Raw genomic sequence first — 72,089 nt, 5'->3', positions numbered from 1 at the left:
AGAAAGCATAGAATACTGTCCGAGGACATATGTAGCTTGCAAGGAACCCGGCAAGGCGAGAGCGGCTGCGATGTCTTTGAGCTCCATCGCTTTCCACATGACCCCTGTCTCCGGCGGCAGTGGATTGCGTCCGTAAACCGAAAAGGCGTTTCCTCAACGCCATCCTCTCGACTTCGCTCGGAACGTTTCGTTTCGGCGGTACAGCGCACCAAACGCTGTACCGCCGATGAACATGGGGTACACTCGCATGATAACTGCTGTTTCAGCTTGTAAAATTCTGTAACTGAATATATCTTAAAGGGATACTACAAGGAAATTTCGGCGCTCATTTTTTAGTCTATATGTGTTCAAAAAAGCACCATCAAATCGAACATACCAATATCTTGTTAAAAAAGTCACGAAAAGGAGTTTTGAAACGAATTAAACGATTAGCAAAGAGCACCTGGTGGATGTCGCTTACGCCTCGCTTGTAATGCCCGTCTAGCAACCTTGGCAGCTAGTGACGGAGGTTGTCTCACCTCCGACCACGACGAGAGAAGAGGGGCAGGAGGAACTCCCCTCTTCCCAAGAATGCCTTTTGTGTGTCACAGAAGTCGCTATTGTCCCCCTACAAGATTATAGAAGATTAACCCGTCACTCAAAATGTGTACAAAAGCAGCCGCTTCGGTGGCTGGAACGACAAGGCCATCCTCCCGACGTCAGCCTCGCCGCAGCTTTGCTTTTCTAGAGACGACCTACGTCACGATTGGGTTGTTGGATGTCACGTGGTCTCCGCTGGGCCTTCCCCGAGCGCTTGCCAGAGTGGGCCGTTTATAACGAAAAATACAGCCACCAGGCTCAAAACACAAAAGTGCCATTGTCATTTACGGATATTGTGGATCATATTCAACCTCTTTTTGAACACGACGGGAATATTTCAAATTTCGTTGAAGTATCCCCTTAATAGTGATAATTTGCAGTGCTGACTGACACAATTTTATCATCTACAGCACTTAGTTGAAGGCTCATTTCCGCCGCCGGGTGAGGCTGGAAAATGTTGAAAACGTAGTTCTATTGTTTGTTTGTTTGTTTGTTTGTTTTTTAATCGCGATCTCCTGCGCGATACCAGAGAGCCGGCAAAAGCGCTCCTTGAAGTGCCGCTGGTGGGTTGTTTCCGTTGACTAAAGCGTTTTGAGGCGCTTGATAGTCGCTGCAGGAACGTTTCGTGTGTTGCGATCTGCGTTTTCGAGCCCAGTGTGCACGTTTCTTTATTTGAGTCATGGCATCCGCCAGTGTGGCGACGGGGGGAACAGCGGCAGCGAACGTGCCAGCGATAGAAATTGGAGGTGAGAACTCAAAATATTGCATCAAATAGTAAACCAATTCGTGGTTGCTTCGAGGCTTTCTGCGGTTCGATAAAAGTACGTCTAGAGCGTCTTCGTCGTTCATTCACAAGGAGATATAAGAACAGGGACACAAAGATAAAAACAGCACAGCAAGACGATATGTAGCAGCTCCGGGCGTTTACAAAGTTAATTGAGGTTCCCGTTTCGTGTTTCGCTTGTTGATTACAACTAAAAGCGGTTACGTTGAAATAGGCCCATTGCAAGCAAAAATGTATAAGTGGTTCACCATTTCCAGTCATGCGGAAAGCAATGGAGCTTAACATTCCAGCCGTACTTGCCTTGCCGGATTCCATGCAAGCTCTATAGGTCCTCGGACAGTATTCGACGTTTTCTGTCGTTATTCGTGCACCCTATCACCCAGCAATGGTGTCCCGATGACCGGGGGACTGTCGCCATCGAAGACCATGGCTCTAATGGACCTTTTGCAGAAACATCGGTCCGAGAGTAAATGGTTCCAGTATCCTCTCTCTCTTCCTTCTGGCTGAGCAGAGAGGGAAGATGGTTTCGTTGTGCCGACTTCGGGGCAGTAGATAACAAACGATGGAGACAGAGGCGAGTTTGGGGGAGCTGTCACAGCGCCTCAATGGTTGAACAGGATGTAGCTGACGTTTTGGGTGTGGAACGGGTGGGAGAGGCCTTGCGCGCGCGTTCTTTTCTCGCCACTTAGCCTCGACCCCAGTCGCGTATCTAGGTGGCAGCACATATTCGCCAAGAGGTCCATTAAGTTTGGGAGTTTGAAACGTAGAAGAAAGCGCGAACGAAGTTGGGGCACTGCAGACGCCCAACACCGGCCAAGCCTCTCATCCGGGACTTACACTCTTTCTACACAATCAGAAAGGGGGAAAGCGCCGATAGCCCTTTCCCCTTTTCTCTCTCGCTCTCAAAATGGCGCTACCCACGATAAAACGGTCCTAAGAACGAAGGGCGAGGGTAAGACGGGCCGGGGAGGAGGAAGCAGACGGAACGCTAAAGAGAGAAGGAGGTTGCTCCCTCTCTTCTTCAGCGTTCCGTCTGCTTCCTCCTCCCCGGTCCGTCTTACCCTCGCCCTTCGTTCTTAGGTTGCTTACTGAGCTTACGGAAGTTCGTGGCGCTTTTTCTGACAGTAGCAGACGACTTTCAAATTGTTTCTGCTGCAGTTGGTAGTCATCGGCACATCTATTATTACAATATCTACAAACTTGCCCTGATTGTAGCCACCGGATTGTGGCGCCGACGAATTCGGGTTAACCATTTTGTTCCTTGCCCGAGACTAAGGCAGGAAAAGAGGAGAGTTTCAAAGTAGAAGAAAAATGAACAGTCGAGAACACGTCTCTCTAAAAAAAAAAAAAAAAAAAAAAAAAAAAAAAAAATAAAGGTTGGAGTGTTGTAGAGGTTAGCACACCCGACCGAGGATTGGGAGGCCCAGAGTTCAAATCCTGGCTCCGCCGTTATTTTAAATAGAGACGTGTCCTCGGCTGTTCATTTTTCTTCTACTTTGAAACTTTCCTCTTTTCCTGCCTCAGTCTCGGGCTAAGAACAAAATGGTTAACATCCACCAGCTCGCCTGCGCAATCACTACATTATCACGAATTCGGGTTGTTTGAAACGCTTCGCGCTGTCGGCACAGCTAAGGCAGCAGCATCTTATAGTAATGCAAAGCGTATGCCATAACGGTCGTAGCGCTTTTCATGCTCAAATTGTATTTTTTACTGGCGAAAGGGCAAAAATTAACCAAAAACCATGCTGAAACCTCGAGAGTAGTCGGGACTCGCAAGCAGTTGTGGAGTAGTAGCAGACGAAAACGGGTGGAATAATGCGCCGGCAGCGCCACTTAGCTGCGAAAAAATCGGACACGGTTTCGGACCCCCTCCAATGTACAGCGTCTATGGGAAGTTCCATAGCTGAGTTGATCCAGTAACGGTGATGCTGATGGTGCCGTTTTCATTCATGTCAGTACAAGAATGTGTGGTTTTCTTCTTTTTCTTTTTTTAAGAAGACAGGTGGGATGGCATCTCAGAGCCCCCTATATTTTTTTTTTCTTGCTCTCGCTGCTGAACTCACGAGCAGGGGCAAGCCGGACTTTTTTTTTTTCTTTTTTTTTTCTTGCTCTCGCTGCTGAACTCACGAGCAGAAACTCACGAGCAGGGGCACGCCGGACGGCGGACGGACAAACGGACATGGCTAGCCCCTAAGGAGCTTCGCCCCTAAAAAAAAGTCTTAACTGACCGACGCCTAGTCCAGTCCCACGACACTGAAGCCTGGCGGGGTGACGGCGTCCAGATGATGCCCGAGTCTGTTCTTCACTCTGTTCCACACAGCCAAGACGGCTGTGCGGATTAGTGGCTGTGCGGAACAAAGTGAAGAATAGATTCGAGCAGCGATGCGCGAGAAGGTAACCGAGACGTAACATGCCTCGAGCTTCAAATCGGGAGAGCAGCTTTCGAGGTAGTTACTGCAGTTACTCAAACTTTCGCTTTCCCCTTCCCTTTTTCAAAAGAACACGTCAGCCGGCGCTAACTTTTCATCCCGGGAGAAGACCACTCTTCACAAACGGTTATAATTGACAAGGAGGCTGACCTCGACCCAACTAGTCTCCGGGCAGAGTAAACAGCAACACGCTCGTTTTTAATGTTAGTCTCCGGGCTTTGCTGTTTCTAAAAGAGAAAACCCTTTGGGGCTATCGGATCTCCGCGGAGAGAGATAGAGCACGACGACCGTTTCAACTTCAAGGGATAGGGCGCTCGAAGCTTGTGCAAATACGCGGTATCGTTTCACGCGTGCACGGATGGCTGATTTCAAAATTTCCCCTCATCCCTAACGAAAACGGCCCATCTTCGTGTGTGCGTCGGGATTTTTGGGAGATTGGCGGCAAATGTTGCTTATGCACAATGACAATTAGGTCCACAATGCACAGGTTGCAAGTGTCGCATAGATGCACCCTATCGCAGATTTGTGAATGGTTTCAGAAAACTTTCCCATGTCGCTAACAAAAGCAGGTGGCAACGGTGATGCATGTGCATTTGTGGAGTGGTTTGACGTGCATCACCCTGGCGTTCTAACGAGATCATGGGTGAGAACCCGTTACATTACAAGCAATATTCAATGGAAGCATTGACTTTGCTGGCCATGGCTCGGGTGCCTGTTGGCGCTGTTACTAGCATTAATCAGAATAGCTATGCAAAGTTAGTCATGGCTGCATGGCATGGTTGCAAGGAATGTGAATGTGGTAGTTTGGTGGCAGTATGTTGGCAGGGAAGCGTCTGCCGTGTCCCACAGCTTGCTGGGCATTGGTCACCTTACTTGAAGCTGATGCCAAGAGTGCAACTACCTCAGTAGCGCCCCTCGACAGTGGTCAACGGGTATTGCGCAGCTAGGCATGCCCAGTGGCATGCTCCGAGCAGTGCCAGCTAGCCTCGATGTGCTTTGGAAAAATCTGGTATGAGCAGAGGTTTGTATGTTTCCATCGCACTAGGAAGAATTGTTCATTGAGAAATGAGTACATACTCATAGAAGTGTGTACTTTGAGATAAATATAAATATCCGCCTTGCTTGGGAGTATGATAATGGTTATCGAACTTAGATGTTTAAGTTGATGATCGCGTGAAATAATAGCCCAGAATGTGTATCACCGTGGAGTGTTACAGTTGCATAGGCTGCCATAAATCTGCCACAGAAAAAAAGTGAAAGCCGTTTACAACTCCCTGTAACACCGAATTAGAGCGCAGCCCTTGAGGAGGAGGAGGAAAGGGTACTGGGGGGGGTGAAGTGACCTGGGGGGGTCACGTGACGATGCCGATGATGTCATCAGTGACGTCAGTGATGACGTCATCAGTGACGGTGACGATGCGGACTCCGATGACGTCATCAGCGATGATGACGATGACGATGCGGATGTCAGTGACGTCACTGATGACGTCATCTGTGATGATGACGATACGGATGCCGGTGACGTCACCAGAGACGCCACTGATGACGTCATCAGTCATGATGACGATGCGGATGCCGGTGAAATTATCAGTGACGTCACTGATGACGTCACCAGTGATGATGACGATGCGGATGCCGGTGAGGTCATCAGTGACGTCACTGATGACGTCATCAGTGATGATGACGATGACTTTGCGGATGCTGGTGACGTCATCAGTGATGATGGCGTCATCGGGGAGGTCACGTGACCTCGGCGGGGGTCACGTGACCCTGGGGGTGGTCACGTGACCTCGGGGGGGGGGGGGTCACGTGACCTCGGGGATCACGTGACCTCTGGGGGTCACGTGACTTTGGGGTGACCTTGGGGGGCCGCGTGACCTTGGGGTGACCTTGGTTACGCCGACGCCGCTCAAGCCGGGAACGGGCCCCTAAGAGCTGCGCTCTAAAACTCTGGTGACTATGCCGGAAAGTATTCGAGTTTGGATCATTGGTAAAATGTATGGGCTGCGCGGAACTGAGCGCTGCGTGACAACCATACGTGCGTTCATCGGTGGTTTTGTACGTCACCACCATCGGTAAAGTGGGCGACTGAGCACGTCTACCGGTGCAAAGCGAGCTTCGCGCGGATGATCACGGAGGAAGATGATAAAAGCGGCCGACGCGATCGCGGGGTGAAACGGGACGAGACGCATTCAACCGGAGTCTGGGTTGTTTAATGCACAAGCCCTAGCACGTCCGTCCGTCCACCCACCCACACACACACACACACACACACACACACACACACACACACACACACACACTCACACACATATCGGGGTTATGAAAACCGCTTTCGTCAAGGTGTCACGTGACTCGGTGCAAAATCGTGATGTCATGTTATGTCACCCTGTCAACAAGGTTAATACATCTAATGACTTTCTCAAATTAAATCGAGTTGACGCAGTGAGTCACGTGACAATATTTGACAACATCTATTGACACCATGACGTCACGTGACAACGTGACTCATGGTTAATCATAGTGCCAATACAAAAGCGCCATAAAAACCCGCAATTCACCATACATTGCAATTTTGTATATGACGATTTGATCACTACATAGAAATACAGCTGGCAATTATGTTGAACCGGTTACAGTTATATTTTTTTCGGTTCCGTTCCGGTTCAGTTTCAAGATGGCGGCGAAAGTTTTGGTTCGGTTCAGTTCCGGTTCGGCTAAAAATAACGGTTCCGTTCCGGTTTTCGGTTCGATTAGGTTCTGGTTCGACAGCCTGTCTGCGAGTAAAAAGCCAGGAGAAATGGACAGCAGACGGGCACCGCGCGCGGACGTACGCACAAAAGAAGAAGAAGAAAAAAAAACACACCAAAAAACGAACAAGACGCGAGATCACGCGTGGTCACGCTGGGCAGCGATGTAAAGCTCACCGGAGAAAAGCTCACCGGTCTCTTGACGGATGCGGAGAAAAACTCACCTACAAGTCTAGAAATTGAGCGTTCAGTTAAGTGACATACGTTCGCTCACCTGAAGTATGCTGGGATGCTTTATGGCATGCGGCCATTCTGCACTTCGCTAGCAGACTTAAAGGGATACTGAACCAAAGAATTTAGTGCCCATAATAAGTGGCGCACGTTCTTTCCACCAGCCAGCAGCCGCCGGTGTGCGCGAGCGCACGCAACAAAAATGACGTCACAGACCTCCATTCGCGGTTGAGATGACAGTGAAATGCATGGGCTTCGGACTAAAGGAGAATAAAGACAGGCTTTTCATCTCTACAAGTGAAAGCTACGTGCTTGTTAGACCAATTCATCGCTTACTTTTTACACCAGGCACCACTGTTTAGATGAAAAACTTGTCTTTATTCTCCTTTGGTCCGAAGCCCATACATTTCACTGTCATCTCAACCACGAATGGAGGTCTGTGACGTCATTTTTGTTGCCTGTGCTCGCGCACACCGGCGGCTGCTGGCTCGTGGAAAGAACGTGCGCCACTTATTATGGACACCAAATTCCTTGGTTCAGTATCCCTTTAACAGATCAGAGGTTGCCCGACGAAAATAAATGAAATAATTTTAATAAAAAATGAATTAAAAAAAGAAAAGAAAAAGAAAAACGTAACGGGGGGAAATATAACCATTGTAGAGGGCTGCAGCTTGAGTAGTTTTTGAATATTTATTTATGAAATTGCCTTTTATGTAGTATACTGACACCGTATTGCCAAGTCTTCGCAATTCACCTTGTGTTTAGAAAGCAGCGGGTTTCAATGCTTCCTTCAATCGAACGGAAAATAAAAAAAAAAAGGTCGTATTTCCTCTATCCCGGCTACGTCAGAAATAAATATGGTAACACTCACCCGAAATTGGTTGACATAAAATGGGAACTAGGGCCGCACCTAGAGTGGAGAATGAAAATCAAGTTGTATTAAATCGTAATTTAAATTGGACCGGTTTTACTTTGATTTAAATCGAACTTTTCCGGCAAACATAATCCCCAAAATGTTTTTTTTACTTAGGGTCAGGGATGGGCAGTATTTCAAATACAAGTATTTGAAATCCGTATTTCAAATGCTTTGTGTATTTTGCATTTGTATTTAATTACAAATTGGGTAATGTATTTGATGTGTGTATTTAAATACTAAAACGTGGGTATTTCAAATACATTGTAATTAAATACAATTTTGTGGGCGAAAATACATCCCTCAAATTTATTGGCAGTGTCCAGAGCAGGAAGAAAACTACGTTCTGCACCGAATGCAGTGTCTCTCAATCAAGCATACGCGTTTAGTGACTTTGTGATTATGGTGCTAGTCCAGGACAAGAATAGTGACGAAATCGATGTTCACAGGCAGACTGGCTAAATAACTGTCTGTGACAACTTGTGATGTGTCCAGCCTGATTTCCATCCATATTTCTGCCCGGAACATTCTAAATGCGCGGATCGTCCAGATTTTCGCAACTGGTGCGAGTTGCAACAATAAAAAATTCTCTAGCTAGTGCTGCGCGTCGTGGTCGTCTCGGTTCTTTGTTGGTCTATACCAAAATGTATTGAAAAAAAAGCTGCTTGAAGCTCTGTACTTTTTTCACCTATTACGTTCAAGCTGATTACATTTCTTTGTGATTATATTTGTACTACGTTACTAGAGCCTAGCTTACTAACTTTCGAGTGTGCGACGCAAAATTAAAATGAGATACCCAGAAACCGGTTGCAAATGCCCTGAAGTCGCTGACGCAAATTTTGAGGAATGCATTTGGAAAAGTATTTGGAGGAGACCAAATACATTTGGTTGTATTTGTATCTTGTACTTAAATGCTTTTCTGGAAATGTAATTAGATTTGTAATTAAATACATTTTTGACGAAGTATTTTGTATTTGTGTTTCGATACATATTTGCATGTATTTTGCCCATCCCTGCTTAGTGTTCGTTTATTATTTGAGGCTTTTTCTTTTTCGCTCACGAAGAACTTAGCTGTTTTTGTTCTAGTATGGCGGGGTTTTCTCGAACAAAACGCTGTTAAAATTAGAGGAATTTTTGTTTCCGCATTGTTTTCAGCGATCGGAAGAATTTATCTAACAACCTGCCGTCTAAAAATGGATTAAGTGATCCATAATCATTATTCTCTAGTGCTATTTGTCTGATTCAAATCAAATAAATCTGATTTAAAGGGATACTGAACCGAAATCGTGCATCGGGATGCTACAAACAACAAAACATCACTCATACAGCGATATCTCAAACGGATGACCGTATTATAAATTAAAAAAAAAAAAAAAAAAAAAAAAAACGGTGGCGAATTTGTTAGAAATGGTTATACGACTTGTTTTTTCGAGAATAAGGAACGTTAAAAACTTGAGCGTGTTAGTGATCTAAATTGACTTAAAACGAAAGAAACACACAAGAGGACGAAACAAACGACACGACAAACGACGGCCTCGCGTTTCCTCCGCCTCACGGCCTTGAGGGGGTGAAGCGAAGAGAGGAGGAAACGGAGATATCTTTACGTCACGAGCCTCGTCGGCCTCGTTCCAATCGCGACTTCTTTTTCCAAAAATATGGCCGTCCATTCGAAATATCGCCTTACGAGTGGCGTTGTAGGGGTTGTAACGTCCCGCCTACATCTCCTGCATTTTTTTTTTCAATTCCAATTTCTGTTTACCATCGCTTTAAATAATAAAAAAAATATTTTTTAATTAATATTTTTTTATATTTTTCTTACAGCAGAGCTTCCTGATGTGAAGTGTGTACAGTGCGTGACACTGTCAACATAAACGAACGATGGGCTTTTTTTTCTTATATTTTTGTGGTTGCCGTCAAAACTACTAGTGCGCTGGAATTCACTCATTGGTGGCACAAACCTATGCAATAAAGGTTTGACGCTGCTCCAACCCTTCTCTAAAAAGTAAAATGGAAAAATCGCTTCGCGCTAGAAGCGCGAGACACATGCGCGAAAAATCCATCCGATCCGACGTCCGATCCGGCAGTGCGACTGCCTGATCCGAAAAATTTGGTCGCGTCAGATGTCGGATCGGCGATCCGACATGCGTCCAACGCGCCAGATAGTTTCGCACGGCGGACGGATTGTCGGATGCGTCCAGCCAATGACAGCACAGGTAGCGCGAACGTCATGATGACGTACTGGGTCTGGTGGGACGAATAAGAAAACGGGACAGGCGACGGGAAGCCGGACGCGGGGATCCCACTGACCCGTTCGAAAAAAATGGCCCCGGCAAAGAATGCACGCGCTAACCAGAACGAGCTCTCGTGTGAGCTAGACCGTCAATCTGGGACCAGCGATCTGTGAACGCGGACCTCTGCTGGAGTGCTTGGATCTCTTGGGCGGAGCCGAACGGATCGTCGTGTCGCATGCAAGGTCGGAAGCGTGTGTCTCAAACTGTCGCGTGCGGCGATTTGGAGCGGCGTTCGGACTGTCGGATCGGACGTCGGATCGGACGATGCTGTCGTCCATGTGTCGCACGGTGTAATGCTTGCGTGAGAGGTGGCTAACATTTTGGTAGCGCCACTGCTATGAAATGATAACGACCACTTTGCATAATATGTTCATTCGAGGGGAGCTTTTTTCCGGGTCTGTCAGAAGACCAGTGAGCTTTTCTCCGCACCCGCACAAAAGTGGCTGAGCTTTTCTCCGGTGAGCTTATTTCCTGTGAGCTTTTCCCCGGTATTCGGTAGCGGTCGCCGCGGTGCACCGGCGCGGCACAGTTTGTCCCCGATGTGGGGCAGACTTCGCGCTGCACGACCGAACTGTTCTTTTTAAGGGCGATTCCCTTGCGAGTTGATCGAAGATGCCAGTAGCCAGGATGACCTTTGGGGGATCGGGGCGCTGGCGTCACTTGGCGAGGCATAACGAGGGAAAAGCCTCCAGAAATAGGCTTGGGCTTGAGGGATGGAAGGGAAAGTAGGGATTTTTGATTGGATTAGAGTCGTGATGTGTAGGCGAGTTGGGTCATGGTAATCGTAAATAAACAGCGCGCGAAAATACAGGCAAGGACGAGAAGGAAAATTCGAACGACATAAGCGCTGGTCTCACAACTACATATTTATTGGAAAAACACCAACGAACGGCACTATGCTGCAGCACGTGTCAATATAAGTAATTTGTTTTTTTTGTGTGTAGAAAAACCGATGTTTGTCTTACAGATGCATCTTGCCCCTCTCTCGTTATTGCATACGCTTTCAATAGTTATCTGGTAGTTTTGTCTGTGCCCCTCCCGATGATTGCGATGTTGTAGAATTTGGGCTGGAAATTTACAAGCAGCACAATGCAGAGGCAAGTGACCCCCCGAAATGCCAGCCCAATTTAATAATATCGAAATCATCGATACATAAGACCACCAGAGAATTATTCCAATAATTCCATTATTTTAATAATCAAATAAAAAATCCCTACAATAGCAAAAGAGGGGCGAGTGCACGTGTCAGCCAAACAACTGTTTTTCTACACACACACACACACAAAAGAAAAAGAAGAAAATTCTTGTCTTGACACCTGCTCAAGCGACAGTGCGGTTTACATCGTTGGTGTTTTTTTCAATAAATCTTTAGTTGTGAGTCCAGCGCATGCGTCGTTCGCACCTTCCCTGTTGTCCTTTTCTGTATATTTGCGCGCTGTTTATTTCCGATTTTTTTTTTATTGTTTTTAGTGAAGAGTCGCCTGCTGGAACTCTCGCGTCCGAAGTAATTTCGACGGAGAATAACACGGAACATTTTTATAACATATTTTGGGCATCACTTGAGAAAGGGTTATGCTGCGGTCCGCCAATTTCGAGTCAAATCGAAGACTATAAAAAAAACATCGACGGAGTTCCCATTTAACTTTTTTAAAGGGGAACTCCGCCGATTTCGTCTAACGATATTAGAGGCTTTAGAGCTTCTGCGCTTTTTAATAGCGAGTTCGTTTCACACGCACTGGCACCGTTCGAGTTCTCTCCCAGAATGCATCGCACTCACAGAGTGTTGCACGGAAAACTGGACTCAAACGAACTCGCCAAATGCACCGAGTGCAGAAGACTGATGCTGCCGCCATCTATGTTGTAGAAAAGGTACCAACTTCAAAACGAAACTAGCGCCTTTCTGTTCCGAGATGCGTGGGAATGCGAGAATGCAGTCGCTACCAACGTTTATTTACAAACATTGGCAACTGCAACCTGTAGTTTATAGTTGCGATGTCTTCAAGCAGCTCGGCTGCCGTAGAGGTAGTTACAGACGGCGTAAATTTCCGCAACCAGCTGTCTACAAAGCAGCTGGTTGCGATCTTTCAATCATTATAACCGTTTACATTGAAGAAAACTGATGATGCTGTCCGAGCAAAAGCTTGATCCGTTTGAGCATGGTATTATGCGTGAACCGCTGAAAGGGTACGGCTTAAAACTAGCCTGTTGGAATATCCAGCAAAACTGGGACTTTCGATTTGGATCGTCATTATAGGTGGATTAGATATTAGCCTTGGTGAGGGCGTCGAGAACGAGAGCTTTCTCGAACAAAATACGACGGGGCAAGTTAGCTGCGTAGGTAAATGTTAAACATGATGATGTTGCCCAATCCTCAGGTAAAGTCACCATCTTTAGTTTTCTCTGATGCTTATTGGGCGGTCAGAGGTTTCTGCTGGGGGATTTTTATCGATAAATGTTAAATTTTTCACCCGCGCACGGATGGTGATCGACATCTCGGGGGCCGCTGTTGCGTTTGTTCTGAGCATTTCCTTACACACTGGTATATTACAGCGTTTGTACGGCAACAGAGCAATTTAAAACCTGCAAATAAATCACGGGTTGTCAATTGCTTCCTCCGTGAAATAGCAGGCGCTCACAATTCATGCTCGCGTTTGATTTCGTTTCCCGCGGGACGCGATTTCTATCAGAAAATCTAATTTTTTTTCCGTTCGGTTCCGCGACACATCGTAGCAGACGAACCCTCGTCGTCTGCTCCCGCTCCTCGCCGGCCCCGCCGGAGCGGGGCATGACGGGATTGCATTTTGGCGCACTCCCGATTTTCTCGGTGCAGCGAGTGCATGCACGCGTGGGGTGTCAGCGCTGAAATGAACTCGGAGAGTGCAACCACTCGTGGAGCGCCGGCCAAAACGAACCCGTTCCACGCTGCGAGTGGGCACGCGTGGGCACGAGGGCTATTACCTCATTAGTGTGTCGGGCTATGGACTTGGATGGATGGATGGATGAATACGGCTGAGCCCTTTGGATCGGGCGGTAGCTTACGCCACCTAGCCATTGTGTTTTACCATTTAAGCTTAGAATATTTAAATGTGAAATCTATATTCACTCCGCAGTGCAAAGAAAGTGAGGCTATGAAACCCCCTTGCCATCAGTGGATAAGAAAATACCTAGTTTTCTCTCGATTTCTGCCACCATTCACTTAATCTTTGCTTGGTAATCTCTACAGTCTTGAAATCCACTCTCCCTTCGCTGTCTCTAAAACCCAATGACTTTATTAAATCTATGTTGTCTTCGGTAGGCATAGGGTGAAGCCCTTTACAGTAGAGTATCAAGTGCTCAGCCGTCTCGTCCTCCTCTCCACAAGCAGTGCACACTGTATCAATTTCCTGGTACTTCACTCTGTATGTTCTGGTTCGCAGAACACCCGTTCTTGCCTCAAACAGCAATGAGCTTCCCCTAGAATTGTCATAAATGCTTTCTTTGGCAATAACTCTTTTGTTTAATCTATAGCTTTCCAGAGCCGTCTTTGTCTGCATTCCCTCTAGCCACCAATCTCTTTCTGTGGCCTTAACTTTCTTCTTAACTGAGACTTGCTCTTCCGTATCTTCGCTATAGCCCAAAAACTTTCCTCTTAATTTCCTAGTGCGCTGTCTCCACTTTGTGTCTACACTCCTCATGTATAAATAGCTGAAAACCTTTCGTGCTCATTGCTCCCCGTCCATTTGCCTCAACCTATCCTCAAATTCTACCTTGCTCACCGCTTCCCTGCTCTCAAATGATGCCCATCCCATGTCTCCTTGTACTCCCTGGTTTGGCGTTTTGCAATGTGCCCCCAAAGCCAGTCTACCTACTCCGCGCTGTTTTATTTCTAGTCTCGCATGCACTTCGGATTTCATGCATAGCACTGCGTTTCCAAAAGTCAAGCCAGGCACCATGACCCCTTTCCAAATCTCTCTCACCACCTCATACCTGTTGTAATTCCAAAGTGCTCTATTTTTCATTACAGCTGCATTTCTGTTGCCCTTACCTATTATATACTTTTCATGGTCTCTGAGATATTCTGCACCATCACATATCCATACTCCTAGATACTTGTATTTACTAGCTCTCTCAACTGTAATATTCTGTATCTTCAGCCTCTCAACTTCATCCTCGTTAAAAATCATGACTGCCGATTTTTCGCTACTGAATTCTAAACCTAATTCCTCTCCTTCCCTACCACAGATGCTCATTAATTCCTGCAACTCTGTCCTGTTGTTAGCCATTAGTACAATATCATCCGCATACGTCAATCCCGGTAAGGATTGCTGAATTTTTTGGCCTAGCTTACTGTAAGAAAGGTTGAACCCAAGCCCACTTTTCTCTAGTCTATCCTCCAATCCTCTCAGATACAACATAAACAGCAAAGGCGATAACGGGCACCCCTGCCTAAGGCCTCGTCTTATCTCTATTTTCCCTGTCGCCTTTCCTTCCCATGTTATAATCACCTTGTTATCTTTGTAAATGTTCCTTAATATTGCTGTTAGTCCTTCATCTAGGTTTAAGTTCTCCATTATGTCCCACAGGTTTCTTTGGTTCACATTGTCATAGGCACCCTTGATATCCAGAAATGCCAGCCAGAGCTGTCTGTTTTCTTTTTGCGCTATTTCTATACACTGTGTTAGAGAAAATAAATTGTCCTCCAACCTTCTTTGTTTTCGAAACCCATTCTGTAATTCGCCCAGTATGCCCTCGCAATCTACCCATTCCTCCAGTCTGTTCTTTATAATCTGCATTACCAACCTGTAAATAACCGGTGTCACGGTTATAGGACGATAATTCCTAATATCAGACTTATCTCCCTTTCCCTTATATATCATACTCATCCTACTAAGCCTCCATTCATCTGGAATATTTCCTTTTGTTATGATGGTACTCACTACCTCCCTTAGTTTTGCCTTAGATTTAGGACCCAAATTCTTCACCAGCTTGATAGGGATACCATCTGTGCCTGTCGACGTGCCACTAGGGACTCTTCGTTCCGCCTTTTCCCATTCTCTTTGTCCAAAATCCGCGATGTCACAAACTGGACTGCTACTTCCTTCGGTTCTCCTATCTTCCACATGTAACCGTTCCCGAAATTTCTCCTCCATCACTGCTCCTATATATTGTATCGCATCATCTCCCTCTAATTGATCTCCCTGATGCGAGAGTATGAACCTCTGTCTAGCTTGCGTTGTTTCACCGAGTGAGTTCAAGTGCTCCCAAAACTTCTTGGCAGCGTTTCTATCTTTCTTACTTACATTACTCATCCATTCCTCACCCTTTCTCTGAATTTTCGCATTGATCAAACTGGATGCCTCTCGGCGACATGTTATAAAATTGTCCCATTTTCTTTTTACTTCCGTTTCGGACTCCCCACTACGCTTGGAATACCTGTGTTCTCTAGAGGCTTCCTGACGTTTTTGTATCGCTTGCTTCACTTCTTTGTCCCACCAGCTTTTTGGTCTATGTCCTTGCTTCCCCTTTCGTTTACTCTTAACTTTGTCTAGTTCTAGAGCAAAAAGCCTAGTTAGGCTCTCATAGGTCCAATCTGTATGCCGGTGCCCTGAAACTGCTGCCTCTATTCTTTCAACAACTATTTCCAACTCTTTGTCGCTGCAGAAAGTTTGCTTTGAATTATGTTGTCTAGTTTCAGGATTTACTTCTCTGGCAAAATTCAGCTTAATACGTTTGTGATCACTACCAAGACTTTTGGAACCTTCTTCATCTATTTTCATTACTTGTAACTTACCATATATTTTGTGTGACATGAGTACGTAATCTATAGTTGAATGCAGATTGCCAGTTTCCCAAGTTATGTGCCCGTCACACTTCTGACTGGTATTACATAAAACTAAGTCATGTTTTTCCACCAGTTCTAGTAATATGCTTCCAGTTGAGTCCGTATACCCATCCAGACCCTCAATATGGGCATTCATGTCTCCCATAATAATTATTTCGGAGCCTTCCCCTAGTTCACTAATGTCTCTTGATATGCAATCAATCATTTTTCTGTTTTCCTCTTTAGCACCTGTCCCTGTCCATAAGTAAACCACTCCAAGAACTGTTGATTCCCCAGCGACTTTTCCTTTCAGCCACAAATGTTCGGCGCACTCCTTTCTGATCCTTTGAAAGTTCATATTCTTCTTAATAAAGGCTCCAATTCCACCTCCCTTCCTCGTTCCCTCCATTCTGTTGCATTCTTCCCACACATAGTCAGGGTTGGAAGGTGGCTGCTCCATGTCTCTGAGATGTGTTTCCACAAACCCATACACCATTAAATCCTCCTTTCTTAGTTGCTCCTCTACCTCTTCCCATTTTAACCTATTTCTACCACCCTGCATGTTAATATATCCAAAACCGACTTATTCCAAATAATTCCAAATATATTATTTCTATTATAAAATAATTCCAAATATATCCAAATTATTCCAAATATATCCAAAACCGACTTATTCCAAAACCGACGCGCCCCATCGCGGCGAAATACCACGCAGTGCACTCTGGGAACTAGTTGGCCACTCAGTTTCGGTTTCGACTGAGCAGCTTCATCTCATGCTATCACGCCGCGACCGAACGCGCTGCTTGCGCTTTCGATTATCTGACTTTTCACGAACGTACAATACACTCATTCTCGAGCGATACAAAACGAAGACCGGGGCACTTTCCTTGGTTCCTAAAACATTGGATATTGTGCGTGCGTATGCAAACGTAGTAAGACGTGGCTTAGTCACCTCACCCACGAGTGCATCTTTGAGCTCAATTTCAATAATCCCGTCTAGTACCAGTGAACTAGAACTGAAATTTGTTCATCTGGAGCCTTACACGTATTTTGTTTGCCAAACGTCCGTTTCTTGTTACTTCATTGGGCGAAAAGCAAACCGCATCCTCACAGGGTATCAAAGTTGAGCCCAGCGTTGACGCATGAACTTTTAAGGAAACGCAATAAATTCGACCTCACTACTGCACAAAAGTTACCATGATGTCTTCCTCGTGTCATCATATATCTCCCACTCAAATTTTATGCTGATAGAAGATTAACTTTTCGCAAACGCTGAGACCGGCTAGATACGACGGAGGCCCTAACAAGCGTCCCCTACTCCTCGCTAAGCCTTTTCGGACGAGCTTTTACTGACGCCCAAGATCTGTGCCTGAACGGTGTGTCTGAAATTATCTCGGCATACGCAGGCAGGAAGAAAACAAACATATAACAAATAATATGGCCATTAGCAACCGTCAAACGCGCTTTGAATTCGTTCGAGCACTTGTGTGAAGAATGTCGCACCGTGCGCCGGACGGGCACCGCATAGGGGTTCATTCCCGTCCGGCGCACTTCCGGCGAACGGTGTGACATTCTTAACACAAGTGCTCGACTTTTGCTTTCTTAAAACGGTCTGTATGTGCGAATTTGCCTATATGATTGCAGGATAACTTTATGCGCATACGCGATGTTGAATATTAGTGGAATGCAAGCGGGTGGGGACTTCACTTCGTGCAGTGCTGCGGGTCAGCACAGATAAAAGATAAGAGGTGTGTTAAAACTGAGCTTTTCAATGGCGCCTCCGAGTTTTACCTCGCGTACTCAGGCGTATTAAGAAAAACAGTAATTACAAAAAGTTATATTTCTTATATAGATGAACGAAACAAACTTTCTGATCAACAACACTAATGTAAAGGCGCGAGCTCGATGTATGCATACTTATTGGTTGCTACAGCTTGTTGATTCGTACACAAGCGAGATCCCCGAGCTTCGCAGCGTCGAGATTCCCAGCACTAGCTCGTCCACGTACCTCGATTGGAACGCTAACAGGAAGGCTCAAGTACAAAAATACAACAAGCATCTGTTAAGACAAGCTATACGTCTCAGGCTTGTGCTAAAGCTTCGAGGTCTGGCAATTTAGGTTAGTTTAGAGACCACAAATGACGCTCTCGGGACCAGAAAACAATCTCTTGTCGACGTGTCGATCGAAACCGAAACCATGCCACCTCCTCCCTGGCCAACTAGTTCCCAGAGTGCAACGCGCGCCGTGTTGCATGCAGGGCTTTATGGAAGTAGTCAGCCATAAAATATTAGTGACTCTTAATCTAATTCGATCAGGCAAAAACCGCACAACGCGTCCCAGTGTGCTCAAAACGTGCAGCTGGGGGCACCAGTGGAGACCTTTGGAGTCCAAACACAACCGACGCTACGCGGTCGTAAGCCCAATCAAGCAGCGTCAGCAGCAGAAGTCACTGGTCCTTTTCTGTTTATGATTGGATGAGCGATGACATAACGCGTGCAGAAACACGACGATCACCATGATGGTGTGCTTTTAACACTCTCTTGTTGGTCCTATCGGCTCGCAGCGTCGGCATAAAATGTTTGTAGAATCTGTCTCGAAGTGTAACTATCGAATTCGAAAAGCGCGCCAATGTCAGGAATTCTGATTCCCAAACCGAAATTGAAGTCGTCGTCGAAGGAAAGTTTAGTCGGTCGCGATTTAAATACAAGATAAATGAATTCTTGATACGATTTTTGCAAATATTTTTGTGTGGTTAAATAACGATTTATTTTAATTGTGAATATGATCGATATACGTCCGAAGCCAATCCAATCCACTATCTGGCTGTTTTTTGTTGCGGCGGTAATCACGCATGTCTGCTTTTGTTCCGTTCTTGGTGCTAGTTGTCGAGTTGTGGTTTGGTTATTGGTGTTAGTTGTACTACAGGCTGTGGTTTGACTCTCGCAGTTCATATGGCTTTTAGCTCCAAGTGGCGGACTAGACGGACTGGTGGAACGACAACCCTTTCACAAGGTATGGCTACCCGACATGTAGACGCACGCGCGCGCAGTTTGCTTCGGTTGCTTGAAGCGAAAACCAGCTGGCCGCAGGCTTCTTCGCCAAGTGCCTTATCAGGACATCCTGACAGCGCTTGTTGCGTGCAGTAAATGCTCGTCTGTAGGCTCATTTCTTACTTGATCACTTATAAGCACCCACCGCGTTCTGCCCCATTGTTCACGTCGGCGAGCTTCGCTCTTTTGAGCCTTCGGCTACAGTGCGTTCGAAAGTCTGCTGTGCGTCATCGTGCGCTCAGCTCTTTATTTTCGGCGGAGGTCTGAAATGCTTCGGTGCGAGTTTGCAATTTGCGCGTGTTATTGTGTGTTTGAAGCAACTCGCCCTCACCGCTGCAAAAGTGGTGCAGGCTTTTCATTTGTACGGGATGTCCGCGAGAACACCGAACCCTGTTCTTCGCACTGCAGAGATTAACTAGACATCGCGGAGAGCTCAAACTCCGTCACAACGTAGCCCCAGCCGTTCGAGCAAGATTCCAAAGTTTCAGCACCAACCGTTATAATATTCATAAGCGATTTTCCTAAATTTTCAAAGAAAAAAGGGTGAGACTATTTTTCCGAATCCCGGAGAAAAGCTCACCGCAAAACCGGCGGATGCGGAGAAAAGCTCACCGGCCATTGAGCGTATACGGAGAAAGGCTCACCGATTTTTTTTCTTCCTTTTATATGGAGGTTGTTGGAACATGCGCAACATATATCAATTTATTATCATTAAAATTCGTCAGCTTTGTAAAAAAGAAAATGTTGTCTCTTGTATATTGCTCCCAAATTAATAATTGCGGGCGAGGTTTTCTGTGGCTTACTCTCTAGGCAACGAAAGCCTAACTGAAAACTTTATAAACTTGAAGAACAGGAAAAAGTTAAAAAACTAGTGATGTCTGCCAAAAACCTAAAAATCAAAACCGTAAGTTCTAAAACTAGTAATGTCTGCCAAAAACCTAAAAATCAGAACCGTAAATCTGAAAGTGAATGCGCAACAACGCGGTGCCTAGAATTCTCTTTGAAGCTTTTGTTAACCTTTGAAAACAGGATAAAACAGGCAGTATGATATCGAGGTTTCTTTCTTCCACGGATATGCACGTTTTCTAGCCGTTCGTGCTGGACACGTTGCCTTTGTGTGATAGAGCCCTTCTATGCCCAGCCACCCATGGCCTTCAGAGCTGCACACTGTTACTTGTGACCTACATAAGAAGTAGTCTCCTGTAAGGTAGCGATTAGGGCGAGTTTATTAACGTTATACATAATGATAACCACTCAAACGACGACGACGGAGTGAATACAACGAACAGGACAGGACGAAGCTGTTCTTGCAACCAAAGGTTTGTTAGTGAAATTAACAGAAAGAAAACAGCGTAGCCGACACTGATTACATCAACAAATACCTACTTATTTATTAGGTACTACACAATATTTGGAGCTGAAATGGTTCACATATCGCTATTCATATTAGCTCGCAAAGAACAAACCTCTTTATCTGACAGAGCCACCGACAGCGCACTGTCAGCTGTCAATAAATTGTTGTCTTTTTTGCCGGTGTACGATGTTCTAATTTTATACTTGCGGCGTCATTAATATACAGAATGGGGGATTACTAATTTCTGAGAAGTTAGTAAACATGCCCAATGAAATTCAAGAATATTACAAAAAATAGGACATATTTTTAATGAAGTGATGGATCCGAATACTATTAAAATGCCATGTTTGACGCAGAATCTGCTAAGTTAAAAAGATTGGTGAGCTTTTCTCCGAATCCGCTCAAAGGCCGGTGAGCTTTTCTCCGCATCTGCCGGTTTTGTGGTGAGCTTTTCTCCGGTGAGCTCATCTCCGGTGAGCTTTTCTCCGGTGAACTTTTCTCCGATGAGCTTTTCTCCGTCGCTCATTTCGCCGGCAGCCGGCACAATAGCCTGGGAAAAAAAATGCCAGCAGTTTCAGACGGCGCGTGTATCACTGGGGAGCTCGTTAACACACACCCCCGCCCGCGTTCACGCCGCTCCGCGGCGACAGTCTGCGGCTGCTCATCAGAAATACATTGACCCAATTTGGCCCAACAGAACACGCCGCTTTGCGGCGGCCCGCCAGCGGCCCAAGCCCGCTGTCCTCCATTCACCCCCAAAAAAAAAAAGGTTTCGTCGACAACATTCGTTTTTTCTTTCATTTCCAGTGTTAATCCTAAAAAAAAAAGGAAATGTCGGAAATATCGCCTAATGCCTAAACAAAACAAAATTGCAGAAAGAAAAAAAAAAAAGAAAAAAGCCCACACTGTGGATTGAACCAGTGTCCTGCTGCGTATGAGTCAAGCTCCATACCACCGAGCTATTCCACACCTTCGAATAGCCGTGTTCACAATTCATTTGATACGAGACCTAATAGGGTACAGCTGCCAGCCCTTTTTTTCCTGGGTTATTGTGCCGGCTGCCGGCAGAATGTCCACAAAATGGCGGCCCACGGAGCTCTCCAACACATGATGGCGCCATAACCGAAAACGGGCAAAAATGGGCCCTATTCTCCCATTGAAAATTTCAGAAAATCACTTATAAGTTTTGAGTACAACAACGATTGGTGCTGAAACTTTGGCATCCTGATAGAACGGCTGCGTCTACTTTTCTGAAGGAGTTTGAGCTCTCCGCGATGTCGAAATTATTTTTTCCGTGCAAACGTATGCAGTATAATTTTAACCTCTCAACTGTGATGGACATGCCCGATGTAGATATCTTTTTGCTGGAGAGTTTTAGTATGCAGTCCCTGCTAGTGCTTTTATAAGGTGTGTTTTCTCGTATGTCTTTTAGCAAAAAGTGTTAAGCGCCGTTCACACTCATGGGGCTGAGTAAGACCAAGAGAGACCAGACCGGTTTTTAAGCCTTTTGCGACTTCTTAGGACCGGATGCGCTGCAGCGGAGCTGGTCCTAAGACATTGCAAGAGGCCTAAAAACCGGTCTGGTCTCTCACAGTCTTTCTCGGTCGCAAGAGTGCGAACAGGCCTTTAAGGCTCGTTGACAAAGGCCCGTTCACACACTTGCAACCGAGTAAGACCGAGTGAGACAGAACCGGTTTTTAAGACGTCGTGAGAGGATTAGAGACAGGTCTTGTCTCTCTCGGTCACACTTGATTGCAAGAGTGCGAACGGCGCTTTATCTTTTAAGTTCATGCACATTTCCTCCTTTAAAATTTATATATCACGTTTTCATTTGTTTCATAATATGCGTGCATTTTGTGTGCCTGCCCTTTATGCAACGCGGCATGTATCTGTAAACGGTGCACCCTTAAGTAGGCGCCCGGGCTGTTGGGGGCTCCGGAAAAGTACAAATAAATAAATAAAAGGGCGATGCAACAATTTGACCTTCGAAAGAATTTGCCGTTTTAAATTTTTACATTGTTTATTTTGCCAAAAGAGATTGAGAAACCATCCCATTCTGTTGAAATATTGCGACCGGTGCGTAATAACAAAGGAAAGAAGGAAATATTTTGCAATTTGCGGCTGCGATGTTTATTTGGGCTTCATATCAGACTATAATAGGAGATAGAATCGATGAACAAATCCTTCTTCGACGAGAGCGTTTGTCACCGCTTCCTCGGAAAACAAGGGGACGACAAGGGTTTTGTATTTATGGGAGTTTGTTTTCTTACAATTAAAGGGACCATGAAATGACCTTTTTACTTTTTCCAGATAACTTTTACATTAAACCGTCAATGTTCACTGAATGCCGAACAGGCATCCGTTTTCGTCTTGGTTTATTAACTTCTACACAAAAAATTATTGAAATATCGACTTTTTCATTCTCTCCAACTGACCGCAAAAGAAGCCGTGACGTAGGCCGTTTCCGGAACCGGAAGTTCTCTCGGCAGTAGGAGAATGGGAGTGTTAGCAACAACGAGTTGGGGTGCGCCGGTAGGTTTTACTGCGCTGATGTCACCGACGTATTTCCTGAATCGGCGCCTCTCATCGCCGCATCGCAGCTGAGCGAAATTCAATGAGATATGTTGCGCTACAGCGACAGCATGGGACTAGTCCCATACGCCGGTATGCCTGTTGGGAAGTGCAGCGAGTCTTCCGGTGAAGACTCCAGAAGTCAACCACCCCGTCATTGTTGGCAGAAGGGCCGGCCCGTGTCAGTCGTTTGCAAAGCGACGTAGATGGCGTTTTTCGCGGCCTCGGAGATGCAGGAGCGAGCCGACGTTAAAAAAGATACGTTTGAACTACGAGTGTCAGCAAGAGCCACATAAATACCTGTTTACACTCGGAGCGGACGCGCGCGCTTGATGGAAGTCTTGTATTCGCGCTGTTTGTAAGCGCTTCGGGACCATTCTTTTACGATTGCAACTCGATACTGACGCGACACTCGGCAAAGAAAGGTTGGACCGGGGTTGTACGTATACCTCCCACGAACTGTTATAGCTCGACAGTGACGTGCAGTCTGTCAGAATAAAAATGGCATACCAATAACAACGTGTACATACCGTGTTACGAAGGTAATCCATACGGCGTTTATTTCAGCTCTATATCACACAAAACAAGAAGATAGAATCGACGAGAGTCCCTTTTCGACGAGTGTTCGTCAACACTGCCTCGGAAAACAAGGGGAAGAGATTGACCTCACCTCATAATCTAGAATTGAGGTCAGTGATCAAACTATAATACGGGAAGGGTCCACAAGGGTCGCGCGGGCATATTCCATTTAGCACGCCAGCCGGTCGTAGGCAGACGGTCTTGCGACGAAGCAACGCAGCGCCGAGTCGGAATGCCTGCTAGGCCTATACGCTTCGTTGGAGTCGGTGGATCCAGCGTTCTTGTTCGTCGTGGTCTGTTTTAAGTACTGTTTTCTTGCTGCTTGAAGTCGGCACGCGCGGGAAGAACGCGTAGAAAAATAAACGTTCAGTCAGTCAGAGTTTTGAGAGGAAGGAAAACAAAAAAAAATAAACGTTCGTCGCTGGCCGCCCTGCCCTACTGCGCACGCGCAGTAGTTGCTTCGTTTACCACACGATAGATGGCGCCTGGCTCTCAGCATTATCAAATTTGGCAATTTTCGCCACACATCTCTAATTATGCTACAAAATGTGGATCTGAATATTATTTAACAAAACTTTTAGGACACATTCGCCGGCTATTTATTGTTTACGATCGCGGTGCTGGTGAGGTAGGCTCTTACCCAATAGGCGACCTGGATTTGGCTGACGCGCTCCATTTCCGCGGATGCATCGTAGTGAACAGGCGAAGGAAGGAAGGCGCAAAAGAGTCCAGTTTTCTTTTAAAAGTTCTATAGCAAATAATTTTTTTTGGCTCCCTATTTTTGTGTTTTTGTGTTTCTTTTCACACCTTTTACGACGTGCGGTGGATGAAACTCGATTTTAAAATCATTTCATGGTCCCTTTAAAGCTATTTTTTACTTTTTTTCAGGGTTTATTATTCTTATTTTGCACAGATTTTGTGTTTCTTGTTGTCACTTTTCTGTGTCGAAACCGGAATTTATTGGGCTTTCATCGAAGACAATAGGACATGAGTACGGAATTCCTCACTTTTGGTGCGTGACTCGATTTACCTGGAAAACGTCCCCGTACTGATGGCAAAAAGACATGGGATGAGACCTACGGTTGCGGAGCAATGGACCGCGCAGATGGTTTATTGGAGGCTATGTTCCTGGTCCATGAAGAACAACGCTGAAGATAATGGTGTTCTTCCCACAAAGGTTTTCTTATACTAGAATAGCTCTAATTTGCAATTCTTCGGTTTCTCTCGATTTTTATCAAATCGCCTGGGGGATCAATTATTAGGGTTTGTCGGTAGTTACCGAAAACGCTGAATCCTACTTATGACTAGGGAGTATTGAAGGTGCAAACCGTGTGCTTGATTAGAGTGATGGCAGCACTTCTGCAGTTCTCCCTCTGGTGTTGGAGATTAGCATGAACATTCTTAGAGAAAAAAAAACAAAAACATGCCCAGCTGACTCTGTCTCACTTGTAGGAGCTGAGGATGAAAGTTGAGGCAGAGGGCACCTGACAGGCAAGCGGCGGAGAAGTCACGAGCTGGCGCGAGACAGTGCGTGCTGAGCGAGGCCGGTAGCTGGACAAGAGCGTCGGAGCCAGGCCTGGCCCATGGCGAACCTCGAGCGGTTCACCAGCGAGGTCTGGAGCAAGACCGATGGAAACGGCGAGCCCTGGCCATCTGGCCGAGGCCACGACGATCCCGGGGTGGTTTTGCAGCGAGACTCGGTCATTGATAGCCCGGGACAGCCAGCCTACGCAGCGCTGGCGTGGGAAAGGCGATCCGCAGGCCTGGACATGGACTCCGACTGTAAGCTGTGATCGACGGGCGACAACAAGGGTCGGCGGGTCCGGACTACCGGCTCTCGACGACGGGCAACCGGGAGGTACAGTAAACTCATTCGCTGTCTTCTCGTTGCAGTGTGTAACTCCCTGGGTGACGGGTGGAACGCATACCAATCGGGCGGCGATTACTATAGTAGAGGGACTTACGTAAAGAACCCCACACACTTTAAGTGTGACTGTTGCATAAGCTACAGGGGCATGCTCTGGGCTTTCGGCATCCCTCGAAACATGCATGCTGCTGCAGTGAAAACATCATTCGGTGCAATGATGTTGTGCTTGTGGCTTTGCTCACAGGTAAAGTAAAGTGAACCATAAACAATACTTACCCGGACCTGAGCTAGTAAATCTTAGCTCTCTTGTGTGATAGGGAAAAAAATATACACCGTAAAATACCCAGCACGTGCCTGCCCGTGTTGCAATGAGTGCCTGCCACCTACTTCTGAAACATATGAAATACAGGCGAAGGGCCTCTCAAGCGGCCACTCCGGGAAACTTCTAAAGCCACCGAACTAATTGAGGTGCTCTGCTGCGTTGGCTGCTTCTCCGAGAAACCAGTGCTATGTTGTGAAGCTTTTTGCGCGTGCGTTGGTGCGACGCGGTAAAGCTCGACCCGGGAGCACCAGTTGAAGGGGGCTTGACGAGAGGGGCGAGTCTGCTTTAAAAATTGTGAGCCATTCCACTCTGTGAAGGTGGTGGGCCTGCAAAGCTGTAGAGCACCATCACAAATGATTCACTAAGAGACACACAAAAGCACTTCACCAAATGTTTATTTACAGTATATATACATCATTATGAAGCAGTAGTGATTGTTTTCTCATCGCTATGATACTGTCGAGACCGGTTATGACGAAGTGAACGGGAATCGGAAATCACTTTGCTCTATCTGCTATTGCGTTATAACCGACTTTGTTATAACCGGTCTCGACAGTATACACTAATGGGTTTCATTAGAACTTTGGTGAGATTCTTTGGTAAAGTTAAATCTATACGTGTAAGGCTTTACATATACCGTAAAATACCGGGCAAGTGCCCACTAAAAATTTAAAGGTAATCGCAAAAAAATGGGGAATGGGCGCTTGTCCAGTTATCAATTTTACATATAAATGTACTGTACATATTTTCTCAGATCTTAGAAATTTGGATATGGGCGCTCAATGTGGAATGGGCGGATGCACAGTATTCTACGGTACAAGAGCTGCTGCTTTTATATATATGTAAAGAAGTGTCGTCACCCGACTGGACCGGGAGAAGGCCCATTGTTCTCGTATGTATCTTTATTATCACACATTTCAACATCTTTCTTTATCAAAATGCATATCGAGGTGAGAAGTCGCTTATGCATTTCCATACATTAGAGCGCATTTGCGTGCAATTTCTGACTTTTGTTTTTAGACACGGATACCAAAAATGCACGGAACCCTAGCCATATGCTCCTTTGCTGTAAAATTGAGGGTTCTGTCAGACTCCTGTACTGCTCCTATACACCAACTCATGTTTACAAACAAACCGGAGCGCCCCTAGCGGACGTCACCGGCGCCGCGCATGCGCCGTGGATGGTGGGCAAGAAGTCCGCCGTCGCCCATGAACAGACCATTGAATTGCGTTGTTGTCGGCGTCGGTGGGAGTCCCCGTGCTCTTTTTCGCGTTGGAATTGTTGATTCTACGTCCTCCTAACAATGTCTGACTACTTGAGCGGCTTCAGCAAAACTATCGAGGCAAAACTTTGCGTGGATAATGTGACGTGCGGCGATTCATTTCACGTGAACGCCGCAGAATGGGCGCTAAAGCCTCCCACGTCGAGATTCTGCTCGCTATTTTCAGTCGCGACGTCGCTCGGACTGCAAAAGCGTGGACCGTAGCTGAGATGGTGGACATCGATACTGAAAACCTCAAGTAGAATCGGGCAATACAAGTCGGTGATGGCCACTGGCAACAATGATCAACAACTTCTTGTATCTGTTTACACTTAGCCGACTTACCCCAACCAACCTTCAAAAATGTTTTGAGGCCTGCACTTATTTCTTATCGCAATTACCGGGTCAACATTTGGTTTACGAGCCGCTGTCGTTTGAACGAACTAACGACAAAAAGCAGCCAAGTTTGAAAGAGCAGACGACAGTTCGAACGCACGCGCAATGGAGTACGGGCAAGAAGCACCGCGTCCCGCGTCAACAAACCATTCGAATGTCACGTTGTCGGCGTCTGTGTGAGTCTGCATACTCTTTTTCGCGTTGGAGTTGTCGATTCTACGTCCTCATCGCAATGTCTTACCACTTCAATCGCCTGAGCGAAATTATCGAGGCTCGTTACGCCGCTAAACTTTCCGTAAGTAATTTGACATGCAGCGATTCATTCGCATGAACGCTGCAGAATGGACGCCAAAACCATGATGAGATTCTTATAGCTATTTTCGGTCGCGACGCCTATCGTGCTGCAAAAGTGTAAAAGGTAGCGGCGATGATCGACATCGATACTGAAAATCGGAAGCGGGAACAGACAAGGCGTAACAAGTAGGTGATGGCCACCGGTACCAATGATCAACATCTTGTACTACTGTTTACACCGAGCCTACTTAAGTCTTTTGAGGCCTGCAATTACTTCTTATTGCAATCACCGGGTCAAACTTTGGTCTACGGGCCGCTTTTGTTTGAACGAGCAGACGACAAAAAGCAGACAACTTTGAAAGAGCCGACGAAAGTTCGAACGATCAGGCGGCCGTGTGAATTTGAAGACGCACTGAATCCGTGGGTGGTCCGGACAACTTGGGGGTTTTCTCTCGGTCATGTTGGAACAAAGCAAACACATCTGGCGACTACAAATTGTGGCCCGCACACGCAATCGTAGTTCGACAGCGTCAGGTTTGCCCTTTTCACGGCTGCTATCCACGTTCTCGGACGAACGGAGGGTGCAAAAACACATGAAAACTGATCTTCAAACCTTCCCAGACTCTCTTGGTAAAGCCCCCATCGCAGCATTTTGACGAAAAGGCAGGTTTTTTGTCTCGTTTCTTCCAAAGGAACACAGGAATGCATGTCTGGCACGGCGACTTCTGCCCACCGCCCGAGACCGGAAGTGCGTCCGGCGCGCCACCACCGCGGCGTGACGTAGGAGAGTTGAGTTGGTGTATAGCCCTTTCAAGCGGCAGTCTCGAATGAGGTGATTTACAGTGCGCGTCACTGGTTTCAAGAGTGTACCCCATTTCTTCGGGATTATCTCCAATTTTTGTGTGGGTGCCTGCTCTGTATTTCACAGTAGTTGATACTAACGCATTGTAAACAAAAAATCTGAGATTGATCTATGTAGGAACAATGCTCATAAATACATATCACGGTGCTAAACGGATATGCTGTAAACCACTTTATTTTTGCGGACTCAATATTTCGCAAGTTCGGGAAAGTGTGGGCCTCGAGACTATTTCGTGGGCACAAAATTTTGCGACTTGGCGTGATATGCTGTGTATTTGTTATTATGGGGTAACACAATTGTGAGACCAATTTTTCTTAATATTTTTCCGGTTGCGATATTTACAAAAGTTAGGTCATTTCTATATAGTCGGGGGGTCTCCCCAGTGGGCAGCAGTTGTTTAGCCACCCACCTGTCTGGCTGACTGTGCATCTCTATGTTCAGCCCGTCTCCATATTTTGCCTCTGCGGGACAAGACGATACTGGTTTTCAACGTGTACGAGAACCCCAGATTGTCGTGTTTGGCAGACTTGTGTGGCACTATGTAACAGAACAGTAGAATCCCTGCGAAGTGGCAGCAACAGTCCCCTAGCCCTCCTCCCAGCGCCCTGGAAATTGCCAGGGGTTCACATATCAAAACTTTTCTCTATATAGTTTATTAAATACTTTTATCTGAAAAAAAATGTGCTAGAAAATTTATCATACTCCTGGAGCAACATAATTTGATATACACATTCTTATACCTGGTTAAAGGGCAACTTGGTCAATTTCGAGAAATTTGAGTTAATGGTTGATTATATATCCCGGGCTAGGAAGAAACGGTTCCATGTAATTACTTTTCGAAAAAGTGTAATATTTTTTGCGCAATCTTCATTTAAAGTCTACCACAAACCAAAACCGAAAGCTTGCCCATAACAGGCAACATTGCTGCTGTGTCATCAGCTACACGCTCTAACCACGCGGTACCAATTTCGACGTTGCGTACCAGGCAACCGGGCGCAGCTCGACGCAAAGGCAAAAGTCGTTTTCTATGACTGGTCGTCTGCTACACCCGACGACGCCTGTACTGCCACGGCTGCAGCTTGTCGCGTAGGATGGCCGGACAAACCAAAAAGGGACGTACCCTCGGCCCTCGGGTCTCGGCTCGTCAATTCGAGATCTTGTGGGACTATCTGTCGGCAAACCCAGCCCTTGTAAGGGCTGCCACAGATAGTCCCCTGACTCAGGACGAGAGAAAAGTTCTATGGGACGTCGCGGTAAGCGACCTCAACGCCCAAGGCCCGGCCGTGAAAACCCGGGCCGAATGGAAAGGTTATTGGAATTCAAGAGTGTACGCGGCAAGGGGTAGAGACCGGGATGCCACCACCTCCGCGCGACAGACCGGTGGGGGTGCCAACCAAGTGCCGCCGCTCAACGCCGAGGAAGAAAAAATCTTGGCCCTCGTGGGAACAGACTCCTCACGAGGGTGCGGCGGAAGGCGCGTGGGTTGCGACGCACCCGCACCTCTGGATGATACCTCGGCTGCAGCGGCGGTGAGTACCCGCAGACGCAATGTTAACTCCTCCAGCATGCGGTATTTAGCTCATTGTGCACAAAGGTATAAAACTGAACTAGCGCGATTGTGCTGCTCTACGTTTTAAACGTGTCCCCTATCATGGTGCAGCTGTTGTAGATCAGATAAACCACTGCTGATACCTGAATTGTGAAGAAACCAAGAGATGTATTAGGTACTGAAACTGCCATATTGCAGCAGCCTCGGCTGCAGCTATAAGTCATTATCCGGGAAGGTGGCTGTGCCTCTGTATGTGTAAACTCTGGTTTCGTTGACTTGTACAGGCCCCCTCACCGGCTGTGCCAGATGCGGGGCCAGATTCACCGCCAGCATCCGCACGGGTGGCTTCTCCGCCACCACCATGTGGTAAGTGTGGGACAAATAAAAGAATGTCAGTGACAGAGCAAGGCTCAGCATGCTGGCATCAGGTATACCACTAACTATGCGCTTCATGGTGTTATCAGATACTCTGCCACCCCGGAATGTTAGGCCCCGGTCTGGCACAGAGTGCACAGCCCGCGACCTCCTGGCAGCACAGCAGGAGCAATTGGCAGTCCAGAAGGAACTACTGGCCACGCAGCAGGGTCTGCTGAGGGCCCAGGAGCGGCAGCTGGCCATCCAGGAACGTCTGCTGGCATCCCATGACGAGATGCTGGTGCTCCAGAGAGGTGCTGCCGAAGCATTACGCGGGCTAACATCAGTACGTATTTAGTTTTGAAAGCTGTGAAAATAAAAGTGTCGTATTATGTGGTATTAACTAATGCTCTTAAGCCAAGGTTGTTCATCCTTGCTTGTTCTTAGGTCATGAGATTTGACAACTTTATAGGGCAAAACAAAAATTAGGTGACATTCTGTTAACAGATGCCTGAATCAAGATTTGAAGAAGTCGTTGTGGTCTCTCGGCACGAGACATGCCGAGAGTCGGTCATGTCTCGTGGGTTGTGTGCAGTATTTGGAAATCCAGAGCACAAACATGCCTGGATTGTACCAATAATCACATAAACTGCTGGTGTTTTCTGGCTACATGCCCTTGTTATTCCCAATGCAGCAGTGCAGAAGCCTTTTTCCAATAGAAAGCCTTGTACTGTGCAAACACTGCAATGTTTGGCCGGTGTGTAAGAGTTCGGTGATTGTATGGAAGCTCCCCAGTTAACAGGTTTAGTAAAGTGCAACATGATGCTGTAATTTGCTTCAAGTGAAGTACAACTTATTGAAATTAATCCCGAGGCGAGAGCACCGGCCTACGGATTCCCATGTGGCGGGTTCGAATCTCGGCCGAGGTGCCCGCAATCTGATAGAGGCTTATTGCGGAGAAGGCACCATGTAACCGAGCTTTCGGTTGCACGTCAAGAGATCCCCAGGTGGTCGAAATTAGTCCCCAGTCATCTGCTGGGGCGTGCCACATGCCCGTCATTGGTTTGGCACGTAAAACCCCAAAATTCGATTTTGACTTATTGAAATTAACTAGGAGTGCTACTCTAAGAAAGGAAGTGTTCCAAGCTCTTCACAACACTGGAACACTCTAGCCAATGCTTTAATTCTTCGAACTGCAAACAACTGCTGTTCAGGAATGTATATTTTGCTACTAATATACTTTTTCTCATGCTTTCTCTACAGGCTGTGCAAGCACTAGCAGCCTCCAGTGCCCAGCAGGCGTCCTCGTTGACTACGCTTGTGCTCCACCTCATGGGTGTACGTAACCTCCAGCCACAGCAATAAAAAAAAAATCGGGCAGTTTTTGCTTTCTTCAATAATTTATTCATTCTGCTGTGAAGGAGCCCGACAGACCCTTTACCACGACAAACACATAATTGTTGTGTGGCGATACACTGCCTGCTTACGGCAATAAGGAGCCCCTTTTATAGGCCCTTGCTTTTCCGGAACATCCAGTTTAGAACATTCTGCTCTGGAATTAATACGTAACAGCATTGCTCAATAATTTTCTAGAACAAGGGATTTTACAGGTTAATAAAATGCATCCGGTTCCAGGGTGGGAACCCGGGATTCCTGCCTTGCAACTGGGTGCGGTGCCCACTCGGCCACCGCCACACACAGCAATCTATTCTAGTAGAATTCCAGTATCACTTAGGTACTAAAAGCATTATAAGATTTAAACACATTGGCACGCAACAAAAGAAAAATAATGTGGCTTCCATTTGTGAGATTCTATAGACATCATGATTGCAGTTAAGGAGCGGAAAAACTTGACATGCAGGAAACAAAAGAAATGACAAAAAAAATAGTTTCAAAGGTGGCCGGGAGGCTTGTTTCAACAAAGTATGACTATCTCGAAGGCGAGAGTCTCAATTTACATTGCATGCAAAAAACGACCTCAGTGAGCGGGGCGACTTCGGTGAGTGGGTCGACCTCGGTGAGTGGGTCGACCTCGGTGAGTGGGGCCACCTCGGTGAGGGGGACCACCTCGGTGAGCGGGGCCTCCTCGGTGAGCGGGGCCACCTCGGTGAGCGGGGCGACCGGTCGGACGTGGTTGGCGAGTAGAAGCAGCCACCTCTCTAACTTTTCGCCGCCGCATCGCTTGGCCTCGGTCTCTTACGGTCCTGATTTGTGTACCGCTGTCGTCGACTCCACACCCTCATCAGACTCTGACTCTGAGGACACATAGGGCTCGGGTGCAGGTTCCGGGATTGTGCAAAACAAGCACACATTATGCAAAATGGCGCATGCGGTAGCAATGTTACATGCCCTGTCCGGATCATAATGTAGAGCCCGGTACCTCTGCAAACACCTAAATCTGTTCTTCAGCATGCCTATGCAACGCTCCACAGTGGAGCGTGTTGAGCGATGTTTCTTATTAAACTCTGCCCCTGAATGTCCAGTGGGGTTCCCAGGAATTGGGGTCAGGAGCCATGGCTCCAAGGGGTAGCCGCTGTCGCCTGCACACAAAGACGTAACGGGACTTTCCGTAGATGTTCGGCAACAAGTTTAACAGCACACCTATGCTATATTTGTCTATTCTTAAGACAAACTAACTGTAAAAGCTGCAAGTCTGAGATTTTGTTCCTGCCTTTCACCAAATATTAGTGGCTTGCTGGTGGCCTGTAGCCAGTGAGATTTAGGTGGTCAGGCAACATACTGCCACAATATTTGTCGACCTACAGTGGAGATTGAGAAAACAAAATGTTGGAAACTAATGTTTTAAGCTAATAGAGAGTTGATTAATGAACTAGTTCTGAACCTGTAGAATTATTACAGAACTACCAACACATTTAAAGGATGTAAAAATATGAAAACTACTTACCCAGCAGGCACTCGTTCTCTTCGGCTAGTCTCCCTTGCGCAAACTGTTCTCTTAGAAGAGATGCCCGCCACACAAAAGAGTCATGGACGGACCCCGGGAAAGTTGCGTCAAAGTTCAGGATACAAAGATCTGCGTCGCAGACCTGCAAAAACGAAAATGCAGTATTTCATATTCATGGATTATTCAGCTACCATTGCATTTGGATTTATCAACACCATCTCTCATGGTACTCTTTCCTTGCCCGAACTAAACATGACCGACCCATACTACTTCACAACTGATTGAGCATTGTTTCATGATACCAATTTTTAGTCAGACTGGATTTAAGAACTCTACTTGACATGAGGTAGGGTTCTATCGTTGAAAAGTGCAAGAAAATATACTTGAGCTCTTTCGCTGGGCAGAAAATGAACAGCATGCATTGCAACTGTTCTGCCAGGTTCGCCTTCACATGTCTTCAAATTACAGATGGAGACGTGCAACCACGTGCTCCTGCAATTTGCTTCAAGCTAATTATGAGTTTGCATATGGCGCACCCTCTAATGGCATACAGACAAACTGCGACATAAGTGTAGACCAACACGCTGTTTACAAGCAGGCAGACTTCGTCCACACAAGGTGCGGGCATTGTGCATGAGTAGGAACTTGTTTTGTGAGCGTTGAGGCGTCTGCGTATGTGCCATTGAGTATGTAATGCTACCTCTGCAGTGCGACGTCAAGACATGCGTGATGCTACATATATGCTTGCACATAATAATTGTGGTGGCGTGGATATTTATATGGCGTGTAGTATGTCAGCCATTTCAAAGTTGCGACGAGTCACTCGCAGTAGATGAGCAATTTAGCCTGTGCAGTACAACCGCTAGCCTTAGGCCTTTAACGTGCACCACTGCGTGGTGCACGTTAAAGACCTCAGGCTAACAGGGACCAGCTTGGAGCCCCACTGCGTGGGGCTCCGAGCTGTGCACTAGCCCACTCGGCCACCGATACCCCGTTATACTTGCACACAAAACTATGCGGAGCGCAAGTTAGTCTGCTTGTTGCACAGGGGTTTTGATGATGTCAGAATGCCAAGCTCTTACTGGCTGATAAAAGAAAACAAAATAGTGGCTAGACCTCCAGGCATCAAGCATTGAGGTCTACCCATTATCCTTTCAATCAAAGCGAATCGGAGCTCGGCGTCATTCTGACATCACTGCAACTCCTATGCAAGAAGCAGACTATTTGCACTTCGCATTGAGCCAGAAGCTTTGCTGCAATGTAATTTCGAGGACAGAAGCGGACTAATTTTTTCAGTCTATCTTTTGCAAAGCTTGCTGACATAGTTCTGAGGACCAGTGTTAATGTAGCCACAAGGATCAATAATACCGTGGTTACAATATTCTAATGCATTTCATGGATTAGACAAGCACTGCAAGAGCTCTCGGGTCGGACTGTCATGCCTGCACGAGAACAATATTTACGTTCAGTGTACACCTTGAAAGGAAGCTAACATACTTACCACCATAGCATTGAGCGCATAGTAATTCTTCCGGCACCAATACGCAGCCTTCGAGAATCTTGGATCGCCTTCTGAAGGAGCCCGAATAGCAATCTGTGTGCCATCGATGCACCCTGCAACACAAAAATTGTTTTGACACCCTCATTAACGATGTCATAAGGGTTCACTTTAGAAATGCACAACCACAGGTTCAGGTAACAGTGCTGGTGCCATTCTATAGCAAGCACAATTAATTTTTAGTTGCAAAAGCCTTTCTCAGAGGATGCATGCGCAATCATATCAGTAAGTTTTCATATCTTGGAGCGACTGGTAACCGCAACACAGCCTGTAGCATGTGAACTAAAAATTGCTGTACAAACATTGGTAATGATGTTGCTGGTTGGGTGTTCATTGGGATGGGCAGAAAAGAGTGTTTTCCCCAATCGTACGCGCAGTCAAAGCACGACAGAATACAACGATCTCGCGCTGAAGGCGGCCGCTTCTACTTTCAGCTCAAGGTGGAGCTCTTGAGCAAACAGACTGAAAAAGATGCCCTATTCTTAAGGCTCGTCCACACATTTCCGTTGGACCTGGGGTGCCTTCATCTGAGCAAAGCGGACATGAAGGCACCCTAGTTGAACCACGATCGACTACATTCCCAAGGGACATTCGTGCCGCGGGCAAAGATCGCACATCCCGGGGACTTACGGCCAAACGTAGGTAAACCATACTGTGTGAACAGGCCCTCGCTATGTAAGCACGCTACCGTTCTGATAAGTTTAAAGGTATTTACCAATCACACCGCTGAATTTGCAGCGTCGAAAGAACTTCTTCTTCGCTTCGGCTTTCTCCTCACGGGTGTGCGGGAACCGCAGCCAGCTTGTGCCGAGGCAGTCGATGATGGCTTCTGTCACGTCCACTAAGACACGGCTCACCGTACACTGGTGAACAGCGATATGCTCGTCGCTCGCAACTGTGCCTTGAAACCCGCCAGCGGCGTAGAATCTGAGAGCGACGAGCACCTGCTGCTCCACCGTGATATCGTGAGGCCTACCGTATCGCCGCTCAAGCTTGTTGCGAAGTTTGTCGCAGAGCCAAAGAGCTGCCCCTTTGGTAAGGCGATACTCTCTTACAAACCTTACCTCTGACATATCAAAAGCGTTGCGATGCTCGCGAAAAACTCGATCGGCTTGTGCTGTTAGAAGCAACGACCCAAACGTTAGGGTCGCCATCTTTCCGATGGAGTTTGACTTCGACTGCCACCTCGACTACAAAGTTATCTGCACCGCCAAACTGAATCGTGACGACATTTTGACGTCACCGCCAACTGCATCATTTCGGGAGCATAGCTCCAACTTCATAGGGAAAAAAGCGCATTGTGACGTCACCTCACGTGACTAAGCGGGCGGCCAATCAGCGCCCGATTGACTTATCTTCATGATTGAGTTTGCTCCCCAGCATAGACACACTGTTTTTGTTTCTGCGACTGTCGCCGCCTGCGCAACGCGCGCCGCTTTTGAGTTGAAAAGATTGTCCGTAAAAACGCCGGCTCTCGGCGCCGTATGCTCGTTCGTTGGTGGCGTTCGTCGCACCATCTCTTGTCTCCCGTGCGAAACGGCGCCGTGTTGTTTCAAGACCGGTGGCGTCGCTGCATTTTCTTAGGAGCTAAGCCTTTTGTTTCTTTACTTTTTCCTCTGGTAATTTCGCTCTTTGTAAATTTTACAAAAAAAAAAAAAAAAAGTACAATCTGTGGGCGACGCTGCACAAAGTCGTAGCGCGATAGGTTAAGAAACCGAATTTCGCGGTCAATTTAAAGAGCCTGGCCTCTCCTTGAATCACTTTGTATTTGCAGTAGGGGAACTGCTGCACCACTTGCGCCAACCTGTGCCAGAACAAATAACCTGCTACATGCTGCTCCTGCTTTGGTGCGCAGTATGTGCCAAAAGGGAGCTGTTCTCAAAAAGGAAACAAAGTGTGGCACGTGGCATTGTTGATGAGGCCACTAAAAATAAAGTGCAGCTGTGTTTTTTTTTTTTTCGGATGTTTGAGTACTGTGTGCGAAGAGTAGGGTTGCACAGATATCAAATGTTAGAATAGTAGTTTGAAATACATTGTTATTTGATATTCAATTCAAAATGAGCTGCAATGTTCATACTTTCCAAGAGGTTGTTCGGAGTGGGTTAGCCCCTTTGAGCGTGCTTTTCCTCGAGCACCGGTGCGCTGCGGAGAAGCAATACCTGCAGAGCTGACACTGCAATCTTGCGACTCGCTTCGCCGCAGCGCAGTTGCACGCTTAGGCTATAAACACAACTAAAAAAAAAAAAAGCGGTATTATGCGCACGTGTGCTTGGTATATTAAAAAAAAATGAAAAGAAAGGACACGAGATTGTTGATATTTACATTACAGTAAAATTCTCGAAATTTAACTGTGGCTATTATGCAAGGGTATGTGTTAGGCTGCAATGTTGTAACAACCTGCGTTCATTTGTGCTTGTTTTTTCCTTTTTAATTCAAAATCGAAGGTATTTGCGAGGATATTTATAAATACCCTTAATTAGTTATGGCTGGGCTCCTTTATAGGTCTAATTTTATGTCAAATCTGTCATTTACTTATCATCCCGATGTAAGTATGGGACTTTCTGAAGGCACAGCCTATAAATATAGCTAGATTAAATTTAAGAGAGCTCATAAGTGGGCAATTAGAAGCTTAGGAACAACCTCTGCCGGTTCAGCTAAATTTTTGTTTAAGCATGATGTAACAGTAGTGAAAGGAGTAGAGAAAGGCACAGCAACTATTCAGTATCCAATTAAAAAAATATTCGACCAAAACCACTTTGCACTTTAATTTTGCTTTGAACCCAAAATGTGTTTGCTCACGCCTAAGTACTACAAAACAGAGGCCAGGAGATACATTCAGCACGAAAGTGTCTGTTTGGTGTCGAACTTGCAACAATTACGTCACCGTGATACAAACCCTGCAAAGTAGCCAAAAACATCTTTTTACGTCAAACACGGACCGAAGACGCCATCGGTACTCCTAATAGGTTAATTGAAATGTCTGCAAAATTACCCACATATGATTGTAAAATAAATAAATAAATATCTGTAGAGGCCAGGTCCTCTGTAGGTACGACACTTTAAATAGTCTCTCAACACTCCAACAACTGCGGTTTTTAAATTTTTTGACTTGAAGGCTCGAAATTCTCTGCTTCAAAAGTGGGAATCTCTTCTCCAAAACCAGTTGTTTCCTGCTACAAGAGCTGCTTAAAATCACCACTTGTCAGTCCCACCATTGTATTTGAGTTTAGGCTTTGCGAGTAGTGCTGGTCATTTAAGGGTAGATTGTTCTTTCTAGGACGGGAAACATTGCTTTGTTCCTTCATGGTCTTGTTGATTATAAACAAGCTCACGAGGACATTTCCTCCGGTGTGTCCTGCAGATCTCGGCTGGATTCGTGCGGTTGCGTACTGAGGGAATGGCGTCTGCTATTCCTACTGACAAGGTCCGGAAGGAGGTGAGACTGTACTGCGGAGGAGGAGGCGACCTGCATGTCTGCAAGGTGAGTGATGCAGCTGTTTCCTTCGTCCAGACTGCTCTCAAGAGAAGACATAGCTGCGGCATTCTCTCAAAGACTCGGTTTTTGAGACATCCTGGGCAAGATAGCCGCTTCACGAATCGCGTTTCATCATCTTGCGAGTTGATGTCCAGGTCTTTCTTGCAATGTTGTTCGTGGCTTACAGAGTGTAAGAAGGCAACCAAGACACAGACATATAGTTAAAAATGACTGATTATAAGAGAAGGAAAAGACAAGTTTATGCACGCAACTGTACTGTAAAATGCAGAGTGTATGACCATGCAAAAGTTCTAGGTAGCTATGAAACAATGGGGATAGAAACTTGTTGGGGCTGAGAGCAGAAAAGCCGAAGGGTCACTTTGTAGAGTGGTTTCTGTTTTGATCCGGTCGAATGGTGTAGGAGCTGTATAGGAGTCTCGTGGAAGCCCCAAGTTCTAAAGCAGCTGTGCTGCTTTGTCAAGCAAGCTTTGTGCTGGCGCTCACATGTCGAGCTTGGTCGCACAGTACCAATTTCTCGGAGAAGCGGCTGACGCATGGGAAGTTTTCTGGGAGTAGGGGGCACTCGATATTTATTGCCTTTGCTTATATTTCAAATGTTTCAAACGGGGTGGGCACTTGTTGCGACATTGATGCGTGCTCGGTATGTTACGGTATCCAGTCAAAAAAGGACCACAATATTACAAGACTGGGGAAATAAGCTAGAGCTCTCAAGTTCAAGCGTTAACCCATCAGAGACTGGTTTCTTTTTATTTTCTTTTTATTTCAGTGGAGCTGCGTTTATATTTTAAAAATTATTTCACCTAAATCACGGGTACAGAAGAAATCACCCATCGCATGCTCTTAGTTTTTGAAATATGGCCTCTGACATATGGTTACGCTGGCCCCTTGGGGTAAACAAAGATGTGTGAACTGAGGATATTTTATTCCAACCTCGAAAATAGAAAAAAAAAAAAAAAATTAATTTAGTGGGCGTGTTTGCCACTGTTGGGTATTTAGACGCAGTTAGGCACAGTTAGAACAGTTTGAAATTGTTACAATAGGGCATGAGACATGACACGCACGTGCCAACGTCGCACTTTGTGGTGTGTGCGCATGGTACTTCACGGTTGTCTTCAGTGCACCTATGCCTGGAGTGGGTCATTTGATTGTATCGCACACCTCCAGATGCACTGTCATCGTGTGCCCATCTTTCTTTCCTCCATTGGGGAGGAAATGGCTGCGCCTGCTTTACCAAAAACTCTGGTGCTTGATGAGCCGTCACCCAAGAAGGACATGAAACTGCAGGTACAAACTGCTTTCCCTGGAGCTGTGCTGAATGATGCCGTTGACAATAGCCGCATCTAGGATGAAGTAGAAGTGCGGCTCCACCACCTCTTCGACCTTCTCTCTAGAGCAGGGGTGGCCAAGCTGCGGCTCACGAGCCGCATGCGGCTCTTTGCCTGTTAAAGCGCGGCTCGTGGCTTTCCTCCACTGCCCCCCCCCCCCCCCCCCCCCCACACACACACACACACACACACACTTTCCCGCCTCCCTCCCGGTCACACGAGCACTTCCCCAAAAAGAGAAATGGAACGCGTTTTAAATCTAGACAGGTAGCCATTTGGTAGTCTTGTGCTACTGCTACCTTACTCGTACAGTTGGACTGCTTTTGACATGGATAGATAGAAAATAGTTTGAATTTCATTTTTTGCTGTGGACAAAAGTCCCCCCCCCCCCTCCCTCCCTTTGTTGCCTTTCTTCTTCCATGCGGCTCTTGGAAGTTTCGTGGTTTTGTTTGCGGCTCTTAGGCCGGGTCAGCCTGGCCACCCCTGCTCTAGAGGGTAAGCGTTATGCTTTTGATTGAAACAATCTACTTCCCCTATCCACGCATTGTAGTCTTCCACAACAATGGGATACTTCACGGGTAGTTTTTGTCGAGTTGCCGTCATCCTCTCTACATCCACCTGCTCGTCCGTCTGGTTCGTGGTGGTTGGACTTCGGCAAACATTCTTACTGTCCCGCCATTGGTAGGCCGTGACATCATTTTTCTTGTGCCAGATGTAGCCACCTTTGTTCATATTGTCAACCTTGGCCTCATCGGGTAGGTCTGTGCCGTCACGTAGCTGCTAAAGCAAACTTGTATAACTAAAAAAAAACAACAAAAAAACGCTGACTACCAGGGGGTACAATTCCTTCCGACAGACAGCACAATATGCTCTCAGAGCGTTCTGTTTTTTGGACGATCTTAGTTTTCTCCTTCGTACAACTGAAACCTACAACGTAGCTAGCATTTGAGTCCGCCAGGCACCAGACTTTGAAGTCCCGCTTTATTTCTGGCTTCATTGGCATGTGTTTGCACGATTCTAGCACGCTACCGACTGTAACGTGCAGGTAAATTTAGCTCTGAATAGTCTTAAGAATAATTTGATGCCGATTGTACCGCACAGGTAAAATAATGAGTGCTGAACACCACATCCGTGAAAGACACACATGAAACCCACCCACACGCACTAACAAAACAACCACACTAGTCGCCGTCAAGGTCCGACGTAAGTTTCAAAATCTCGCCCTCGGTTCCGTCAGTGGCGTTGAAAAGGTCGCACTTTTGAAAGGAACGTACGACCATCGCCCGCGGGAATGCTTTCCAGGCGTCGTGTACCCATTGCTCCAGGTCGTCGAGCGTTGCTTTCTTCAAACTTCCTGCTGGCGTCAGTGTGTGCTCGTATGCAGTGAGCCACTCATACGCTGCACGCACATAGTCCTTCGTTGGTTTGTTTAAGCACACGTCCAGTGGCTGCAGTTGAGACGTCATCCCGCCGGGGACGATCACCAATGTTGGGGAAGCATGTTGCAAGTTTGTCCTTGACACGCTGGCTGATGTGGCATCTGAACAAGTCTAGAACCAGCATAGAAAGCACTCTCAAGTCGGCTCCACCCCCCTTTCGCCGTACGGAGTCAATCCAATCGATCAGAAGGTCAGTTTCCATCCATCTTTTGGGGTGCATCTGAACAATGACATTTTCTGGGAACTTAACATTGGCAGGCAAAGTCTTCCTTTCGGAAATCAAAAAAGGGTTCATCTTGCGCCCATCTGCCATGCATCCTAACGTCGCCGTAATCAGTTTTTTTCGTTACCGGTTGAGAGGATTTGCACCTGCTTGGCTCCTCTTGTTCGACCGTGTAATTCGAAGGCATGTCGAAAAACATGGGTGTTAGGTCTGCGTTTCGGATCTGTCCTATCATGTGGCCCCTATACTGTCGAAGCTTAATCATAAAACATTGAAACACGACAAATTTTGCTTCATAAGGTTTCTGGAGCTTCTGACAAATGCTCGTCTTTCGTTGCAGCGAAAATCCTTTTTGCCGCATGAGCTTGGTGATCCAGCTCCTACTCGCTTGGAATCAAGAGCGGCGGATCTTGTAACTTGTAGCAAGTGCGAAAGAATTGTCCTTGATGACGTCCGAAGAGACGGGTAGTTGCTTCAGACGCAGGTCCTAATGTAATCTGAAAAGGAGTCCTCCAGCTCTGGAAATTGTCCCCGTCGAGGGCCATTGAAGCATTTCCTCGTGGCTTTGCAGGCGAAAATATTGCCTCTCTGCTTCCGCCAATCCTGCACGCACGTTTCCGGGATGCCCAGTGATCATGACGCTGCTTGATTACCTTCCTTTCCAGCAAGGATGATCACTTTCTGTTTGATTGATGCCTCGTAATGAAATCGCTTCTGTTTCTCCATCTTGCAACGATCGCATCAGCAGCAGCTTTGCTCAAGCCTGCGGTGACACGAGACAGCACGGCGCTTGGCCAATACGAAAGTGAACATTGTGGTACGTGATTATGTGACTGAATACGTGATTATGTGTCTGATAAATGGGAAGAAAGAAAGCGCTGCACACTTTGTAACGGGTGGTAGCATGCGTCACCTAGCCGATATTTTTAGACTTACTTTTACTTCAGATTTTTATTAGGCCCAATTGTAGCGTGCATGTCATTTCGAGCCTGAAATTTCTGGAAAAAAATTGTGCTTCAGAATGCTCTAGTGCTGATCTCCCTTTGAAAAGGATCATGCTCTCGTCTACGGCAAGATGGGATGATGGTTGGCACTCGCTTTCAAACTTTTATTTCATCATATGAATCAGTGGACGCATTTTGTAGCAGCGATCATTGTCTTCCGCATCCCTCTCTGTCATGAGTGTTGTCGTTTAGATTCGGACAGTTTGTTATTTTTTGGAATCTCTCGCACGAATTCACTTGCGAAATCTCCTTCACGTTTTACAGGCTGTCCAAACTCCAATAAAGATGAACATGGTGCATGAGGTCTGTACTCGTAAGGACGAGCATTCTGATGTATGCTCTCAGTTCTTCGGGCGTGATAGGGGTCCCAGTCTGTTTTTCTCGTTTGACTTGCATACAAGTTGGTCCGGTCTGTAATGTGACCGATAACGTCTTCAAAAAAATCAAGTTGGAATGCGTCCACTGGCATGCTGCCCTGTGAAGGCTTTGTTGTGAAGGCCACACTCTTTCGGCGACTGCATCATCTTCTGCAGTGAGTGATTTTTCAGTCGAGATGCGACGCTTCTTGGGGCTGACCGTGAAGTCTTTTCGGGGCTTGCCTTTTCTGTTTTTGCGTCCCTGGGGTCACTTGCTTCTCCTCGATACTCTCTTCGGCGTCAAGGTCGGACGGCGCTTTGTTGTCTGATTCTTCCCATTAATTTTCACTGTCATCAGCGTCATCTGGTAGACTGAAATATAAATCGAGAGCTTCCTCAGTTGTCAGTTTCTTTTGTTTTCCTGCACTAGAATGTGGTAAACAAGTGTTAATAAATTAGAACACAAACTCTTATTAAAGAGCGCTGTTAGATCTAGTTATGGTGTCACTCAGAAGACTTCAGTTTTGGCGTTCTATACTACTAAAATCTGAGAGTAATTTGGAAGCTCAAAACCTGCTCAGAATACTCTTGACAGGTTCACCGGGTGCAAGTTGCACAGTTTGTACTTGCCAGGCATTTTGTTTTCGAGGGCAGAGCCATGTAAAGATGACTTGGTTCAGCTATGGTAAACAGATACGGTGAGGCACAAAAAACGTGGAAAGTACGCAGCCCAATCTATCGGCTGTGACTCAAACTAAAATGTTGAGCTTCCTAATGCTCCCAAGACATGGCGCAAGTTGTAAATTTGGGATAAATATGTCCCAGCGACTGCTAAAGGAGATGCTAGATTTATCACTACAAGTGGGATGCATATGTCCCAGTGGTAAACAAAAAAAAGCTAAATTTCTTTCAAGGACACCTTGTTTTTCAAATAAATGCAGTAATAAATTGTCGCCATGCTCGACATTATGCAAAAATGTTATCTTCATTATGTATATATAAAAATATGTTCTTTCACACTTCGTCAATTAAGCTATCCTGAAGCTCAAGGAGTGTTTCATAAAACTGCCATTCCGCAACGATTTGCAGGCAGGGTGGAAGCATGTGAAGGGCATTGACAAGACTCGCTGCAAAAGCAATGTTAGGTCTGCTAATGTCCATGTGTGGCCTTGTGCATGTGTTTGCCATTACCCTGTGGGATCCTGCAAACTCCTCTCGTGTACGAGTTTGCCGAGCACTCAAACAGTCTCGTTTGGCAGGAGGGGCCTCGACTGCTGTGACGTCGACGCCCTCTGCCCTACACCTCCATTTCTATGCATAGGATTAGCATCTGTTGGTGACGCTCCTTGAGAGGCTGATGTGCCTGGTGGTACCAGTTGCTCCGAGGTGGGCAACTGGCCGCTCTCCTCCAGTTCCAGCAGCGCCAAGCATGCTGCTGATGGTTCGAGGTCATCTAAATCCTGCAGGGGCAATCGCTTGAACAGAACACAGAAACGGGAATGCAAACTACTACATAACTCGCTTGTGGAACTTGCACACAGAAAAAAAAAGAGATATGCTTTTCAGGAATACTTTTTTTTTTTAAATATTGGGATTAGGGGGCTGATATATGCCTAGCTAGTAGAAATCGGGCTCCTCTTTTTATTTATGCAATCCGTTCACTGATAGCTGTTCTAGTGCAATATCTGTGCTGCATGACATGCTTAAAACGTGCCAGTATTGTGCCCACAATGTTTCCTGCAAATTATAAAGGTAAAGCAGCCTAAATAGCCAGGTTGGTTCCCCAATAACTACAGTGTGAATACCTATTTGAATCAGCAATACCTAAAATATTTTTTTATATAAAAATTAGAAAAGTTTGTCAAATTTTTTAAAATTTCACTTTTTGTTTAGTATTTAAAAACGAAAAGTTATTGTACTTATGTTATAACTAACAAGATTTGCACACTCTGTGCAGCCTTAGAAACAGCTCTGTAAAATTTCATTGTGATTTGACAACTAGAGGAAACAGGCAAAACACTGTAGAGAAAAAAACATTTCAAAGTCTATTTTTATGCTAGATACCGAACTAGCCACTCCAACTGCACGAAACTTCAGGCTGACATAGTCCAGAATGTCTATCCTTGGATCCCCAGACTAAAATTCTCCCGCAGCATAGGTAGCACCCTCACGGTCTTTGTGCTTAGAGTCCTTTGCACGGGCATGCTTCTCCTGATGGCGTCGATGGGATCTCGCTTCAGCGGTCAGCTTCGGAAACATGCTTGTTCCCCTCTTCTAGTCAGCTGCACTGCTCAGACGGACCAGCTGCTTGGAAGGCAGGACTCCTAGCCCTTCCAGAACTTGCTCAAGGCTGGAGTGGCCCCTATCGAACCATAGCACAGCAATGGTGGTGGCAGTCTCCACCGTAGTCCGTGCAGCAAAGTGGGCCTTAGGGCATAGCATCCAAATCTTGGTGTTCAAGGACTCGGTAGGATTCTTCATCTTCCTTTGCGGACAGCGAGCAAGGAGCTTGATGTCTGTCAACTTTTGGTAAATGGGAAGCACTGCCTTCCCTTGTGCTTTGGTGAGGAAGGGTGTGTGGGCCGGAGCTGGTGGTTGCAGAGCTATTACCCTCTTATGCTTGCACCAAGACTCCTCCCCTTCAGGGCAGAACTTGTGGCTGCTGGCTCCGTCAGTCGAGCATGAGGGAAAAAAGGATGCCCAGATTGCACAGTACATCCCTCGCACGCTCCCTTGGTTGCTGGTGATGGCACTTTGGTAGTACTGCTGCAGCTGTAGAATGGTCTTGTCACCAAGCTTCTCCCCACGTGGTAGAGGCGTCTTTAGCTTCCTCAGGGCTGTTCCAAGACTCTTGGCAACATGGTTCATACAGTCCTTCTTCGTCACCGCGGTAGACCCATACACCTCTGCATTTGACACTGCCGCGTACGCATTGCTGTCTCCGTCGCTGAGGGATGTTGTAAACTGCAAGTCCATGTTGTATGTCTGTGTCCTATTCCAGATGCGTAGAGCTGCTTCGGTTTCCATTGCATGTGATGAGCAGTCTACATTCTTCTCGCACACAAGAGAATGAAATGCCTGCCACACTGCAGCCCTGGTAGTAGTCCGACAGCACCTCGAAATCCAGGCAGAGGCCTGTGTCCACAGAAATGGCAGTGCCAATGCCATTGTGGCTCTTATGTCCCTGTTTCTGCCACGTCCCGTCAAACATCACGGCGATGTCGCTCTGACCTGCTTCAGACGCAGTTGCTCGCCTTGCTTCTGCAAGGTTGTCGGAGACGGCTTTGGTGGCAGCAGCGTGGACAAACCCGCATCCGCATACTTTGTATCCATATCTGAACCGCATCCACAAAATGTGGGACCACATCCGACTCACAATCCAAATATTCATTCTATAACAAGACACCAAACGTGAATGAAAAAAAAAAATACAAATAGCACTTTTTAAGCTGTTTGCTTATCTTTGTACTAAGAAATCTTTGTGTGTCCATTCATTTTCTCATTATCAGTTTCATTGTATTTATATTAAAAGCTATCAGCCTTCCCGAAACACTGCGCGTCGAAGGAGGAATTATCTCAGTTATGTGATTGTCAAACAGGATAGCTGGGCGAGTTGGTGTGTATTCATAATGAAACAGTGCAAATTTTACAGGGGAAGGAACTAGACAGGACGAGTGCTGACTAACAACTGAAAGGTTTATTCTCAGGAAACCACGAAGGAAACAAACAACAGCACGACTCTGCAATCACGATGTAAATGCGCATGCGCCTCACAAAATTGGGTGCTATCTGTTCCACAATTCTGTATGCGTCATCCCCGATCTAAAAATTCAACCTCACTGCCCAGCAAATTCAAGGAAGCCTGTCTCATGCAGGCTGGCCCCTCCTTCTTCATTCTATGAGCTTCGACAATCTCTCAAGCTTTTTGGTCCCTGTGTTTATACAAAACAATGGCCTTATCAAATAACGGTGTACAGGCGCAGTTCCTGCAGTGTAATGCCAAGTGGGAGCTTACTGTTCCTGTTAAAGACCTCCGGTGTTCTCGGAGGCGAATGTTGAGGCACCGCCCCGTCACGTGTTTTGGAATCACCTGTTAGTCAGCGCTTGTCCTGTCCAGTTCCTTCCTCTGTCCCTGTAAAATTTGCGCTGTTGATTCTGTATTTAATTGTCCTAAGAGTCCGCAATACTCTGTCCAGAAGATGCGCACAAAAAGTATATATAGACCGGGTGTTTTTTTTTGTATTCTTACACATTTGTTTAAAACAAAACGTGAAAGCTACACTAATGCGGTTTGTGCAGGTGGGTTAATGGCCAGGCGGACATTATGTGGGTAGTTAATCTTTGCGATAAATAGGCTAATTAATTAAAATTCGTTAATCAACTTTTTAATTAGTGAAAATAGACATATAGAAACTTGCTGAATGTCATCGAAAACCACTAAATCAACTATATTTAGAGGGGCAGCATTTTACGGCATTCTGTAAAAACGCTTCATATGGACGCGTTTCTAGATTTTGGTTTCTTATCAGAGCGCATCTTTGCACCCGCGGTCCTGCTCCCCGGTGGTCGCAGCACGAAGCCACCTCCTCGCCTCCCTCGTAGAATGGAGGCAAGTACGGCGTAAGTGTGTAGCGCGTCTGAGCCACTGGGGAGCAGGACCGCGGACGCGGTGATGCGCTCCGATAAGAAACCGAAATCTAGAAGCGCGTGCCAATGAAGCATTTTTACAGAATGCCTTAAAATGCTGCTCCGGCGTTATATCCTACCAAAAATAGTCGATTTAGTGGTTTCCGAGGATGCTCAATAAGTTTCTAGTTGGAACTATATGTCTATTTTCACTAACTAAAAAGTTAATTAACGAGTTTTAATTAATTAGCCCGACTTGTCCCAAAGACTAGCCACCCACATAATGTCCGCCTGGCCGTATAACCCACCGGCACAAACTGCATTAGTGTAGCTTCCAAGTTTTTTTTTAAACAAATGTATAAAAAAAAACCATTATGTGGGTGGCTAATCTTTGGGACAAGTCTGCTAATTAATTAAAATTCGGTAATTAACTTTTTAATTATTGGAAAAAGACATATGGTTCCAATTAAAAACTTGCTGAGCGTCATCCAAAACCCCTAAATCAGTCATTTTCAGAAAAACTTTCAGCGCGTGAGAAGCGTGGTAGTGCACTAAAGTTACAACTCGTGGAGCAGATACAAGGCTAGCGGTTGCGGTATGGCGCCCGCGCAGTTTTTCCGTCTCTTATCTAGCGCATGACAAAATGCTGTATGAGGGGGAGGGGGGAGAGGAGGTCCCAGCAAAATGTAAGATTTCGTGGGGGGGGGAGCTCCCCCATGGCTCCCCCCCCCCTGGCTACGTGCATGGTATGGACCGTGTAGACAGCTGCGACGGCCGCCGCCTAAGATGCCGGTGGTGGATGGCATTCTTTATGTTTATCCGCGCTTCGATCAGATTGGCACCCTTTTGTTTTAAGGAGATTTCCTTCGACATCCCCATTGAGGTGCCGGCGGTGCCGGGACTCTTCATCGTTCAGTGGCGCTGACTCGCCGCATCGGTGCTTCAGCGAAGTTCGACTTCCGCGCAAGAGCGCCCACGCCGACCAGCGATACCGACACCTAACATGGAGCAAAGCACGCACGGCACCGAGTTTGCGCTCAAGCTCTTCTTTCGTTGGTGTGGAAAGCCTAGATTTGAGAGAGGGGCAACTGCTCAATCATCTGGTTTGTGGGCTGCGTTTGGAAAGCAAGTTACAGCCTGCAAGGAGTCAAAACCCAAAAGCGTTCCCCTTCTGCATATGCGTCCACCTCTATGCCCAGTTTTCTCTCCACACCGGCCATGTGATGACCGAATGCAGCCATACTTAATGCAGCCAAGTGCTCCCAATGGTTGGAGTTGGTCTCCTCTTAAATATAGGCCAGTGCCAGGACACTCCCATAGACCCAATGGAGTCGATTTCTGGGAAAACTGGGCGCTCAGCAGCGCTTCCGTGGTCGGAGGCGCTCATTACTGCAACGAATCGAAGCCTCATTGCTCTATTAATAGATTGCGAAACTAAAATAAGCAACGATAATTATGTTCATAAATTGAAGCGCTAATGTTTTATTAATTACTTTTGACGCCGTCGAGCTAGCTGGAGCGGCTTCCTAGCCGTTTGTGAAGACGAAGCCGCTCAAAATCCAACATGGCGCAGCCCTTCCGCCGTGCCCTGCCGCTGCTCCCTACCGTGGTACCGCCGGTACCGCGGTAGGTTTTGTTTGGAAATTTGCGGTCCGCGCGTGCCATACCACGTGTTATGGCAAAGAATTGTAAGTTATGCTTGCCTACCTTGTGTCCAGCAGTTGACAGTCCGTTACTTGTCGTCCGCGTCTTCCAGGGAATCGAAACAAATGCAGCATTTTTCGCACTCGTTGACGCATTTATTCAGTCATTTTCACGACAAGGAAAAACAATTTACACTGTCACTTTATACAAGCGTTGCTATGCGGAAAAAATTTATAATGAGCGCAGTATCTACGTTAGCAAGAGGTGCTAAGTGAAGATACAACGTGCGACACTGTTAGCGCGAACATGACATAGCTTTTTCACTTTGAAAGGCTATCGGCGCCCACCAACTATTACTGCCTTAGTTCTCGCTAACGTGTCTCCCTAACGTGGTCGATCGTTTCGGTCACGCCGCTATAAATGTCATATTTTCGGGGACTGATATGTGTCCCCATACAATTCAAACTCGTCACGTTAAATAAAGAAACACGAAGTACGTACTATGGACAGCTAGCTTGGGAGCGAAACGGATAAATACATGTTTTTTTTTTATCTTTTTATTTTGGCCTCTGTAACGACAAACGCAAAAAAAAAAAAAAGAATGGGGGGAAATATATTAGTGTGGCAAAAAAGAATGAGGAGGGTAGAAAGTCGGGCGGGTTGGTGATTCATAATGATTAAAAAGCGCGACAGGTCAACGGACACAGAAGGAGACACAGCACTGTGTCTGTGTCTCCTTCTGTGTTCGTTGTCCTGTCGCGCTTTTTAGTAAAGCTCTTCGGTTACGGAATTTACCCAGAGCTGCACAATTGTTAGATATGACAATGGTGACTCAATGGTTACAATTTTCAGAGGTTTCCAGCCTGAATCACTTGCAGCTCTTTACCTTTCCCAGTTGCAGATGACAAAAATAAACAACATACCACCTTCATTGTTTATTCTTCAAGATTATGAATGACCAACATTATGGAGAATTGTTTTGGAAACTGGGGATGTCCATATTAAAAAGAGAATATTGTAACAGCAAATAGAAATGTCTGTTTCCGTGACATGAAAACAATCATAATTTCTGATATGTGTTACATAGAAGCAAACCCAGTGCGAAGTAAATATGCAGCCTTGCCGGAGAATCGTATGCAAACAGCCCTATTGGTGAGGCAGGCACGTAGCCAGGGGGGAGGCCCATGGGGCCTGCCCCCCCCCCCCCCCCGAAATCTTCCACTTTGCTAGGACCTCTCCCCCCTCCCCCCATACAGCATTTTGTCATAAGTGTTTAAGAAGATATTTAAATGGTTATAGGTTGTGGAATCTCAAATACCAACTTGAACGTATATTACGATAAAACATCAATTCTTCAACCTGTGTAATAAGACAATAATGCAAAATTTTAGTGGGTCAGATATTGTCCACCAAAACTTGAGATCTTAAAGAGTGAAACTCTCCAAATACGTAGTTTGAATTCTAGCTGCCAAAGGTCCTGGAATCACTGGTTCGAAGCAACAAATATTTCCCCCCTCGCCCTCCCATTTTAAAAAGAAAACTGCCTAGAGGTTGTTGGCTACCAGCAGGCTAACAGCGTGTCTAAACAAAGTGGATGCTCAGAGGCTTCTGTTAGTCATGATCTTGCTCCATAAAAATCGTGCAAAGAGCAACCTGCTGACGCAGTGGACAACATTGCCTCTCGAGGGTCTTAAGAAGCACAGCCAAAAGATTTCATGCCTAGTTGAAAGCTCGTGTCATTCTGACTGGTCCATGCAAATAAACGGTTAACACAATGAATTGTAATTCGGGCAAACTTATTCGTTGCTTACTTACAGACTTGAACCAAAATCTTTAGAGACTTAATAATGTGTAGACCTAGCTCTCTGTAGACCACTTTGGTATTTCTCATTTCTCTTGGCCTCTTGATGAGCTTCCGATACCTGTCGCTTGCACCGTCAAGTTGAACCACGAGTTGAGCCAGGTTTTCTTGGTGTGGGCCACCGAGATCCTATGATGCCCATGGGATGGGCCAGCCACTTCATTGCTCTTTCTAATTTTTGCTGTATGTGTGTTCTCTATCCTCCCAGGATCTGCACAGGACAATGTAAGAACACATTAGTTTGTCTCGTCACAACACATACACTTGCAGAAGAGAAACAGGGCTATGAAATATTGCAGAGGGCTGCTCCTACTATCCTTTTGTTTTTGTTGTAATTCTCTTTGCCCCAGCCACTCTCGTTTTACAGTGCAGTTGATCGTAGATTAGACTGCATAGATCACTACGGCGGAACCTAGCATGCTGATGGTTACATATTCAGGAAGCTTGATAGGTTGGCAAACAATCAAGTGCACTTCACAAAAAAGTTACCACGGACATACCTTTTGTCTATTGGGTTCCCTGTCCCTGAGGCTTGTTGGAGTGATTTTCATGCCTTGAGAATCTGTATGAATACACAAAAAGAAAACAAAATGCAAATGATGCTATTTTATCTGCAACAAACGAAAAAAAAAAAAAAATGCCTAACGCGAGTTTTAATTTTGAGGGGAGTGCGTTGGGAGGTGTAAAAACTTTTAACAGAATTGCAAATGGAAGGACGGATAGCACATCTCGCGATCAAGCTCTGCTGTCTGCATTCCGCCTTTCTATGCGTAAATCTTTCAAAATTTTAGAAGTGTCTTTAAAATTATTTTACTATCCAGCTTTCTATTTATTTTTTGAAAGAAATAAAACGTGAAAAAACGAGTCGCAGGGCTGTAAAAGAATCTACACGAGATACATTAATAAAAACGGGCAGATATTGGAGGATGTGAACTCCGAAATATTATAAAACTGGGCGAAGAATATTTATATAGAGACTTCAATTTACTCGACGGGGTATCGACACTGCTGTGAACGAGATCGACGAGAGGTAGAGGAGGTGATATTTCGCCAACAGTCTACAGATCGTAAAATATTTGCAGGACGGTCTTCATCCACAAAACCGTGCTAAGAACGCTCGCCGAAATGGGTAGATCGCAATGAAATCACGGTGACATTTTGTAAATTTCAAAAACGAAACGATATATTCAATTACCTAAAAGGGTACAAAACCCTCCAATGGTGCAATTTGTGGCTGGAAGATCAGCTTAGGAAAAGTTTCAATTGGGGTGAAAACTTTCAAACTCACCGTCGTCAGTTGGGATCCAAACGAACGGGTGCTTCTTGTCCCCTACGCTGCTTGGACACGACTTTGCGTAACCGCACAAATGAGGTGGTTCAAAGACACGAAAAGCTTTCCACTTGCCCGATAGTGCGAGGCTCGCGCAATGCGATGATCGAGGCGCCGAAGCTTGACGCTCCGAAGGCGAGGCGAGCGAAAGCGCGAAAGCACCGAGCAGACCCACGGACGCCTCCACAACGGTCCACTGGCCACTGGTTTCAGAACGCGCAGAGCGCAAGCGCGCATGCGCATAGGCAGCGGTTTCGTTTTAGAAACGCAAAAAACAGAAAAAAGCACAATTTTGAGAGCGAGATGTTGACATGAACTTTAAAAAAAATATATTATATTTTTAGGAATACGTAATTTGTATTTAGTGAAATAATATGCAGTCATAACTAAAGTTGAATGAGGTTTGATTCATTATTGTTTTGTTTAGTTTTTAGTAATGAGCGCCTCCGACCACGCGAGCGCTGTCGTACACCTCTATGGTGGCGCCATCCGTGTTCGAGCCGCGCAACTCGCTCTGTGTCCGGAGGTTGTATACACCTTTTTCGTGTACTCTCGTCCCCAGCCACCAAATAGGCGTATCCGGTATGGGCGACGAAAAAATAATAAAACGTTTCAACCTGCAATTAGTAAAAAAATAGAAGGGAGCCAAAACGAGAATGAGTGACGGTTACGCTTATATCCTAAATGTCTTCAGTTGGCGTGGCGACGGCAAAACAATGTTTTCGCCCATACTGGAAGTGACGTCAATTCAAGATGGTCCATCATCTCTGCCGGTGCATTGTTGCTATAGCGCTCCGAACGCCCCTATCGCCGATCGGCCTGCCACAACGGCTTCAATGCGGGCGATGCGGAAAAGCCGCTTCACTGATAAGGAAGGGGGAGGGACGACGATGTAGAGGCTGCTGCCGGTGGCCTTTGCAGCGTCGTCTGTGGCCCGTTCTGGGTGGTAGCTCTGCCGCGGCACCAAAGTGCGGCCGTCTGAGACTTAGCAAACTTTTTTTAAATTATTGTAAAATTTCTCTTCACTATAATATATTTTTTTAATTACTACAAAATTTTTTATTCGTTATATCCGCGGGAGCCGCTCAATTTCCTTCGCTAAAAACGGAGTTAAATATATTGAAAAAGGGAATGGGAAATCGTAATAGCTTGGCTGTAGCTGCTGTTTCGTTATAACCGACTTCGTTATTACTGGTCTCGACAGTGTTGGGTTTAAAGGGGTAGTGAAACGAAATTTTAGCGCCGATCTTGTTGCATAAATATGGGCTAGGGACAGGCACCACCTCGGAAATATAAATATTGCGCTGTAAAACACAGGAGAACTAATTTTAAACATAATTAAACGATTTCAAATTCTCATCTGGTGGATGGGGGGAAGTTCTCGTGACATCACTTGTGCCAAAATAGCAGCGCCGTTCTGCGGCAATATGGCGTGCCGGCAGAATTAGCCTAGGCCTGAACGCGTTTGCAAAGCCTTGGCGGAGAAAGCCAAAGCGTAGTTGGCCACAGTGAGCTCGTTCTCGTTGCAGCTCTTTGCACGACACGGCCCGAGCATGCTTCTGGCACGGCCGGTATTAGTTGCTGCGAGTCGCGAGCTGCAAGCCGACGTTAAAAAGGATATGTTTGAACTACGAGGGTGTCAGCAAGAGCCACGCAAATGCCTAATACCTGTTCACACTCGGAGCGGACACGCGCGTTTGATCGAAGTGCTGGATTCGCTCTGTTAGACCGCGTTTCGGTAAGCGCTTCTGGACCGATCTTTTACGATTGCAACTCGATACTGACATGACACTCGGCAAAGAAAGGTTAGACCGACATCGCGTAGCTCCCACAAACTGCTATAGCTCGACACTGACGTAGCGTCGAGTCAGAATAAAAATGGCATACTAATAACAGAGTGTACACACCGAGTTGCCAAGGTAATCCGTATGGTGTTTATTTGAGCTCTATATCACACAAAACAAGGAGATAGAATCAATGAGAGTCCCTTTTCGACGACAGCGTTCGTCACCGCTGTCTCGGAAAACAAGGAGATCGAGATGACAAGGGGAAAATATTGACCTCTGAAATTTAGTTCAGGGATCAAACTACTCATCCGGTAAGGGTCCACAAGGGTCGAGCGGGCATATTCCATTCAGCAGGCTAGCCGGTCATGGACAGATGGTCTTGGCCAAGGACCGCCGGAGCAACAGTGCGCCGAGTCGATGTTGCTGCTAGGCCTACTATATTCTGCCGAGCTCGCTCGGTCGGCAGAATCGTGGCTGTTGTAGCTCTTCTCGTGTGTTTGTGGATCCTGCGTTCTTGATCGTCGTGGTCTGTTTTAAGTACTCCTTCCTTTTTTCTTGCTGGTTGAAGTCGGGACGCACGAGAAGAGCACGAAGAAAAATAAATGTCCGTTGGTGGCCGATACCAAGTAACTGAGCGACGCTGTCGGCCTTGTTGATTTGATCGTAAAAAGTGCGTAAGACAGCTTCGGAGCTGTCGTAGGATTATGTCGTAACCTGCGCAAAGGTTACGACAATTTCGTTTCGAGAGCACGGGTTTTCTCTCAAATTTGTCGTACGCACTTTTTTTCGTCGTGAATTCGCTTTGAGAATCCGGCCTCAGAGCTTGTTTTGTCAGTGCTGCCGTGGTTGCCGACTTGCCGTGGTGCAGCGTGCGTGCAGCCCTTGCACATCTCAAACGGCCACGTTGTCACAGGTCGTAAATCGTCGACGCGCCACCAAGTGGCAACGCTCGTAACCACAACATTCACGCCGTAGCCTTTCCCGTCTGGCTCAAGTGACGTCACGAATGCGCCCAATATCCCAAGACGCATCGCGCTCTCCGATGGCCGATTTTTGAGCGCGCGCCCAATCGGGCCCATCAGGGTGAAAAATATAGCCATCCGTTCAAAATACAAACGCGCGATTATGATTTATGAATATCATTGATCATATTGAACCTATTTCTGACCATAATAGGTGTATTTCAAGTTTCGCTTCAGTATCCCTTTAAAAGGCCAAAATTTGCACAGTTAGTAGAAATTGGGCTCTTCTTATTTATGCAAATCCGTTTGGTGATAGCTCTCTAGTTCAATATCTGTGCTGCAGGACATGTGTAAAAAACACCTGTCTTGCACGCACAATTTTTCCTACTAATCGTAAAGATGGAGTTGCTTAAACAGCCAGATTGGTTCCCCATGAACTACAGAGTGGGAATATCTATTTGAATCAACAATATCTGATGCCTGGGCGTTAGTGAAGTGAGACCTAAACCGTCCACCATGGCATTCGGTGCTCGAGTACCACTGCTGAAGCCCCAATGGTAATTGACTGAAACATAAAACTATTTGCATGCTTATTTTTTAATTTATTACAAAATAATGCAACATGTCTGTAAATATAGAACTACGGGCTGTCAAGGATGAATTGCAAAAAAGGTAAGGAAAAACTCGAGGATAATTATTTTTTTAAATTCCCGCTCAAAATCACAATTTTGACTTCTTGTTTTTCAAATAAATTCCGGGCGCAATGCAAAAACATGAGTTGCAACAGGAGGACGTTAAAGTTTGTGTTAGGAGTCTACAAAGCATAACATACTCTGCATGTAGAATCTTGGTTTTAAAATATAAATTTAAATATTCTTAAATATTTGCCAAAAGATGCCTTACTCTGAAAAAAATCACTTATGAATTCAAGTTGGTCTTATGCGACCGAAGAACCCAACTATTTCGTTGGCGTCCACGTATGTTCGAGGTGCAAGCCTAAGCCTCGGCGCTGTACCGCTTGCGAGAAAGGTTTCCCCAAGAGCCGGGAGGTGCACGGCTAAAGGTTCAGGCAGTGCATACGAACTGCCGTCAATAAGATTGGTGAACTTGACTTCGTCGTGCGTCGGCACAATCCCACTTAACTGCGCTAAGCGCAGCAGTCTGGTGCAGGCGAATGTGCGACAGTAGTACGAAAACGCTCTCTTCGGCACTTATGAAGGAAGGCATCTTTTACAACACACCTGAAATCCACCTGCAGCTGAGAGGGACAGACGGATTTCTTCATCACAGGAAGGATGGATGGATGGATATGGCTGAACCCCTTAAAATAAGATGGTGGCTCGCACCATCTAGCCAGTGTTCTTAATTTTAGACGTTAACTATTACTATGCACTTCAAAATCCAAGGAGAAGCCTTTTTAGGATAACCATTCCAAAACTTAGGATACGTCTAATTGCAGCGCCTCTCCTCAACCGATGGCACGTGCCTTCCACCATAGAGGTCGCCAGGAAGAGGAACAGAAGAAAGTTCACCCATCCCTTGACTTGTTCCACTAATCGGACAACCTCTGTTTCATTTTCTCTACACTCCCAAAGTATCTTTTCCTCGCTATCCATAAAACACAGCGCCTTTACTAAATCAGCCGCACCTTAGGCAACTGCAGGGCGAAGCCCTTTTTAATAGAGTATCAAGTGCTCAGCTGTCTCATCCTCTCCATACGCTGTGCATGACATGTCTACTTCTTGGTATCTAGCTCTGTATGTCCTGCAATGCAACACTCTTGACCTTGCCTCGAACAACAATGTGCCTCCCCTGGAATTGTCATACATACTCTCGATATCCGTCTTGAAAGACCTGTACATTCCTAAGGACAATTTAGTTTGCATACCTGCATCCCACATACTCCTCTCTGCTGCGTTAACTGTCCTTTTTGGAGCTATTTTCTTCTCAGCATCCCCACTAGTTCCTAAATATTTAGACCTTAGTTTTCCAGTTCGCTTTCACCATATTGTGTCGACACTCTGATTGTACAAATAGCTAAAAACCTGTGCCCAGCGTTAGTCACCCATTTATTTCAGTAGATCCTCAAAATCTCTTACTGCTAGCTTATCGGCCTTCAAATGACTACCAACCCATGTTGCCCTGTACCCCTTAGGTTCTTTTTTTGTTTTAATTTGGTGTCAAATGCTTTGCAGTGCATTTTCATGAAATTCAAAAATTAAAAAAGTCTGTAGCCTCATCATGTGCAAAGGTTTAACAGATGTGGAGCTGAGGAATGACGACCATTTTACCTCGGTAAGAGAACCTCACAAGTTCACGGACATTCCACCTCGAAAAGACCAATGGACCTCTGTGGAAATGGCTTTTCTTAGAAGTTTTTCGTTTATCTTGAATTCTTGGCCAATGATGCAAGGTGCCTGAGTGCAGCTTAAGTGCCCACAATTATCTACAGGGATGATTGAGTCCTCTATCATGCAGCAGTTGACTGTCTCTGCAATAAACACGAAATCTGAGAAGTTTGCACGCTTGTACTGGGGCGGTTTATAAGCTGGTGGAATAGGTCCACCTGCATGCTTATTTGTTAGCTGGACACTGTCGAAAGACCTCCTGGCTACGTCCACTTGACCCCCCTGCTCCTTTAAAGGACACATGCAAAGGAAAAAAACATTTTTTTTAAACGGCTTAGATGGAAAAAGGACGCCATAAAACGATTTTACAACGAAGAAAAAAATTTTTTAGAGCTATATTTATGGCGCAAAACGAATTTGTAGTTGGCGCCCGCGGGCACCGCGGAAAAGTGGTCCGTATTTATCACGTGACCCGTCCTTATTTATCACGTGGTGCTTGCGTTCTTTCGCAAGCTTCCTATGGCCTCTAAAAGTAACTTATTCATCTTTGTTTGAAGTATAACAAAAAACCAAGATGAATAAGTAACTTTTAGAGGCCAAAGGAAACTCCTGAAAAAGCGCAAGCAGACGTGATAGACCTGTGCGCCGGTCAGACGACGGCGGCGGCGCCCCGAAGCAGACGAACTTGTGCGGCGGCGGCGGCGTGGAGAAACGCGTTGAAGCGGCGTTCGCACAACACTCAGCGTGCGGCGGCGACGCAGCGCGGCGGCGCGCGGGCCTACCACGTGACCAGCGACGGCTCCCGCGAGCACCAGCTACAAATTCGTATAGCGCCGTAAATATAGCTCTAAAAATTTTTTTTCTTCGTTGTAAAATCGTTTAATGACATCCTTTTTCCATCTAAGCTGTCTAAAAACAATGTTTTTTTCCGTTGCATGTGTCCTTTAAGCGATTGTACAGCTGAGCATGGCTCTGGGGAAGTCCCTTCAAGCGCTGCAGATTGTTCTCAAAAGGAAATGTGCTAAACGCATGTAATGGTCCTTGATTTCGTACATCAGGTGCGAGATGCGACACACAGTGAACATTGTATGACACCTTTTCATCTCCATACAGCTTTGCAAAAGTCCTTTCGATGTGGTGGTGAAGAGGCTCCGCATGATAAACATATTGATGACTTAAGCTGGGACTTGACACAAGAAATGTAGCACAGTGCAAAGTGAGGAAGTTCATGTAAGGGCCAGGGTGAAGGACAGACTTCAACACTGCCGGCCCAGTGTAAGGTAATAAAAGTCTGAACTCCATCGCTTTCCAGCAGTCAACCTCCGTTGTGCTTCTTGGTTTGCGAGCAAATTCTTTTGGCACTTCTGTAACCAGAGAGAGGTTCAGTTTGGACAACTGTCTTCGGTCTGTGGAACCGAGACACACATGCAAGGGATCGCCAAGCCACAAGCTAAGCAACTTCTTTGTTACCGCAAGGCATAGTCGGTGCATATATAATTGTGATAATTGATCATTCTGAATTTTTGGTGTTACGAATGCTTCTTGCACATATTTGCGTCCACCTTCTTGCGTGAAACTCAATCCTTATGAATAGGACACTTCCTGACAAGGATAATATCTATTTAGACTGCAGACACCACAGAAGGCCAGTGGCCCCTGCCCAATTCTACTAGACTACGGATAAAAGGCACAAGTTACATTCGGGTTGATGAGGAAGACGTCCATCTGCCTCACGTTACTTGCCAGGTGGCTGTTCATCAGTAGTCCGCGGCCCTCAGCTTCCCGGTCGACCCAGCACCTTGGCAGCACCTTGAACACGGAAATGGTGCTCGCAATGCTCCGCAGGTGCTGCACAAGGACCTCTAAATGAGTGAACAAGCTGCAGTGTCTGAATTTCGTGGTGTGTGGCCACTAACACAAATATAAGATCAAAAATACCCAACGTACCAGGATGTTGCCTACGATCACGTCCGGTGGCTGGCTGTTCGCCAGGTCGTTGCCTCCAATGCACAAAACTGCAAACTTCACTAACTTTAGTCGCCACCGTTGCACCTGCCTGAGCAACGACGCTGTGGTGCCCTCCCCTACACTAAACATACACATACGCACGCCAGATGCGAATTGCAGGCGGTGTACGCTGAACCGCTTCCACTGAATATACCCCAGCAAGACGCCGTCCATGTCGCAAACTGCAGAATGACAGCGACGAGTGCAACGGTGCGATATGCAACTGACGACGCAAGGAAAGGTATGAATTGGATCTGATTTCGGCAAATAAACAGATCAACCCTGGATCAACCGTGGATCGTCCACCTATTTTGTTCAATGTTGCCAATTCATGCCGGAACTTACCCCAAGAACAGCTATTGCTTTGAAATTATTTATAAATTTGTCGTTTCCATGTGTTATATTGTTTTAGGACAGTTCAGAGCAGATACCTATGGAGCTATATTTCTATATTATACCATCTTTCATGACAAGAAAGCCACAATCACACAAATTCTGTTTTAGATGTCCATTCTTTGTCAAAAATTTTAGTTCTTGAGCATGAAAAATTACAGAAAAATACTAGCTCATAGCTATCTCCCCTTAAAATTTCACCCCAAAAAAACTGAAAAAAAAAAAATCCAAGTTACATAATAACAAAACGATAGCTTTCCTAAAGTGAAGTTTATGCCAAAAAGTGGAATAGAGAAAAATGTGTTCAAAATGCTCCAACCTCTAGCTTTTCTTTATCATCAGTGGCCCGAAAATAATTTATAAAAAATTAACTATGCAGTGTAAGCTAATGAAACTTTCTGGGAATATTTTGATGTCGCTGAATGAAAATATGACATTTTTCAAAATCAACTTTTTTTGCAGAAGTTTTTTCTGAATGGTGTTTCCCCTTAAAACTTGTGTAGAATGGTTTTTGACTACGCATATGTTTGTTTTCCTAGATAATAAGAAAACTCACTTCTATTTTTCCTTCATCGTTATACTACAGCGTGGACCCGACAGATTGAAGGCACTTTAAAAAAAAAAAGTTTAAAAATCTGACACCTAGGTGATTGACATGTTTTTATAGTATATAAAAAGAAAAACCACTTTCCTCAAACAAAGTTCACAAATAAAGGTGCTAAATTTTTTTTATGGACCTAGAGCGGAGGCATTTAGGCCGTCTTTATGCCATTGAGGGAAAAACGTTCATGTGAGGCACTGGGCCCTTTGATTGAACTAAAGGTATAAAAGGGAGGCAAGAAGAATTTCTCACATTTGTTTTAAGCTGAAATGCAAATTGCCAATGTACCAGTTCCCACTTGAAAAAAAAAAACACACACTCCAGTTCGACCACATGGAGACTGGCAGACCTTTACAGCACCAGCAAAAACCAAACCTCTTGACATCATGTTCGTCTCGAACCAGCATCATAGCCTTTGACCATAAAACCTTAATAACAAACATATACCATAACCTAACTTATTTGCAAGCACCAGCAGATCCCACAACCAAGACAGGCATTTAGAAAAGCAAGCAAGCCATCTGGCTCGAGACAGTGATGATCAAGGTGACCCCTAACGCTTTCCAGCAACGGGCCAAACCAAGAAGCACAGTGAAAACAGGTGAAGCCTCGGAAGAAAGCAGCAATTAGCGAAAAGGTAGCCATGATGGCAAGTCATGTAGATCAGGCAGTTTAATGAGTTTGATAGCAATTACAGATAAATGTGCAAATAGAAAAAATGCATATAGGGTGAGGAAGACCATGTCCCACCCTCCAAAAGAGCACACAACCATCGATCCTCATGTCCTATAGACCGACACGCTGTTTACAAACAATCCCGCATTTGCCCACACCAGGTGTGGGCACTGAGCGTGCGCAGAAACAGGATTCACGTAAAGTGAAGGTTCTACGTATGCGCAGTGCCGTCAACAGCGCCACCGCAGCTGCGTGACATCAGGGCCACGTGTTGAGCTATACTTCGTGCGACCACAATTCGGAGCATGGCCGACTACATGAGCAGGTGCAGCCAATCTGGCGCCGAGACCATATCACATGATCTGCCGTTTTCGTGCGGCGGCGCGCGTAGCACACATTCACATGACGGGATTGCAGCGTGTCATTGCCTGTGATGGTGCACAGCATCTGCCATGCTCGGACTTACGGTGGAACGGAATGTAGCGGCACCCACTATGCTCAGTCATTAGTGATGTCATAAGTCTCTGGTTCTACCGTAAAGTCTACTTGATGAGCTGAATCCCACTGCTCTCTTAGCCTGACCTCCATCTCCTTTCCCTGCACCTCCTGCTTTTCCCTTTCCTGTCTCTCCATTTCAGCCTCATGCAGCTTCTCCCTCTCTTGCCTCTACATGTCCTCCCTTTCCCTGTTCTCCTACTGCTGTCGTTCCTCTACTACCTTATTGTGTGCTAGGCCCGTTATCTGACGGATGAAATGCAAGTGCCTGTGATTGCCCATTCGCTGCATGAACAAATGAATGTGTGCCAGGGACTGTGTTATCTCCTTCGTGTGCTCTAAAGGGCAGTCTGATAACCTCGGGTTAGCAGCGGCTGCCCTCAGGACCTGCTCCACTGGTGTGTTTCCACCATCCATGGACCTCTTTCACTTTACTGGCCGAACACCAGCAGGCCGAGGCACATGTCGCGGCACAACAGGGGGCTCAGTCACTTCCTTCACATCTGCAGGGGTTGGGCTTGCTGGATGTGTACTCTCTGGTCCACACTGTGCAGCCAACTACTACCTCATCATGTGCTAGGTCCCTTATTTGACGGATCAAAGGCCGGCGCCTGTGAACAACCATTCGCTGCATGAACGAACGGTTCTGTGCCAGGGACTCTGCTATCTTGTCCGTGTGCTCTGGATGGCAGTCTGAAAACCTTGGGTTAGCAGTGGCTGCTCTCAGGATCTCAGACCTCCTCTGCTTGTGTGTTTCCACTGTCCATGGACCTCTTTCGCTTAACTGACTAAACACCAGCAGGCCGAGGCACATGTCGGGGCGTAGCAGGGGGCTGGGTCACTTCCTTCACATCTGCAGGGGTTGGGCTTGGTGGATGTGTACTCTTTGGTCCATGCTGTGCAGCCAACTACTAGCTCATCATGTGCTAGGTCCCTTATCTGACGGATGAAAGGCCGGCGCCTGTGAACAACCATTTGCTGCATGAACAAACAAATTTGTGCCACGGACTCTGCTATCTTGTCCGTGTGCTCTGGATGGCAGTCTGAAAACCTCGGGTTAGCAGTGGCTGCTCTCAGGACCTGCTCCACTGGTGTGTTTCCACCATCCATGGACCTCTTTCACTTTACTGGCCGAACACCAGCAGGCCGAGGCACATGTCGGGGAGCAGCAGGGGGCTCGGTCACTTCCTTCACATCTGCAGGGGTTGGGCTTGGTGGATGTGTACTCTCTGATCCATGCTGTGCAGCCAACTACTAGCTCATCATGTGCTAGGCCCCTTATCTGACGGATGAAATGCCGGCGCCTGTCAACAACCATTCGCTGCATGAACGAACGGTTGTGTGCCAGGGACTCTGCTATCTTGTCTGTGTGCTCTGGAGGGCAGTCTGAGAACCTCGGGTTAGCAGCGGCTGCTCTCAGGACCTGCTCCACTGGTGTGTTTCCACCATCCATGGACCTCTTTCACTTTACTGGCCGAACACCAGCTGGCTGAGGCACATGTCGGGGAGCAGCAGGGGGCTCGGTCACTTCCTTCACATCTGCAGGGGTTGGGCTTGGTGAATGTGTACTCTCTGATCCATGCTGTGCAGCCAACTACTACCTTATCATGTGCTAGGCCCCTTATCTGACGGATGAAATGCCGGCGCCTGTCAACAACCATTCGCTGCATGAACGAACGGTTGTGTGCCAGGGACTCTGGTATCTTGTCCGTGTGCTCTGGAGGGCAGTCTGAGAACCTCGGGTTAGCAGCGGCTGCTCTCAGGACCTGCTCCACTGGTGTGTTTCCACCATCCATGGACCTCTTTCACTTTACTGGCCGAACACCAGCAGGCCGAGGCACATGTCGGGGAGCAGCAGGGAGTTGGGTCACTTCCTTCACATCTGCAGGGGTTGGGCTTGGTGGATGTGTACTTTCTGATCCATGCTGTGCAGCCAACTACTAGCTCATCATGTGCTAGGCCCCTTATCTGACGGATGAAATGCCGGCGCCTGTCAACAACCATTCGCTGCATGAACGAACGGTTGTGTGCCAGGGACTCTGCTATCTTGTCCGTGTGCTCTGGAGGGCAGTCTGAGAACCCCGGGTTAGCAGTGGCTGCTCTCAGGACCTGCTCCACTGGTGTGTTTCCAGCATCCATGGACCTCTTTCACTTTACTGGCCGAATACCAGCAGGCCGAGGCACATGTCTGGGAGCAGCAGGGGGTTGGGTCACTTCCTTCACATCTGCAGGGGTTGGGCTTGGTGGATGTGTACTCTCTGATCCATGCTGCGCAGCCAACTACTAGCTCATCATGTGCTAGGCCCCTTATCTGACGGATGAAATGCCGGCGCCTGTCAACAACCATTCGCTGCATGAACGAACGGTTGTGTGCCAGGGACTCTGCTATCTTGTCCGTGTGCTCTGGAGGGCAGTCTGAGAACCCCGGGTTAGCAGTGCCTGCTCTCAGGACCTGCTCCACTGGTGTGTTTCCAGCATCCATGGACCTCTTTCACTTTACTGGCCGAATACCAGCAGGCCGAGGCACATGTCTGGGAGCAGCAGGGGGTTGGGTCACTTCCTTCACATCTGCAGGGGTTGGGCTTGGTGGATGTGTACTCTCTGATCCATGCTGCGCAGCCAACTACTAGCTCATCATGTGCTAGGCCCCTTATCTGACGGATGAAATGCCGGCGCCTGTCAACAACCATTCGCTGCATGAACGAACGGTTGTGTGCCAGGGACTCTGCTATCTTGTCCGTGTGCTCTGGAGGGCAGTCTGAGAACCTCGGGTTAGCAGCGGCTGCTCTCAGGACCTGCTCCACTGGTGTGTTTCCACCATCCATGGACCTCTTTCACTTTACTGGCCGAACACCAGCAGGCCGAGGCACATGTCGGGGAGCAGCAGGGGGCTGGGTCACTTCCTTCACATCTGCAGGGGTTGGGCTTGGTGGATGTGTACTCTCTGATCCATGCTGCGCAGCCAACTACTAGCTCATCATGTGCTAGGCCCCTTATCTGACGGATGAAATGCCGGCGCCTGTCAACAACCATTCGCTGCATGAACGAACGGTTGTGTGCCAGGGACTCTGCTATCTTGTCCGTGTGCTCTGGAGGGCAGTCTGAGAACCTCGGGTTAGCAGCGGCTGCTCTCAGGACCTGCTCCACTGGTGTGTTTCCACCATCCATGGACCTCTTTCACTTTACTGGCCGAACACCAGCAGGCCGAGGCACATGTCGGGGAGCAGCAGGGGGCTGGGTCACTTCCTTCACATCTGCAGGGGTTGGGCTTGGTGGATGTGTACTCTCTGATCCATGCTGCGCAGCCAACTACTAGCTCATCATGTGCTAGGCCCCTTATCTGACGGATGAAATGCCGGCGCCTGTCAACAACCATTCGCTGCATGAACGAACGGTTGTGTGCCAGAAACTCTGGTATCTTGTCCGTGTGCTCTGGAGGGCAGTCTGAGAACCTCGGGTTAGCAGCGGCTGCTCTCAGGACCTGCTCCACTGGTGTGTTTCCACCATCCATGGACCTCTTTCACTTTACTGGCCGAACACCAGCAGGCCGAGGCACATGTCGGGGAGCAGCAGGGGGCTGGGTCACTTCCTTCACATCTGCAGGGGTTGGGCTTGGTGGATGTGTACTCTCTGATCCATGCTGTGCAGCCAACTACTAGCTCATCATGTGCTAGGCCCCTTATCTGACGGATGAAATGCCGGCGCCTGTCAACAACCATTCGCTGCATGAACGAACGGTTCTGTGCCGGGGACTCTGCTATCTTGTCCGTGTGCTCTGGAGGGCAGTCTGAGAACCTCGGGTTAGCAGCGGCTGCCCTCAGGACCTGCTCTATTGGTGTGTTTCCACTATCCATGGACGTCTTTCGCTTTACTGGCTGAACACCAGCAGGTTGAGGCGCAGGAGGCAACTCGGTCACTTCCTTCATATCTGCAGGGGTTGGGCTTGGTGAATGTGTACTCTGTCTCTAGTCCACGCTCTGCAGCCAAGGAAACAGCTGAGTCCTGGAAGGGCGAAGGTGGGTCCTGGAAACGCATTTGCCACTGTCAATAAAAGCCAAGCACTCTAGATCAGCAACCCTTTGAAGCAGCTGGCCGAGGAGACGCGAAGTTAATGTGGGGTCGGGCCAGATGGGGAACAAGTGTTTGTGTGTGTCTGTGGGATATGCTGGTGCACACTTAAAATTATCTGCAGTTGCGAAGAAAAGGTTATTTAGGCTTAAATGCTTTAGCACTGCACTGATTTCTAAAATCTAGCCTACATAACACTTGAGCACCTTCTCAATACACATATTAGTTGTCAATTTTTTTTGCCAAGATGCAAACAGGAAAGTTGAATGTACTAATTAAAAGCCACGCAGAGGTGTAGAGCTCTTTGATCCGTCATTTGCAAAAGCATATGTGACTATGTGTGCTTTATCCTCAAAAACATCCGTTTACACTGCAAGCATCAGTGTACTCTTTAGATTCGAAAACGCCAACATGGGAAGCCAATGTAAAAATTAACTAGGGGTGTGCGAATACTCGAATATACGAATTCGAATCGAATAGAAAGTTCCCGAATAATTCGATTCGCGAATCGAATTCCTAGTATTCGGTCACTCGAATATTCAATATATTCGGCCAAAGACGCGCAATCGCCGCGGAGCTGACAAAAAAAGCCGTTTTCCCCCCCGATGTAAGCGCCGTGATGTTAGACAAACCATGTGAAAAACAGCTCTTGGTCCTACCATTCCACAAAAATCTAACACACAGGTTAGAAAAAAGAAAAGTAACGAACGCCACAATCTTTATAGCATGCAGATTTACTCATAATCGTAAAGCAATCTACCTTTGAATCACAACCGAAACATCCCGTTTGCGCCGCTTCCAGAGAGGAATTATTGGGAGGCCGAAATCCCGCGCCATGCCTAATTCTTTTCACGAGTTAAGCCCTTCGTTTCAAATTGAAACACCGATGTAAAACACACCTGCCGCACTCACAGAAATCGGCGACTGCACGATCACAGAGAGAAAGCCACGTTAAACACGCCGATAAAACCAGCCGAGTTATCGTCGTCGTTCTTTTGGAACCTCAAGCCGCAAATTCTGATTCGGAACGGAACGGAACGGGAAAATAGTGTGCCTAGATTTGAGAGGGTTTCGAACCGTTCGATAGCCACGTTTGAATTACGAACTGTGAGAAGGTGACGAAAAAACGAAAGCGTCGATCGGGATCGGGCAGGCAGGGCAGGGAGAGCAGGCGTCGTCACCCTTCTGTTTGCTCGCCCTTTTCCTCGCGACAACACAACACATGCGCACTTACGACCAATCTGCACTGGAGCCATCTCCGTCGTTTCAGTTTTGCTTGCTCCCTCTTTTAAATCAAGGCTCTCTAAAACAGGATACATAGACGGAAAAATAGATGCATAGCGGCAGTTGAACGGTGTCTTGCGCCACCTAAACATGCTTTTTTTTTTCTTACTTCAGATTATATTGTTTAAGCCTGTTTACTAAGATTTAACACCTATCTGTTTATTTACGTGAAATAAAATCCCGGGTGCCCTTTTTCTTCCTTATAATGAAAACCAAATATCGCAAAATACCCCTTTTCTGAGATATGCAAACATTTCTAAAAAAAAGTCGCGGTGTTAGGTTCGGCTTAAAAAAGACATGCGTGGCTGTAACTTTGGTTTTTGTGTGACGTTTAGGGAAGATAGATTATATTTGTGCCATAAAATTGGATCTTTAGTGCCAAACATCCAACAGCAACTGCTTTTATTTATTTATTTTTTTTTTCACCAGAATTTTTTTTACATTTTAGCTTTTGTTCTGCACAAGATGCATATTCTGCAACAGGTGCATACTCTGCCCATATAATAATCTCATTCGCAGCACACTTTGAAAAATTCCTACAAATAAAATCACTATTCGATATTCGATTCAATATTTGGTTTTTTTTCTTGATTCGATTCGGTATTCGATTCGAAAACTACTATTCGGTATTTGCACACCCCTAAAATTAACTGAATGAGTCCTCTTACTCCTCATGAAAAAACACTGCGAACGAGTCCTCCATCTCATAATCTACTTAAAGATGAGCAAGCTCCGCTGAATAAAAATCTTGAACTTGCCAGAAGTCTGTCTGATCTTATTTCTGAAAAATACAGATGTTGTTCGAGTCCTCCTTCCTCAAATCACATAATACTGTGAGTTTAAAGAGTTTTTGTTAGCGGTGTCTTTGCAACAAGAAAATTGAGTGATTTGACTCGCTACAATCCGTTTCAACATAACTTTGCAAAACAGTTAGATGAATGGCCTGGCCAGCTAATGACTGTAGGAGCGAGACATGCAAAAGTATACTGTTCGAGGTTGCAATCCTCTTGCAAAGGGCTGTCACATACCTCACTCAGTTGCTCCGACTGCCTTGTGAGGGATGCAGCTCTAACCTTTTTCAAGGTTATGCTGAAATGAAGTATACTGCGCTGTCGGAATAGTTGAGATAAAGCTTTAAAGCTTTTTCATCCGCGAGGATCCCAGGTTCAAGTTTGAAGTGAAATATCAACCACTAATGTCAAACCAAATTAAAATCGGAAAGCTACGATGGCTTTCCTTGTACGAAATACACAGACCAAAAAAAATCTTCTGTTCGGCCCAGCGACTGCACTTGGGCAGAGGGTTTACACTGTGCCACGAGATGATCCCTCATCTAGGTGGTTAGGCAGTGTGCTCAGTATTTAAGAGATAAGGGTCATTAAAAATGCATCAAGGGGGGTGGGGAAAGGGGGGGCAGGGTGGTGCTGTCGGCATTATGAAATGAAGCAGCTGTAAAGCCAAAGGAAGTGCCACTAGGTGGAAGCACTGCATAGACAAACACACGCAAAAAACGAAAACAAATAGCTTTTGTAAGTTACAGTCTATGCTCATTCTTAAAGACCAAAAAGAAAGTAAAGAAGGGCAAATAGTCACCACAGGATCTTGGTCATCAGTTGGCTTGGTTGCACCTGTGGTACATCCAGATGCCTGGCTGCAAGATGGAGGCACTCATAGAATTCATTAGAAGAGTTTCATCGCACATGATCACTTGTGAATGGCACATGGAAACGTGACTATAAACACACTAACATACTGATGAGGAGACGTTAAAATACATTCTGTGCTATCTTACCTCCAATTTGAGTGCTGGACTGGCTTTGCTTACGTTCCTGTAGCCTCTGACTTGCGTAATTGACAGAAAGAACTTTGTAGCTGCATACTAAGTAAACTGCATGACGATGCGAGATACGGTAACCAATGGGAAATATGAAAAGTGTACCTTTGCGGAACAGTGGAGGTGCCAGTCAGGAAGCTCAAGCTGCCAAAGTAGATCCCCTTTAACTTGTAGACGTCTGAGGTTCCACAGATACTGGGCTCTGTTCCTGCCACCTTGGCCACCTCCTTGGCATAGTTATCCCTCAGGTACTTCCACTTTGCCTTTCAGATGTCGTCTTGAGAGGAATATGTTGATTCTAGTGTGGGACACTCCTGACGGACATGATATACTCGTGCCGAAATGTGAAAGAGATGACAAAAATTATATAGGCAATAGTAAGGCTTCGTGGGCAACAAACAGCATGCTCAAAATGCACGTCCAAAGCACTTGCACAACAAATTTAGTCCCACCCTTAAAAATGAATGGTCAAGCTCTCAAGCAAATGAGCAGTACGTTCACTGCTAGGCTGACAGGGCGGTAGAAGCTACATGCTCGTAGGAACAATCAATAAAAGTTCGGACGCATACAACTTGTCGTACTCTCTGGGTAGTTACGGGCATAGAATGGATCGGGCACTGAGCGGCAGGTGACTGACTGATCTAGAGACAGAGTATGTAGCTTTCACTGCCCATCAGCTTAGCAGTGATTCAAGTACAGACATTTAATACGGATCTAACTAGCATCTGCTATTTGTGAGATGCTATGTATACTTTGTGGGTCGATTGGAACAAATCTATAGAACAAGAATAATTAGAAAATTTGTTTTAGGCGGTTAGGGTACTGTAATTTATCATTTTGTTTCATGAAATATTTGAAAAAATGCTTGGCTCAATCAAAAGTTACAATTAAAATTGGTGATTTATTGTCTGCGGACATAAATGGAGTTCAGCCTTTTCCATACAACCGAGGCAAAACTTTATCATGGGCTGAACAAAACTCAATGAACAAAAAGAGCCATAAAGGTGACGCAGTGATTATCTTGCCTTCCTTCTCATTTTTGTTTGAAACAACCGTCAAAAAAGCGGAAAGACGTGAAAAAACAGTATCTGGGTCCCTACAAATATTAGTCCTCATCTGTCAATCTTTCAATAAATAAATTTTTTTCCCCATATTGTTACAAAAACAATCCAACATTTGGCTGCACCCTCAGGACAAATTACAATACCATGGCACATATAAGTGATTGAGAAATTTTGTTTTCTTTGTGGTCATACACTGTTACTACAAGATTCACATATCAAGCAAAACATGCACAAAACACAAAATACGGAATCACAATGTCCGGGGATACAGAACTGTACTTGCAGTGCACGATGCCCAACAGATGGGCGATCTTCTTTCATGCAATCTTTTTCCATGCATTCTCCCATTTTGGATTGTTTTGTGGTCGCACCGAAGCTTCCCCTACAATGAAAGGTAGTTTTGGACGAGCTCGATCATTTGAAAGCACTTGCTCTCGTCATCGAATAGGGCAGCGTCTCCGTCCCTCTTTGCAGCTTCGTCCTTCCTCTGTGCGTCCACAGCAGCCTTTTCAGCTGCAGAAGTCACCTTCCTCGCGTCGGTAACGGGGGGAAAGTTCATAGACGCAGCGATGCTTGCACGCACGCGAAGAGCATCTGCACCAGACGGTGAGGGAATGCGCAGCCGGAACTAGTGCTTTTCACCAATTGGCCAGGAGACGGGAGCGCCCTACTATATCAGCGTGTTTTCTTGCATCTTCGAAAGAAGTTGAAAACATCCAACTTTCTTATGCGCTCCCGGAAGACGCAGGTAATCAGCGTGACGTCACGAAATCCGCGATTCCTGGGAGCCGCACGGCCTACACGTGCACAAACTCTAGCAGAGATAGGGTGTTTGACAGAGTGACATGCAGTTCTTCAGCTGTGCTGCAGCTTAGATAGCCATGCTATCCCACTGCTTCTTCCCATGTGTCCAAGTAAGCCAAGAAGCTCTTGATGCAGTATTTTGTGCGCCTCTAATGTATCTTTGCATTATGGCTTCAATCAGTGTTTGCATTCTTTCAACGAAGCTGATAGCATATTGCACTTCCATGTCACCTCTGAGTCTCGTCATCGTATGAAAAAAGACTTCGGAGTGCTTCATCACTGGAGAGTCCAAACGCATAGTTGACCCTCATTTTCTCGAAGCTATTTGGCCGCACGACTGACTTGTTCACGTTTGGCATAGCTTTCAGCATGGTGCCATGACTTTCATCCCACTTCCGTCTTTCTTCCTTTATTGATTTTGTAGGCTATGGTCGGCAGGGCAGAGGAGGAAATAGGTATTTCTGCCTGACAAGCCACCTCTGCCTGTTACAGCTGTATATCAATTTTTCAAAAGCGGCAGCAACAAATACAACAGCTACCAAAGAACACACAACCCAGAAACATTGCAACAAAACCAGGTGCCCGGAACAGTTGCAGCACAACCCAGGCACCAAACACCCATACAGTCATAGGCAAACACAGCACGTAGTCTCCCCTCCAAAACAAGAAACAAAAGGTGAAGTGGCGAAGCTGGTGAGTTGGTTCATGACTTATAAAATGTGAAAGCGCTAACAAAAACGAGAACAAAAAAAAAAAGGCGAACAGGACGGGTGCTTGTCCTGTTCACCTTCCGTTTTTGTTCTCGTCCTTGTTAGCGATTTTAAATTTTCTAAATATAAGGTAAAAGCATAAAAGCAATCACATGCCACTACACACCAACACGAAAACAAAAATCAAAAGAAAACAAACTCCACGCAAACCAGTGAACACACCAGTTACCATAAAGGTGATACAGTCACAAATCAGAAAGCACTTGACATATTAGGCGCCTGCAACAACTGCAGCGCAGTTCAGTCATCAAACACCCACACAGCCATAAGCAACAATGCAGCCGCCATGATTAAAAAAAAAGGAAGCATTAGTAGAAAAGGAGCAAACTCCATGCGAACCAGAAAACACACTACCCCCACTGAAAGCAATTCCGTTCCACATCAGAAAATGCTTGATGTTGGTTTTGAATTGCACAACGCTGTTCAAATAATTGCATTCTGCTCCCAAAGTATTTCTAAGACCGGTTATCTGGTGGTCGAGTTTCTGTTTCTCATAGTTAGTCCTGATTCGAGGCATCTGCCATTGGGTGTGCCAGAGGGACACTTGGGACAACCGGGATTGTCCCGAGTTTCATCAAATTCCATATAGAGTTTATTTTTGTGAAGGGATTGCGCTAGTTTAAAATAATAAACCTTGTCTGCTTTTAGCATATTATGTAAGGCATAATGTTTTTGGCAGTCGAAGTCCTGCAGGTTTCCAGAATAATTAGTATACATACTGTTGTAATTAAGAAACTCCGTTTAAGTCAACCATTTATTCACTCAGACATCCAAGCAGAAGACTATACATCCAAGGCCAAAAGCAATGCGTTCCAATCGTCATACACACATTGTCCTCGTCGTTTTCAAATCAGTCCCAGCTCGGCCAACAACACAGCAGTACAACGGTGCGCCCTTTTCAGTGGCAGCACCGATTACAATCAAATGCATGGCACGCGCGATCAACGCAGGAAAACAAAGCGCGTGGCGATACGACACCGCGAATAGGAGTCA

At 46.3% G+C, this 72,089-nt stretch overlaps 1 protein-coding gene and 2 pseudogenes across 1 annotated transcript; 1 reads left to right on the top strand and 2 right to left on the bottom strand.

Moving 5' to 3' along the window:
• Positions 1 to 29,634: 29,634 nt before the first annotated feature.
• LOC115329006 lies at positions 29,635 to 31,587 on the top strand (the record flags this gene model as incomplete). Its single annotated transcript, XM_040211103.1, has 5 exons — positions 29,635 to 29,668; positions 29,781 to 29,863; positions 30,168 to 30,246; positions 30,348 to 30,583; positions 31,501 to 31,587. Coding segments are annotated over exons 1-5 (519 nt in total), but the record flags the coding sequence as incomplete, so codon positions are not given.
• A 13,092-nt stretch (positions 31,588 to 44,679) lies between these two features.
• On the bottom strand, positions 44,680 to 45,582 carry LOC120840515 (annotated as a pseudogene).
• A 25,725-nt stretch (positions 45,583 to 71,307) lies between these two features.
• The window catches only part of LOC120840516, a 1,374-nt pseudogene continuing 592 nt past the window's right edge, over positions 71,308 to 72,089 (bottom strand).

Source organism: Ixodes scapularis, unplaced genomic scaffold, assembly GCF_016920785.2.
Source record: "Ixodes scapularis isolate PalLabHiFi unplaced genomic scaffold, ASM1692078v2 ptg000549l_1___fragment_3__unscaffolded, whole genome shotgun sequence".
In the NCBI taxonomy this organism is placed as follows: domain Eukaryota; kingdom Metazoa; phylum Arthropoda; class Arachnida; order Ixodida; family Ixodidae; genus Ixodes; species Ixodes scapularis.
This window is presented reverse-complemented; position numbering and strand designations above follow the sequence as displayed.